The sequence below is a fragment of the Xenopus laevis genome, chromosome 8L (genome assembly GCF_017654675.1).
Source record: "Xenopus laevis strain J_2021 chromosome 8L, Xenopus_laevis_v10.1, whole genome shotgun sequence".
Lineage (NCBI taxonomy): Eukaryota > Metazoa > Chordata > Amphibia > Anura > Pipidae > Xenopus > Xenopus laevis.
Window position 1 is genome coordinate 15,695,806 of NC_054385.1, and position 72,089 is coordinate 15,767,894.

The 72,089-nt window shown below is 43.0% G+C and overlaps 1 protein-coding gene, 1 long non-coding RNA gene and 2 pseudogenes across 2 annotated transcripts; 1 reads left to right on the forward strand and 3 right to left on the reverse strand.

Annotated features, from left to right (window-relative positions):
* Positions 1–19,309: 19,309 nt before the first annotated feature.
* On the forward strand, positions 19,310–27,752 carry LOC121397079 (serine/threonine-protein kinase N2-like). The gene is made up of 13 exons (XM_041573005.1): positions 19,310–19,394; positions 20,695–20,743; positions 21,508–21,860; positions 22,929–22,973; positions 23,061–23,136; positions 23,331–23,422; positions 23,676–23,849; positions 24,494–24,556; positions 24,847–24,923; positions 25,420–25,562; positions 25,855–25,932; positions 26,103–26,183; positions 26,285–27,752. Exons 2-13 carry the CDS (start codon positions 20,705–20,707, stop codon positions 26,468–26,470), a joined length of 1,407 nt encoding a protein of 468 aa, XP_041428939.1. The 5' UTR covers positions 19,310–19,394; positions 20,695–20,704; the 3' UTR covers positions 26,471–27,752.
* A 1,794-nt stretch (positions 27,753–29,546) lies between these two features.
* On the reverse strand, positions 29,547–31,470 carry LOC121397137. Its single transcript, XR_005963489.1, has 2 exons — positions 31,284–31,470; positions 29,547–29,652 (listed from the first exon to the last, which is right to left on the reverse strand). It is a non-coding gene; the product is annotated as an uncharacterized LOC121397137 (long non-coding RNA).
* A 6,347-nt stretch (positions 31,471–37,817) lies between these two features.
* On the reverse strand, positions 37,818–40,430 carry LOC121397080 (annotated as a pseudogene).
* A 14,915-nt stretch (positions 40,431–55,345) lies between these two features.
* On the reverse strand, positions 55,346–56,464 carry LOC121397081 (annotated as a pseudogene).
* Between the last annotated feature and the right edge of the window lie 15,625 nt (positions 56,465–72,089).

Here is a 72,089-nt window from a genome sequence, read left to right on the forward strand (position 1 = left end):
AAGATGTGGTAGGAAAGGTTCAATATACAGGGGGGCTGGTGGGACACCAGGAGAAAAACCTCTTTTGTAAGCAGCTCTGGAGGGTTTAAACTATTCTAAATGGATTCATTTAGTTGATACATTTGTATCGTTCTGTCCCTGCTGAACAGAATCCCTTGATTTTTATTAAAGGCAGCTGTTAGAATTGATACAATATTTGTTAATATTCCACAGATGCTGCTGAGAAATGTATTGACTAATGTAACAAATTAGAGACAGGGGCATTAAAACTTTTTAATGGTAAAAAAATAAAAAGTCATTGAAAAGCGCCTTTATTTCTGGTGATCAATCTGAAAATGACGGTGATAGGCAGCTGCCATGAAAGTCAATTGCTACTTGCCTGCACAGTTTTCAGAGTGGAGTGTTTTATCTTCTCCAATGTTTTCTGTAGGTGGAAGAAACGGGGCCATTTGACATTCGCCTTCAGGCAGCCATGAATTCCGTTATAGCAGACAGTTGTAAATTTGATACATTTTGCACAATATGGAGAATATAACTTCGTTTTCTTCCTCTCTTTCAGTTCCCCGGAAACAACGTTTCACGCCCTAGAAGAGAATGTGGTAGAGTATTGCACCACTGAGACGCTACAACAGTAACCACAGACAGCCCAGTTGGAATCATATCTCCTCATGAATAACAAACCCCAAAAACTGAAGAATCGTATCGTTCTGAACTCTGCCCGGCTCCTGCCAGTAATAGCGATTGACCGACCTCAACGTAAAGGAGATAGCTCAGCACCTGGAATAACCGAATGACATTCTGCATATGATTTGCCATTCCCAGGAGGTGCAAGCCTATGCTCAGGAACGGCAAGCGCAGGCCATGGAAGGCACTCAAGCAGCAATCAGCGGCCTCATCCAAGTTCTAAGACCAATGATCAAGGATGTGGGACGGTTTCTGCAGAGCTGGGTCCCTAATTCAGCTGGGGCCAATGACGGTTGATGGCTCTGCAGCTCGAAATGGACCAATCCAATACCCCCATATAGCCATGCCCGTTAGTGGCATATCGGGGAAAAGATTGGCTCACCTTTACGTTACCTTTTAGTATGTTATAGAATGGCTAATTCAAAGCAACTTTTCAATTGGTCTTATCAACCAGATTGCTGAAATTGCAGACTGGAGAGCTGCTGAATAAAAAGCTAAATGACTCAAACACAGCACTCTCTACATCATACTAAAAATAAATTTAAAGGTGAACAAACCCATTAACAGCCCAAATAGGAGAGGGGGATGGTGGTCAGTACAATTTTCCAAATGATTTGTGTCTGATTCCTTAATAGTTGCTCTGTGCTGCAACTGCTGTAAACGATCCATGTATAAAGGAAGGAAAATGAACTCCAGCAGTGTTACTGCAAACGACCATTTATTCTAGGCAGTGGTAGTGGTACCACTACACGGAATAAAAGCTAGTTTGCAAACCCATTAACAGCAACATTTTTTTTTTGTTGGAGAAGAAAACTACAGTTTGAAAGGAGACTAGGGAGCCCATTTAATAAGGGTCGAAGTGAATTTTCAATTCAAAAAAGTTTGAATTTTAAAGTATTTTTGGTACTTCGACCATTGAATAGGCCAAAAATTCGATTTGAAAAAACTTCGAATATTCGACCGTTCGAAAATTGAAGTACTGTCTCTTTAAAAACTTCGACACTTCGCCAACCTAAACCTGCTGAATTGCTATGTTAGCCTATGGGGACCTCATAGAACTATAGCCAGTATTTGGCCTAAGTTTTCAGAAGTCAAAGTTTTTGTTTTGAAAATCGTTTTTGATCGATTGAACGATTTGAATTAGATCGAAAACAGCTAAATTCACTCAAAAAAAAAAAAAAAAAATAGACTATAGAATTTCAAAGTTTTACCACTTCGAAATTCAACCCTTAGTAAAATGTGCTCCTAAATACCCTTTAAAGTTTGCAATGTTAAATGTGTGCCAATTTTATAGGACGTTCATGACTCAACATCTTCCCGACTGTTTGGAGTACTGTTAATGATTGTTTTTTTTTTTAAATAAAGCCACACTTCTCTTTGTTTCGTGTTCCGTCATTTATTGCTTTATAATGCTCTTGCAGTTCAAAAATAGCATCCCTCTTGACTCTTGAAACAATGTAGCAGAAGTAAGTTCTTCACCAGTTCTTTTGATCAGCTGCTTGTAAACCATTCAGCATGGGGCTGATTGTTGACTTAAGCTGATCCGCAGACCTCTTCTTGTTTGTGTGTCTGCACTTAGGGCTCTTACAGACGAGCGGTTTTACCTGCACTCCCCTGCGTTGCGATTTCTTCCGTTCAGCCGCAGGGGAGCGCAGGAGTAGACGCACTGAATTATTGTCAATGGGGGCTGTACTCACACAGGCGCATGCACGCGCCGAACGCAGGTAAAATGCAACATGCTGCGTCCCAACCTGCGTTTGGAGCTTACATGCATCTGTGTGAGTACAGCCCCATTGACAATAATTCAGTGCGTCTACTCCTGCGCTCCCCTGCGGCTGAACGGAAGAAAGTGCAACGCAGGGGGAGCGCAGGTAAAACCGCTCTTCTGTAAGAGCACAACAGGCACTGCTTTGGTCTGCGAAGTAACAGATTTCAGTGCAGTGTGAGAATGCATTTTTGGACCACAAATGATCAACTAGCAGGTAGATAGGGTTTGTTGAGACAAGTTGTTTATATTAAAGGAACAGTAACGTCAAAAAATAAGTGTTTTAAAGTAATGAAAATATATTGCAGTGTTGCCCTGCACTGGTAAAACTGCTTCAGAAACACTACTATTGTTTATATAATGGGGGCAGCCATTCAAAGGAGAAAAGCTCAAGTTACACAGCAGATAAGCTCTGTCTGTCTAATGGTGTTATCTGTTATCCATTAGTCAACCTGTGCCATATAGCCATTTTTCAATTTCCGCCATTGCTCCACAGCAGCTTGTTTATATAAACTATAGTAGTGTTTCTGAAGCAAACAGATCAGTTTTACCAGGGCAGGGCAAAAGTACATGATATTTTCTTTACTTTAAAACACTTCAATTTTTTGGGGTTACTGTTCCTTTAAACCAAAGCTACTGCAACACACATTCACCAATCATTTCACTGAAAAGCAAGGGTGTAACTATAGAGGAAACAGATGGGGGGGCTGAGGAACTATAGGGAAGACGGAGGAAATGATGACCAACTGCAATACTGTATATATTTATGGGAAATGTCTTTTCCCAAAGTTTTGGCAGCCAATGACCTTGCTGTGGGACCCAACACTACTAGTCATTCCACTGCAAAAAAGAAGCTCATATTATTATCATTATAGTATATAGATCCCAATCAGTAGCAGTTCCTATAAATAGTAAAAATTCTAACTTTTTATAAAACTGCACAGGCCCGGGGCACTTGCAGGAGAAGAAGAAAAAGGATTGATTGCTCACAAGTACCCCAGGCCTGTGCAGTTTTCTGATAACGGGAGCACCGGCCCAGGGTATCAGGTAAGTGATTACAATCCTTGGGGGTGCCCTAACATTTAGCACTCACCATCGATTAGATTAGAGTCCTGCAGCAGGTCGTGTACCCACGGGTTACCCCAAAAAAAAGCTGGTACCCTGCAGAATGAGGTTAGGATTTTAAGGTGCGGGTATAGATGCGGGTCGAGGTTGCGGGTCTCATCTAAATATCTTATTTTATAATATCTATATTTTAGTCCTTTTAAAATTTTACAAAACTTGTTTCTGTCCCTGCCCACTTTTGATGACGCCACTTCCGGTATGCAGCAACACCACTTCCTGTTTAATGGTGCTCAGCGGGTTACGGGTCTGGTTGCGGATAAGGCAGTTGCGGGTCCGGGTAGCAGATCAAAGGGTCTAGATTAGACCTTTCCTTCTGTAAAATGTTATTGGTATGCATAGAAATATGGCCAGGCAGTAGCTTTATCTGCTCCATCACCTTCCAGTTTTATGCTCTTCACGTTTTGAAGCTCCACAACTATTATACAGTAAATTACCCCTAGCGTCTGGTTTTCATTCTAAGGGTCAGGCCTACACTGGGCGTTTTGGGGAGATTTGATCACCTGGCGACTAATCGCCTCGTTTTTGCGGCGACCAATCTCCCCAAACGACTTCCCTCACTCTTCACCGGCTAAAATGAAAAAAAAACACCGGCGCTGATCACGCTGCGATTTCGTTTTCCGAAGTGGGCCGAAGTTTCCTCGTGGGGCAACTTCGGAAAACGAACCGCCGCGTGTGATAAGCGCCAGCATTTTTTCATTTTAAGCCGGCGCAGAGTCAGGGAAGCGTTTGGGGAGATTGGTCGCCGCAAAGACGAGGTGATTAGTCAACAGGCGACCAAATCTCCCCAAAACGTGTGGCCTGACCCTAAGGCAGAATGAATAATTATTTTAATCAGATTCTATCCCAACAAAGGACTGTGTCTTGAATAACAATGGGCCCTGACCTGTGCCAATCTATACAGATGATCATGTTTACCCTTTTCTATCTGGTTGTTAATCACTGTGAGAGATACTGTGTATTGTATGGAAATGTGTATGGGCTGTGGGATAAACACTGCCATAGAGGAAAACAGAAAATAAGAGTAAAGTACAGTAGATGAACCTTGAAACACTCACACTGCTTTTCCTAACAACCTGAAGGAAACTTTGCCCTGTGCTGGAACTGTTATTGCTGTTATTATGATAACTTCTCTACAAAACACATTGCATAGACCAGGGTCAAGTCATGGTGGTGGGTGGGTCACATAGCTAAGTTGCCCTTTCCTTGTGTATTGGGTTCAGTTCATTTATTTATATTTTCCATGTAAGGCACTAGTGGTGGCAGATTGTAACTCTTACTAAAGGGGTTACCAGGCAGTTACTCTCAAATATTTTTTTCTCTCCCATTTATGGAGGGCACAGGCTTGGGGGACAAAGACACTGAAAGTGACAGCCTTCCCAGGGGGACTGCACTAGATCATCTCCCGAAAGACTGAAAATTCCTGGTTTTGTATCAGTATTCCTAAGGGACGCCACTACCTTTACAGGGGTTGTTCGCCTTTAAATTAACTTTTAGTAAGATGTAGAGAGTGATATTCGGAGACAGTTTGCAGTTGGTTTTTGAGTTATTTTGCTTTTTATTCAGCAGTTTGCACTTTCAGCAGTCTGGTTGCTGGGGTCCAAATGACCCTAGCAACCATGCATTGATTTGAATAAGAGACTGGAATTTGAATAGGAGAGGTCTGAATAGAAGGAAGAGTAATAAAAAGTAGCAATAACAATACATTTGTAGCTTTATAGAGCATTTATTTTTAGATGGGGTCAGTGACCCCCATTTTAAAGCGGGAAAGAGTCAGAAGAAGGTACATAATTAAAAAACTATAACAAATAAATAATGAAGACCAATTGAAAAGTTGCGTAGAATTAGCCATTCTATAACATAATAAAGTTAACTTAAAGGAGGCCACTGGCCTAACTATAGAGGAAGCCGACCCCACCGTTTCTGGGGTGAGAGGGCAACTCTACTAACTGAAAGTGAGTGGGTGGCGGGAGCCCAGTATTCAGGCAGGCAGGAAGGGGAGGGCCAAGTATGGAATACTGTATAGGCCAGAACCCTCCGGGGGTGACTGGAGCTGGGTAGTTATGCAACAGCTTGAGGCAGCGCCACTGGAATAACTAGAGATACTGAAACCATCAGCAAAATCATTTTAGGCCTCCCTGGAACTGGGAATAAGACCTGGGCTATTATTAGTCACAGGATCTGCTTTTTCTATAGTTTTTGCATCTGACAGTGGATACGGCACAGGCCTCAATAAGAAGGCGGGAGCATTCAGTATGCCTGGCCAAAAAAAGCATCTCTGATTGGTGCTAGGATAAGTGACAGCTGACAGGTGACATCCCTAGTGTTATTAGGCTGCAGAGACAACATGGTCCCTATACTACTACATTAGCAGCGCTTTTCCCCCAGTGGATTTGACTTATTAGCCCACTGGCCACTCTTCTGTTATGCCAAAACTCCTCCCATGATCCCAAACTACATCCACTGTCCTATAAGCTCCATCCATTTCCAGCCCACATACATTACACTTTTCCATCTCTGAGCCCCAGTTCCGAACTCGGATTCAAAATAGGCAGTGCCACTGCAAATACACAGGGCCCCCCGCAGCTCCAATAAATGGTGCCTTTCTATAGCATCTTACAACCGCACCTCTGACATTTGTTACAATCCACAGATTGCCAGTCTGGGCCTGCTGGGCACCCCTCTGTCATGGTGACCCTTACTGCAGTGATGGTGGCCCTGCTTTAGGGTCCTGCAGCGGGTCGGGTACCTGCAAGTTACCCGCAAAAACCTCCGGTACCCAGTGGGTGGCGGGTAGAAATTCTGGGTGCGGGTATAGACGCGGGTCGGTGGTGCTGCGGGTCGGGCCGTGGGTCTTCTCAATATCGATATTTACTCCTTTTTTCTGATCACGTCTACTTCCAATGATGTCACTTCCGGTTTACAACGCAGCACTTCCGGATTCTTGATGGTCAGCGGGTTGTGGGTCCGGGTTGCAGATAAGGTATTTACGGGTCAGGTTGGGTAGCGGATTCAAGCGAGTAAGAATGCGGGTTGCGGGTCCGGGTTCCAAAAGATGGACCAGTGCAGGCAGGGCCGGCCCACGCCCCACAGGAGCCAAAGGCAAGCCGACGGACGTGGCACCGGCTTAGCCCGAGTGCGCAAGAAAGTCAGTGGTTTTTACTTCTTTTGCGCTCCTGCACATGCCCGAATTGGAGCGCATGCACAGGAAGACGTAAAAACCACGGGGTTGGGCACTGGACTGTGGGTAGGCAACAGAGGAGCTTTGCGCCCTAGGCACGTTCCTACTCTGACTACCCCTTGGCCCAGCCCTGCGCGCAGGACTCTACCCTGCTTTGTTGTGCTGACATCCTTGCTGCAGAAAGCCTCAAAGAAACCCACACATTAACTTACAGTTAGGAACGATATTAGGAAGGTGGGCACTAGGATTTGGTCTGCACAGCTCCGGGCCCAACCTGTCGCTCATCTATTACTGACGTTAGAGGCTGATTATCTGATAGACGAAATGTACAAAGGCCATTGATAACACCAATGAGATGACTGTGAACCAGAAAAACCCCAGAAGGCCACAATCCAGAATTATGACATAGCGAATCAGGAGAGCCAATCAAGAGGCACTGAATGAAACACACCTCTCCATGAAACGCATCACACATTTTTTCTGAGAATGTTACAAAGTGGCATATTTACAAGGGTAAGTTGTATTTTTACAAGGAGGAGACCTCGTGACTTTTGCTCTGGGAACAACGGCTGTTTGTTTTGTGATCTGCTCCCTGTTTGTCACATTCTGTTTTGTACTCGCTGACAGTTTAGCAAGGAATGTGAACATGAAGAACTAGCTCTTCCACCCCCATTAGTGACAAATGGGTACAGATTCCACTCAGGAACTTTTTAATCACTAGGATGTCATTTTGCAAAATAGAAGGAAGTAAAAAAATTGAAAAGTAGCTTAGTTCTGAATGTGGGTTGCCATTTCTCTGTTAATCAAATGAAATTATGAACACATTGGGGCAGATTTATCAAGGGTCAAATTTCGAAGTGTAAAATACTTTGAAATTCGGCCATCGAATTGAAACACTTTGACTATCGAAGTCGAAGTATTTTTCACCGAATTTGGCCATAGTACGATCAAAGTAAAATCGTTCAAATCGAACGGTTTTAGCATACGATCGAACGATTTTACTTCGATGTGTAAAGACTTAGAAAAATGGTCTAGAAGGTCCCGATAGGCTAACATAGCACTTGGCTTGGCTTGACTGAAGTCGAAGTTTTTTTAAAGAGACAGTACTTTGATTATCGAATGGTTGAATATTCGAACGATTTTTACTTCAAAATCGAAATAAATTCGAAGTCGTAGTATCCTATTCGATGGTCGAAGTATCCAAAAACTTGGTCGAATTTACTTCGACCCTTGATAAACTGCCCCAATGTAGCATTTTACAGCATTTGCCAGAATCTACAGATTAATAAATGAATGGTATTTACACCCTGCGCAAAAAAAGGTTGATTGGATGCGCAATACATACAGGTTTCCAGGCCTAAAAAAAAAACTGTATGCGCTTCCTGTAATAAAACTTTACCAGATTTTTTAAATCCCTCTTTCGTTAAAAGATCTCTCGTCTCTCAAATTGGGATAGGATAGAGATGCGCCTCTCAGCTATAGAAGCGAACGTCGTTTTCTCAATCCAGGTTAAACAGCACCAGCCACTCCTCCTCCAAAATAAAGGAAAGAGAAAGAAAACAGAGTTGTAAGTACAAGCGCTAATCCCCTGCATGATTATTACTCACAAGATCACTTTATCACTTCATACTTTATTTATTTTTTTATAGTTTTTAATTATTTGTCTTTTTCCTCTGATTCTTTCCAGATAACAAATGGCGGTCATCTCAAAAACAAATGCTCTTAAAGGCTACAAATGTATTACTATTGCTGCTTTTTATTACTCTCTCTTTCTATTCAGGCTCTCTCCTGTTTGTAGTAAAGTCTCGTGGTTGCTAGGGTAATTACCGTAGCAACCAGACTGCTAGAAAACCGGAGAGCTGCTGAATAAAAAGACTCAAATAATATTAAAAAATGAAAACCAATTGCAAGTTGTCTCAGAAGATCACTCTCTACATCAGGGGTCCTCAACCTTTTTTTACCCGTGAGCCACATTCAAATGTAAAAAGAGTTGGGGGGCAACACAAGCATGAAAAAGTCCCTTGGGGTGCCAAATAAGTGTTGTGATTGGCTATTTGGTAGTCCTTATGTGGACTGGCAGCCTACAAGAGGCTCTACTTGGCAATATACTCTATTTTTATCCAATTAAAACTTGCTTTTAAGCCAGGAATTCAAAAATAAGCTCCTGCTTTGAGGACACTGAGAGCAAAGGCTTGGAGAGCAACATGTTACTCACGAGCTACTGGTTGGGGATCAGGTCCGGACTGAGAATTAAAATAGGCCCTGCCATTTCAGGTACACAGAGGCCCAAACAGCCCCTACCAGCCCACTAAATACTGACTTTCTATGGCACCTTATAGCAGCGGTTCTGGCATTTGCCAGAACCCACAGATTGCCAGTCCGGGCCTGTTGGGGATCACTGTTCTACATCATACAAAAAGTTGATTTAAAGGTGAACAAGCTCTTTAATTTGTCTTCCTTCAGGGTAGAATTTCTGCAGGTCTCTGCATTCCATTTTAGTATGTAGACACCAGTAGAGACGCTCACAACAAGAATGCTGTCTGCATTCAGCAGTGCTGTATTTGTGAAGAATGAGAGGGGGAGGCAGCTAGATGTGAATTAAGGGAAAAACTCTGAAATGTCAAATTCAGCAGCTCCTTGTGGACCCAATAAAGATCCTGCCTAGGGTTGCCACTGTACCACCTGGCCAATCATTTACAGGACCAGCTAATCATTTTATTGGGAATGGAAAGAAATATAAGAAAAGATGGTTTCTCTGGTCAACACTAATATGTTGTATATACAAAACAGATCCTCTTCCTCAAAAAAGTTGAACTAAACGTTCAACTTTGGGACACAGAAAATTCTAGATATACAGGTATGGGACCGGTTATCGAGAATACTCTGGACCTGGTGTTTAACGGATAACGTATCCTTACGTAATTTGGATCTACTAGAAAACCATTTAACATGAAATAAACCCAATAGGCCAGTTTTGCTTCCAATAAGGATTCATTATATCTTAGTTGGGATCAAGTACAAGGTACCGTTTTATTATGATGGAGAAAAAGGAAATCATTTCTAAAAATTTGCGTTATTTGGATAAAATGGAGTCCATGGCAGATGGCCTTTCCGTAATTTGAATCTTTGTGGATAACGGGTTTCTGGATAATGGATCCCATACCTGTACCACTGGGCATGACCAGAAAGGTACAAAGTGGATTGTGGAAGGGATTGACAGTCATAAGCTTGTTGTTTCTGGTACAGGGTCAACGTTGGCCAGAGGGAAGTTGTGCATTTTTCTCTAGATATATCCTACTCTGCCAGCTGCCAGCAGTTCCAAGCACCGGCCTACAAAGTGTCTTCTCGCTATAGGTTCCTTAATCCAAAGATGATTTGCTATTGGGAGCAATGTCCTGGGTGTTTGGTGAACTAAGCAGGGCTGCCATCGGGGGGGGGGGGGGAAGGTATTACAGTTAGAGGCCCTAAGAGAAGTGAACATGTAATTTATGGGTTGTAAAGTTTTGGCAGATCATGGGCAGGGTTAGGGCATAACAGGGCATAGCTGGGTGGATCAGGGGTGTGGGCATCAGGGCCTGAACTAGGGGTAGGCAGAGTAGGCACCTTCTACTTGTTGGCCTTCTACTTGATGCTGAGGTCACCAATGGGATAAAAACTAGGACCCCCTGATTGAAGGGACTTGCCCAGGGTTGGAATGGGGGGCCCAGGGCCCACAGGGTTTGCTGGGGCAGGGCCCCCCTCCGAGATGCCCCGCACATGCGCGCACCTTGTATCTGCTGCAACCTGCGGTAAGAAGATTAGCGCAGGGAACAGGACTCTGCCAGCGGGGTCCACCGGGTGTTTTCCTGGTGCCCTGTCGGCCCAGTCCAACCCTCAGTAGTACAGGGCCCCATGTTTCCTAATTCCAGCACTGTTGCTAAGCACTGGTAGTTTGACATATCCCAGACATTTTTGCCTGTCCTGATCGAGGTGTCGGACTGTAGTAACTGTGGCCCGTCAAACACACAAGTGCACCCTCACCATGTACTGTATATGTTGATGATCAGAGAGGGGTGAAAGGGCTGAATATAAATGCACAGGAACTAGATGTGAGTCAGTACATGATCATTCTATTGGTCAGCCTCTCTAATAGGACTGCTGTACTCACTGCTGCATAAGGAAGCATGAGCTGTATTCTATGAAACAGTATGTGATATTGAAAGGGGTTTTCACCTTTAAATTAACTTTAAGCATGATGTCGAGAGAGATATTCTGATTTTCATTTTTTATTATTTGTGGTTTTTGAGTTATTTAGCTTTTACAGAGATGGGCCTAGAATTCAGCAGGGTTAGACGAAAGGGCATTTGATCTGAGCCTCCACCATCACAGGGACCCCTTGGTGGGAGGGAATGATATAGAATTTTTAATTACAACTTTTTATTTCTCTAGGTTTATTTTATTAAAGTCAAACTTTCTGCCGTTAATTACAGGTATTTTTGCATGTCCTTTCCTAACAGTTCCCAATTAATTGGATCGGGTACTAGGGCTATTAATAGTTTTTATTAAATCAAAAAGCAGACCCCTATTTGGATTTGACCCTTCAGCATTGCAATATTTTACTCCTTTCAGAATCAGTGTAAAAGCGGAAAAGGACAGCAGATCTAAAGGTAGCCATATAAGATAAGATCCGCTCGCTTGGCGACATCTTTCCCCTATATGGACACTAATGGCAGGGCGAAATTAGGTTAGGCCGAACGATTGGATTACAACTAAAGGTGGCCATACACTATAAGATCCGCTCGTTTGCGATCTTAACCCGATATGACCACTAACGGCTCGACAATATCGGATAAATCAGAACATTTGGCCCTGGGGCCGAACAATCGGATTACATTACTAGGAATGGGCTCCGACAGGTTTGCTGGACCGCATCAACTAGCCGTCCTGGATCGTACAAAAAAAATCAAACTTGACCAATCAATATCCGGCCAATTTTTGGCCTGATATCGATCAGGAGGACCCATCAGGAGCCCCCACACATAGGCAGATAAGCTGCCGAATCAGTCTAAAGGACTGATATAGGCAGGACTTTAATCTGCCTGTGTATGGCCGCCTAAACTCAGATTTTCCGTGACTAATTCCCTTAAAGTAGCCACTAGAGGGAGTGGAAACACCAAGCGCTGAAGCTACTTCCCTATTAAGCACTCTCCAAATATAAGGATTAAGAAAGATGTAACTGAAAACTCTCCATGGATCATGTATATATATATATATTTTTTTTTTTTTACAGATGAACCCCAAAATGCCGTAAATCATGGCATTTAATACATTGAATTTTCTTTCTACGGTAGAAAATAAAAAGTAGTAAATGAAGCTCATAACTGACTCTAGACAGAGTTCTGGAGAGACAAGGCTGATTCATTAGTTAGGGACCCATAAGAAACCCTACTCTGTTATCCATGGGGAATGCTTCAATTCAGGACTCAGTTTGGAATCGAGAAGCAATGTAAGCCAGGTTTGGATTCGGTGAATCCCAGCATTGCACTGTGGATCTGAAGCCCCCCGGGGTTTCAGCCTCTGTGGCACCCACAAATCCCCCCAGCCACAACCCACAAACCACAAAAGATGGTTTCTCTGGTCAACACTAATATGTTGTATATACAAAACAGATCCTCTTCCTCAAAAAAGTTGAACTAAACGTTCAATTTTGGGACGCAGAAAATTCTAGATATACAGGTATGGGACCGGTTATCGAGAATACTCTGGACCTGGTGTTTAACGGATAACGTATCCTTACGTAATTTGGATCTACTAGAAAACCATTTAACATGAAATAAACCCAATAGGCCAGTTTTGCTTCCAATAAGGATTCATTATATCTTAGTTGGGATCAAGTACAAGGTACCGTTTTATTATGATGGAGAAAAAGGAAATCATTTCTAAAAATTTGCGTTATTTGGATAAAATGGAGTCCATGGCAGATGGCCTTTCCGTAATTTGAATCTTTGTGGATAACGGGTTTCTGGATAATGGATCCCATACCTGTACCACTGGGCATGACCAGAAAGGTACAAAGTGGATTGTGGAAGGGATTGACAGTCATAAGCTTGTTGTTTCTGGTACAAGGTCAACGTTGGCCACAGGGAAGTTGTGAATTTTTCTCTAGATATCTGCCAACTGCCAGCAGTTCCAAGCGCCGGCCTACAAAGTGTCTTCTCACTATAGGTTCCTTAATCCAAAGACGATTTGCTATTGGGAGCAATGTTCTGGGTGTTTGGTGAACTAAGCAGGGCTGCCATCGGGGGGGGGGGGGGGGGGGAAGGTATTACAGTTAGAGGCCCTAAGAGAAGTGAACATGTAATTTATGGGTTGTAAAGTTTTGGCAGATCACGGGCAGGGTTAGGGCATAACAGGGCATAGCTGGGTGGATCAGGGGTGTGGGCATCAGGGCCTGAACTAGGGGTAGGCAGAGTAGGCACCTTCTACTTGTTGGCCTTCTACTTTAGGCTGAGGTCACCAATGGGATAAAAACTAGGACCCCCTGATTGAAGGGACTTGCCCAGGGTTGGAATGGGGGGCCCAGGGCCCACAGGGTTTGCTGGGGCAGGGCCCCCCTCCGAGGTGCCCCGCACATGCGCGCACCTTGTATCTGCTGCAACCTGCGGTAAGAAGATTAGCGCAGGGAACAGTCCAACCCTCAGTAGTACAGGGCCCCATGTTTCCTAATTCCAGCACTGTTGCTAAGCACTGGTAGTTTGACATATCCCAGACATTTTTGCCTGTCCTGATCGAGGTGTCGGACTGTAGTAACTGTGGCCCGTCAAACACACAAGTGCACCCTCACCATGTACTGTATATGCTGATGATCAGAGAGGGGTGTAAGGGCTGAATATAAATGCACAGGAACTAGATGTGAGTCAGTACATGATCATTCTATTGGTCAGCCTCTCTAATAGGACTGCTGTACTCACTGCTGCATAAGGAAGCATGAGCTGTATTCTATGAAACAGTATGTGATATTGAAAGGGGTTTTCACCTTTAAATTAACTTTAAGCATGATGCGGAGAGAGATATTCTGATTTTCATTTTTTATTATTTGTGGTTTTTGAGTTATTTAGCTTTTACAGAGATGGGCCTAGAATTCAGCAGGGTTAGACGAAAGGGCATTTGATCTGAGCCTCCACCATCACAGGGACCCCTTGGTGGGAGGGAATGATATAGAATTTTTTATTACAACTTTTTATTTCTCTAGGTTTATTTTATTAAAGTCAAACTTTCTGCCGTTAATTACAGGTATTTTTGCATGTCCTTTCCTAACAGTTCCCAATTAATTGGATCGGGTACTAGGGATATTAATAGTTTTTATTAAATCAAAAAGCAGACCCCTATTTGGATCTGACCCTTCAGCATTGCAATATTTTACTCCTTTCAGAATCAGTGTAAAAGCGGAAAAGGACAGCAGATCTAAAGGTAGCCATGTAAGATAAGATCCGCTCGCTTGGCGACATCTTTCCCCTATATGGACACTAATGGCAGGGCGAAATTAGGTTAGGCCGAACGATTGGATTACAACTAAAGGTGGCCATACACTATAAGATCCGCTCGTTTGCGATCTTAACCCGATATGACCACTAACGGCTGGACAATATCGGATAAATCAGAACATTTGGCCCTGGGGCCGAACAATCGGATTACATTACTAGGAATGGGCTCCGACAGGTTTGCTGGACCGCATCAACTAGCCGTCCTGGATCGTACAAAAAAAAATCAAACTTGACCAATCAATATCCGGCCAATTTTTGGCCTGATATCGATCAGGAGGACCCATCAGGAGCCCCCACACATAGGCAGATAAGCTGCCGAATCAGTCTAAAGGACCGATATCGGCAGGGTCGGACTGGGGGGCCCGGGGCCCACCGGGACTACTGTCCAGGGCCCCTTCCGACCCCCCCCCGCCCCCTACTGCGACGCGCCGAGTGCGCGCACACAAAGCGTGAAGGCGCCTGGCGCATGCGCAGAAGGTGCTGCGCTGATCGGCGCTGCGGGAGGAAAACTTTTTTAAAGATATCTGGAGAGGTGTCTGGCCCGGCGGGGGCCCATTAAGGGTCGGGGCCCACCGGGTATTTTCCCGGTGTCCCGCCGGGCCAGTCCGACACTGGATATCGGCAGCTTTAATCTGCCCGTGTATGACCACTTTAAGAGAATGGGCGCCGACAGGTGGTAGAACCACATCAACTAGCCGATGCGCTCCTCGATTTCAGGAAAAATCAAACCTACCAGGCTGATTTTTGGCCAGAAATCAATCGGGAGAGCCGTCAGAAGCCCCCACACACGGGCAGATAAACTGCCAAATCATTCTAAAGGACTGATATAGGCAGGACTTTAATCTGCCTGTGTATGGCCGTCTAAACTCAGATTTTCAGTGACTAATTCCCTTAAAGTAGCCACTAGAGGGAGTGGAAACACCAAGCGCTGAAGCTACTTCCCTATTAAGCACTCTCCAAATATAAGGATTAAGAAAGATGTAACTGAAAACTCTCCATGGATCATGTATATATATTATTTTTTTTTTTTTTTTACAGATGAACCCCAAAATGCCGTAAATCATGGCATTTAATACATTGAATTTTCTTTCTACGGTAGAAAATAAAAAGTAGTAAATGAAGCTCATAACTGACTCTAGACAGAGTTCTGGAGAGACAAGGCTGATTCATTAGTTAGGGACCCATAAGAAACCCTACTCTGTTATCCATGGGGAATGCTTCAATTCAGGACTCAGTTTGGAATCGAGAAGCAATGTAAGCCAGGTTTGGATTCGGTGAATCCCAGCATTGCTCTGTGGATCTGAGGCCCCCCGGGGTTTCAGCCTCTGTGGCACCCACAAATCCCCCCAGCCACAACCCCCCTCCGCTAGCCCCCACCCCTCATGTACCTTGATTTTTCTTTTTGCCAACATGATCAGGGTCAGTGGGAGAGGTCAGGGAGCAGTTCTCATGCCAGGTTCTAGGTGGGGAGCAGGTCTGGATCGGTGGAACCCTTTCCCCATCCTGCCGGCCCAGTAAATCCTGGAGAATCCTTCTGCCAAACAATCTCAAAGAATCCACCAACTCTTTTTCACAGTCATAGATAAATAGCACAGTCTCAACCTAGTGGAGAGGCCCTTGTCTATGTTCCCACTCTGCTCAGCTTTAATGCATATGGCCTCACCCACATAAACAGAGCTTACTCCTAGTGTCTCCCAAAGCCTGGGTACAGCCTCCCAGAGGAGTTGCTTGAAAGCTGCGATGCACCCAATCCATGATTTCTAGATTTGGCAGAATACAGAATGCTCCACTAAAGATTTGCATATTAACATAATCTGGTACCTGCTGCTACAGTCTGTTCATGGATTGTAATCACATAGAAGGATGCTGCATCGATATTACAATATACATATAATGATTCTGACAGTAGTTCTCTGTATTGGAGCAGAATATGCAGGACTGCTTTTTTTCATTATGTTAAAAGCGTACATAAACCTAATCCCTCGTACCTCTTACCAGCAGTTGTTCATCAGCATGTACACTCTTTCGGGAGACATCTTGGGTCTGAAGAGCCTCAGTCCAGCTGAGATTTTATCCACAGCCTCGGAGTTGAAAACAATGTTCAAATGGAATTTTGCTCTTGCTGAACACTTCCCACACGAACACTCCTAAATGAGAGAGAAAAGAAAGGGAACGTGTGATTAGACTGATCCACCAGAGAGCTGGGCTAAACATTGACCCACACTTCACTTCATATTTATGAAACCATGATATAATGAAATCAGGATACACCAATATTTTCCTATTCCTGTACACATTTCATGAGCTAAAGGAGGCCCTGGCCAGAGGATGGACCTTCAGGTGAGGCTTGTATTAATAAAGAATGACAACCGCTGCTTAATACAGTCATTTATGGTGGAGTTTGAAATTGCAATCAGCCTATTGAAGAAATTGAGATAACTACGTTATCACAGGCAACTACATTTGGATCACAGGAAAAAAAACAATTTTATAGGTACTAAAGGTATTAAAAATGCAGGATATGGACAGGTGAAGGTCACAAATGCATCACTGTTTTCTATTGGTTACAGGGCTTGGGCAAAATATCAGATTTAAAAGGACCAGTCCTACTTATATAAGCATCTTGGCCTCCTCAGACATTATCCCTTCCCAAATCACCTTTAATGCAATTCTGTGAACCTTCCTTCATGTGCCATCTTTCACCCAAACACTGATTCTATCACTGTGATCCAAGATGGCACATGAATGAAGGTTCACAAACTAATCTCTCCCATGTCCTCTGTACTTTCATGTGTCCCCAGCGGTTTGTTGGCTCATTAATGAGTCTCCATAGGGCACAATGAAAGGGGACATAGGGGAAATAACAGGAGCAGCAGCAGTGATTGAATCCATGGCTGATGAATTCATGGATCAAAAAGATATGGCAGCACAGTAACTGCACTGACTCAATAGGCCACACATACAAAGAAATACTCTGTGTACGTAATAAGCTATGTATGTACTGCACATCTAAATGGAAATAAATGCCATATGCAACTTACTATTATGAACCTTACTTACAGGGTACACTTCCCCTTTAAGAGCAGGGAACAGAGGTGACTTCACCTTAGGACTGTGACAGTTGGTTCAGTCCGTTGGTTGACACCGTAGTGATTGGTAAGTGGATATTCCCTCTGGGAGATATTTTTTGTCAAATAATGCTTATTTTAATGAAAAAAGAGGGGAAATAGTTGGGTAACACTCCCCCAGACTAACAGATATTTATCCTCTCACTGATTTTAGTGAATTTAGAGACTTTTCCCCTAAAATGGGCTTTGGAGAAGACTTTAATCTTAGCACTGGTTGGGAGACACAGACTCAGGATTTGGAAGTTATGCAGGGCTGACAGCAAATATACACCTTTTCTACAGTAACCCCATAAGGAGGAATAAATAGCAATGCTTCTTCCTTTTACACAATAACATTTATTTATAAGTCTCATGATTTAAGAGCAGAGATGAGAGGTGACTTTACACCCAGGGATTTGATATTTGGTTTGGTCCGTTGGTTGAGTGGTGAGAGGTAAATGTGAGAGATTTTTGTGACAAATAACCCATAATTTAGTCAAATAAGGGGGGGAAATAGTTGCGTGATGCCCCCAGACTAGCGGATGTTGTTCCTCTTACTGATTTTAGAGAATTTTCCCCCTAAAATGGGCATTGGAGATGCTTTTACTCTTAGTGCTGGTTGGGAGACACAGACCCAGGGTTTGACAGTTGGTTTAGTCCGTTGGTTGGTAGACTGGTGAATGTACTATCCCTAGAAGAGATTTAGGGGCTTACAGCAAATATACACTTTTTCCCAATTGAAGCCCATAAACAGATAACATTTGGGGACCCCTGTGCCAGACTAACAGATATTGATTATGTTACTGATGTTATTAAATTTCCCCCTCAAATGGACAATGCCTTTACTTTTAGTGCTGGCTGGGAAATGCAGACCCAGGGTTTGACAGTTGGTTTAGTCCGTTGGTTGGTAGAGTGGTGAATGTACTATCCCTCTAAGAGATTTTTTGCCAAATAATCCTTATTTTAGTGAAAAGGGGGGTGATAAATGTTTGATACCCCCAAGACTAGCGGATGATGCTCCTCTCATTGATTTCAGAGATTTTGGAGAGTTTACCCCTAAAATGGGCTTTGGATATGCTTTTACTCTTAGAGCTGGTTGGGAGACACAGACCCAGGGTTTGACAGTTGGTTTAGTCCATTGGTTGGTAGAGTGGTGAGGGGCTGACAGCAAATATACACTTTTTCCCAATTGAAGCCCATAAACAGATGACATTTGGGGACCCCTGTACCTCACTATAAATACTTTATTTGTATGACCAGTATTAACAGGCTCCTTACAGTTTTGCCCCTCTGCCCCTGGGTATCTAACCTGTTCTGATATACCAACCTTAACATGAATTTAATGGAATACATAGCAATGTCTTTTCCTTTCATGTCTCATGTGCATTCCCTTCAAATGTCCCGGCTGTGGGGGGCAACAGGGTACATGGTAGGGCAGTATTGATTCCAATCAGATTTAATTGCTATTCTGTAAATGTTTCCTATAGCAGGGGGTGGGCAATCTGCACCTGGCCAGTGATCTTATGTACTATGTATTCATTCTCTCTATACCAATGCTCATTTCTGATTGGCTGCTGGGAGGTACTGCATTGTATAAACTGAGTGCCAGTAAACGCTGGGAGTGACACAAAGCTCACGTTTAGATCTCTGCTTTCCTCTATATTTTATAGGAAATATTAAGTTAAGTGTTAAAAGCATTATCCTTGAAACTAATTTGTCAATTTATTCTCTTCCCTATACAGATTGCTACAGTGGACGGATTGCTACTTTTTTGGCAAATTACCAGCTCTTTTTGGACTGTTTTTTCCTGGCTTCTCCTTAGTTCAGATTTTAACATTCTTTTCTGAACACATATAAGGAGAGCCAGTTTCTAAAGAGGGAGACCCTCTGGGGTCCCCCGGCCTTGTGCCGGCCCCTCTATTTAAGCCAAAAGCCAAAAACACCTCAGGCGTTTTGGTATTTTTTTTTTCTTTTTCTTTTTGAACATCTGACATCTGAGCTTCTTTCAAGAGGTAATCCTGCAAATACAATTCATACAGTTTATGATTTATTTTACAGCAAACCTGCCCTAATTAAGGGGAAGGGGGCAATTTGTAAGGTCCCACATCTCTTTCCCAGGCCTGTACTTGTTTTCTCCAAAAACTGAAGCGCACCTACTTCTTACCTGCCCTTACACCAGTGCCCCAATTCCTGCCAGCTGATGTAGACTGTATATATATATATATATATATATATATATATATATTGATTTTATAGATAAAAAGAAATGACTGCTATACATGGCTATATTGATTTTCAGAGAGCATTGGATTTCGTTGATGGCTACAAATCCTGGCAGATGAGAGTTGTAGTTCATAAACACCAGACAATAGCATGATGCTCATATAGTATATAGTTTGACTTTATGGTTTAGTAAATAAAATAACTGTTGTCATAGAAGAGACGTATAAATTGGTTTATATGTTAAACCCCCTTTATTAAAGGTTCAAGTTTTCACAACCAAATAAAACACACATATTGTCATTGAGTGATTAGTGAAGAATAAAAGAGATAGATGACTGGCAGTAGCAGAAGGTATCAGGATAAAACACAAGTGAGCATTCCCATAGGGGAGATTTACAATTAAGATCACCTTGGAATGAGTTTATTCTAGTTATAAGCTTGCGGGAAGACACTTTCTTCCCATTACGGAAGTTTATTTAAACACAGGGTGTCCAATTCAGTGTACAGAACACAAGCCATCAAAATAACTCCTGCCCTGAGTGATATCTTCATACATTTAGTGAGCTACAGAAATATATCGGGGGACTGCTCTCTGTTTAGCAACACCTTTACTGGAGCTTACATCTCCTACTATAATGAAATTGAAGATTGTTCCCATATTTCTTTGGTCTTTTCTTTTGGTAATTCCTGGTGGGTGGTGAATTGTGCATTACAGACAAAATCTGCCAGTTTTTTTAATGCCCAACATCAGCCAGACAGAAAATGAGGGAGATTCTTGACGCGTGGGGGAGAAAGGGGTTTCCCGATAGGGGCATATGGGAAGAAAGGGTGACCCAGACATTTAAACGTGGCAGACCAGGCTTTCTTTGGGATTAAAAGAGTATCCGGTAAGCTGCCTTCATTGTCGATATTTTGGTAGGGATAGTTGCTTAAACCTCCCATGTTTAGCTATGTTGGGATTGTATGAGTTGGGGCAATATAATATAACAACATCAATATGCAATTTGGTGAAGAGGGTTTCTATTGAGAAAGATAAAAATGACCTCTTATCCCCATACCAGCACTGACAATGTTTATTTCCCATTACAGGAGTCTCAAGATGGGTGTCCGGAATTCCTGCATTCGTGCTACCAATCCGGTAAGGCTAATGGGATATAACATGTTACTGAAGAGTGCAATGGCCTCAGTCCGGAGGAGATGATTAGTATTTATTGTTTAAAGTAGCAATATATTCCATAGCACAATGTTAGGGAAAAATAAAGCGAATCTGGAATAAAATGGGAAGCCAAGGTTCCTGTTTGAGGGAGCTAGAACAGAGAATTACAGTCCAGGACCTAAGCATTTTAGATAAAAGATCCCATAACTGTACTCTCCCATAGACTCCATTTTATCCAAATAATCCAAATTGTTAAAAATGATTTCCTTTTTCTCTGTAATAATAAAACAGTAACTTGTACTTGATCCCAACTAAGATATAATTAATCCTTATTTGAAGCAAAATTTATTTAATGTTTAAATGAATTTCTAGTAGACTAAAAGGCATGAAGCCCCAAACTACAGAAAAATCTGTTATCTGGAAAACCCCAGGTCCCGAGCATTCTGGATAACAGGTCCCATACCTGTATAAACATCAAACAAATAGCAATGCCATGATGTAGATTAGAATTGGAATATGGACTTACCAGTGGAGAATAAAATCTTGAGCCTGGTGACATTTCAGTGCAGAGAGAGATTGAGAAGTAGCAGCTACTGACACCAGCAGATTTGCTCCTCACTGGAGCTGGAGGGCTTGGCCAACAGTTTTAGTGATTCTAGAATTGAAAGAAAAAAAGTGTAAATTACAGTAACTTAGGCAGGCAATAACCAACTATTGTTTCCATAACTTTTTCTCCTTTTCTACAGGACAATCATGAGGTTTTGTCTCCAAAACTTTGTGATTTGCGGCCAAGGTTACATCTATTGGCCAATAAAGATCAGGTAATGGGAGAAATAAAGAAGGAGATGCGCATTGCAGCGGGCGCTGAAAAGCTCTACAGAGTGACCTCAGACAAGGAGACCTTAGCCCGTCTGAGGAAGTTTATGAAGGAGTCAGGGAAAAAGCTGAAAATTCTTTATGCCACCCTTCAAAACCTGAATGTGGCAATTGCACAGAAGGACCCTGAGATTCACCCAGGTTCTCCCCATGACCCACCAACAAATGCCCCAGAGGATTCCTGTGTTAGGGACCCACCAACAAATGCCCCAGAGGATTCCGTGTTAGGGATGAGTCCCCAGCAGTTGCCTTGACACCGGAAGAACCAGCCCACAAACGGCCACGGCACAAGATCCAGCACAGCACTGCCACTGGCTGTCACTGAGGGCAGGTAAGATGCAGAGTTCGGCTTATTATGAACTGTATTCTCTGTATATGGCCAGGGCCGCCATCAGGGGGGCACAGGGGGGGGGGCAGTTGTCCCGAGCCCTGAAGTTTTTTTTTGAGTGTTAGGGGGACAGCTTGCTGCAATGTTTATAATAGAGGACTGGGGCTCTGGTGTGCCCTCGTTGGTGTTAGTTTAAGTCCCGGTAAAGCTGTACAGGGATTGGATGGGTAAAGTAGAAACTTCCCCTCCAGCCTAACCAATCCCAATGCAGTTTCACCGGACTAACTTAATCGACCAATGAGGGCACAGAGATCTGAATAGGACAGAAATAATGCTGAAACCGGAGCTCCCGTCCTTTCTTAGAAACTTTGCAGAATGCTGACGGGGCGGGGGGGGACCTGGCAATCAAGTAAGTGAAGCATGACTGGAGACCCCTTAAGAGCCAAACTTATGGGGAACCCTGGCAAAAAAATTAGATTTTGGGTGGGCTGCCACCAATGTTTTTTTTTTACTTAATCAATATTTTTTTAAATTGCAGGAGGGGGGGCCCCTGAATCACCAATGGCCTTTTATAACTTGGGGTGGGGTTACTGTTTCAGCTCTGATGTTTGTTTGGCTTTTTTTCTGTGGGGGGGGGGGGGGGCGAGATATGGGATGGGGCTTGGGGGCCCAGAAAATTTTGCCAGACAGGCCCCGGTGATTTCTGAAAGAGGCCCTGTATACGGCTATTGTACTTCTTTTGGTGGAGGAGTAATACTCCAGATACAGACATGGCACCTGAATTCACCCTGTACTGTGCTGGCAAATCATTCTCTGCCTCTGAAAGGGCTGAACTCCAATGTCTATGTACATATACAGCTCTTAGCTTCCCATGTTAGTAAAACACAAGCATAATAACAAACTTACATTTTCCCTATAGTGAGATGTCTGCGGATGAAGTGAACATCGGCTCAACTCATCCAGAAAACACAGCAGAAGACTTTCACCGGCTGTGACGACGGAACCAGAGTAAGATACAGTACAACCTGCAACTGATGATACTATCAACATTTCATTTGAAATAACAATGAGTTCAATTCTGCAATTCTTTTTCAGAGTTTTGCATTTGACCAACTGCACTCTGCAAGACTTCACCCAACGAGGTTTCCTAGGCGAGGGCGGATTTGGGAAGGTAATATTTAACTAAATCCATTATTAGGATGACTATTGGGCACATGCAAGAACACTGGCTAAACAGTTAGTTCTGTTACCTTGCAATGTTGGGGGCAAGATGGATTCTTGGAGCTCTCTGCAAGGGGTTTGGAGGTTCTGCATGTATCTTCCTGTGTTTCTTCAAAATTCCCTCAATATATTCTCTCATTCCAGGTTCTCCATGTGCAACACACGGCATCAAAAAGATCGTATGCCCTGAAGATCCTAAAAAAACAGAAGATCACCACCTTAAGGGATGTTGAAAGGTCAGTTTATGGGAATGATCAACTTGGGCTAGTTGGCTTTATTACTTACCCATGTCCCTTTCAAACAGCTGTAGCGCTCTGATATTACCCTGATAATGCAAGCAATGCCTAACTAGTTATGTGTCTTGGGACTTCCACTAACATCTCCCATTAGTACTATACTAAATAATCTAAGACAATAATGTGGCTCCTATGGGCAGAATGACACTTTCTCTACTGGCTTGTTTTGATAATGAATGCTTTTAATATTCAGGATTTTGGTCGAGAAACGGGTCGCTCTCACAGCAGCTGTCCACCCCTTCACCGTGGATCTACATGCCACCTTCCAGTCAGACCACCATCTCTTCTTCCTCATGGAGTATGTCGCTGGAGGCTGCTTAAGGACTCTCCTGGAGAGGGAACGTAAATTTGGACAACGGAGGACTACGTACGTAATAATGAACCTTTACCTAGTGTCATGTGGGCGCTATTTAAATATAATACCATTCATACAAACTAAACCATAAATAGCAGGCCACAACAACCACAGAACTGTGCTGCTACTCTTTGTTCCACCACATGTTTCGGATCACATGGACCCTTTCACAAGTGTGTCTTTCTCAAGTCACACACTTGAGAAAGGGTCCATGTGATCCGAAACATGTCATAGAATAAAAAGTAGCAGCACAGTTCTGTGGTTGTTGTGGCTTACTTCGTTTTGTAGGAATTGATCAATTTCTGGCCTTTACTGTGTGACCTGAGAGGGTGAGCCCACAGGATAAGGAACTCAAGGGACGTGCTGAGGAAAACTACACAAGTTTGAAAACCATAAATAGCATATGGATCTGGCTCCTTGTTTATCGAAGGAAGCAGCCATATTACACAAATGCAAGAGGCTTTATTTAGAAATACATAAGAAATTTTTAATAAGTTCGGAGCTGCATACACAACTTACCATTATAGTCAGTGGGTCTCTTAAATCACAGCGAGCCTGTAATATTTAGACTGAGATATCACCACCCTGTGCTACACTAACAAATAAATGGCTATGTATTCAATAACCTACTGATGGGAGTCATTTTCTCTTTGCAGGTTCTATGCTGCGTGCACAGTGCTGGCCATCTCCTATTTGCACGAAAATGGTATCATACACCGGTAAGTATAGATATATATCAATACTTTTTTTAAGTATATGAAAACATTTGCAATATAAAATATAAGAGAATATTACTGCTAAACTTTTAAGAAGCCACGATTAATGTCCCCTATAGAGCTTGCTCCACAAGAGCATGACAACTTCAGCCTTGTGCCTTTATATGGTCAAGAATCTCCTCAGTGACTTAAAGTTTAAAAAAGGTTGTTATTCACTATATAATCACTAATTATTTCCCCTTTTGTGTGCCAGTGAACTTGTACTTTTCTAACATTTGCCGTTGTATTAACAGAGATCTCAAGCCGGAAAACCTGCTCTTAGACAGCAACGGGTACATCAAACTGGCTGATTTCGGACTATGCAAAGACGGTAAGGTTTCTCATAAACTTACATGTCAAAAAAGGGTTGCGCTTCGTGTTATGTTTTTGAGACTCACTAAGTGACTGACATTTGTAGTTTCATATTATGAGAACGCAAGAGTGAAATTCACCTAAAGAGTTATGCTTTAGCAGATCAGATTAAAGGAGAAGGAAAGGTGAATTACTAGAGGGTGCCAATTGTTAGGCAATTGATTTGTATCACTTAATATTTAGTGAGAACATAGATCGGAGTTACCCTAGAATGTAATCTATAGAAAGACGTCTAATGTAATAAAAACCTTATATTTTTGCATCTCTCTAACCTGTTAGTCAGTTAGAAAGGGGGGCCACATGGGACCTAACTGTTCAGTTTGTTTGCTGATCATGCAGCTCAGGATGAAAAGAAAACAAACTGAACTGTTCCTTTCTTGTACTTTGAGTCTGAGCCGCTACTGATAAATAAGCCCCACTGGTTTCCAGTTTACTTACAGTTACTGTTTTTGCAGGAATTGGCTATGGGGACAGAACACGCAGCCTGACTGGAACCTATGACTACATGGCTCCCGAAGTCCTCTCCAGGCTGCCGTATTCAAGATCTGCAGATTGGTGGTCTCTGGGCATCGTGATCTTCGAGATGCTAGTCGGGGACGTAAGTACAAAGCTCAATAAGTGCACTGAATAGGTGAATGTACATTAAGTTGGAAAAAACATCAAACATCAACTATTTTAGCTCCGTATGGCCATAGAGTAATCAGTTGTTTGTATTGCAGAATTGATCACGTGTGTAGGGAATATAAATATTTCACGATATACTCAAAGCTATCTTTATAAAAGCCCCTTAATGTATATATAGCAACAGGTTTTGTAGTCTTCTTGGTCAGTTACACCTGATTAGTTCTTTAATCTATAATAACAGATCTTTCTTATGTTTCACATTGCAGCTACCATGGATGAGACCATCTATTGGCGTCGTCTGCCCAAAGTTCCTGGCTGAGGATGCAGCTATTTTAATATCAGGGGTAAGTTACACAGCAAGTTAAGGGTGCATGGTGTGGTTTAACCAGTGATTCATGAATAGGTAGCACTATCCTATTTGTGCAGTCTAACAGTATTAAGCCTTTATAGCCATTAACTGGCACACAGCACTGCAACAAAGCTTATCTACTAATGTTTCTCTCTTTTTCTTTAGCTTTTACAGTTGGACCCATGGATGCGGCTGGGCTCCAGCGAGGAAGATGCAGGTGAACTAATGTTTCATCATTTCTTTCGAGTAAGTTACTTCAGTCAATTTTTGCTAGCTACAAAAATGAACTAAAGGTACAGATGGACAAAAGAATTAATAAAGAATGTTTTATATTGTCTATTAACCAGGGCATTGACTGGCTGGCTTTGGTACAGAGAAAATTGCAGCCCCCATTCATACCGGAGGATGTTGGACTTTCCGACGATGGACCCTGTTATGAACATCTACTTCTAACACCTCCCTCCGAGGGTTCCTTGGCAATAAGAAAAGAGATCGCCGATGCCTTTGGGAGCTTCGATTATTCCGCAATATAGAGCTGCGTGATCATCCTGCAACGCAAAAATCATTGCCATCACCCGCGTTGACAGAAGATTGGGGACACATGAAAAACGGCACATCAGGTCATCTTGCTTTCTGTTTCTCTTCCATCCAGAGCAATTAGCGGTACCCCTCCTCCTTCCACCATAGCTCCACCAGCGGTGCCCCATCTCCTTCTACCGTAGCTCCACCGGCGGTGCCCTCCCTTCCTACTAAAATATAGCATCATAAACAGGAGCGCACTTAAGCCACTCGGTAAACCCTGCATTCCTTTTCACTCCATCCCCCAAGTGTGCAGAAGCCGGGTCTGCAGGCTGCTGGGGCTCCAATGGAATGAAACGGAATGCAGCATTCACCGAGCTGCTTAACGGTGCTCATGTTTAAGCTGCCATATTGCTTACCGTAATTCCACCTGCGGTGCCTCCCTTTCCACCTAAAATATGGTTTCATGGGCAGATGCACCTAAGCCACTCGGTAGTCCCTGCATTCCATTTCACTCAATCCCTCAGTGTGCAGAAGCCGGGTCTGCAAGCTGTCTGGGCTGCCAGTTCTCCAATGGAATGGAATGGAATGCAGCATTCACCTAGCAGCTTAATGGCGCTCATGCGTATGCTGCCATATTGCTTTCTTTTTCTTTTCCTTCATTCCAATTCCACCAGCAGTTGTCCCTCTTATATAGTATCATAAACTGGAGCACCATTTAGCCACTCGGTAGACTCTGCATTCCTTTCAACTCCATCCCTCAGTGTGCAAATGCCGGGGTGTGCAGGCTGCCTGGGTTCAATGGAATGGATTGGAATGCAGCATTCATCTAGCTGCTAAACGGTGCTCATGTTTACGTAGCCTTATTGCTTTTTGTTTCCCTTCCTGCCACTGTAATTCCACCAGCAGTCCCTCCCTTCCCATCTTAAATATGGTTTCATAGACAGAAGCCCCCTTAAGCCACATGGTAGACCCTTCATTTCTTTTCTCTCCATCCCTCAGACTGCAAAAGCCGGGTCTGCAGGCTGCAAGGGACCAAAGAAATGGAATGCAGAGTTCACCTAGCAGCCTAAAGGCGCTCATGTGTATGCTGCCATATTACCATCTGTTTCCCTTACCCTCTTTCTCTTGATTAAATATGGCAAATTGATCCTGGGAGCAAATCCGATTGCCGTTAAGGAGTCAGGAAGGAATTTTTCCCTCACAAAGGGTTTTTGCCTTCCTCTGGATCAAATAGCCCTATTTATCCTATAATAATTATTAATAAAGCTGTGCGTTTCACAGATTTAACCATCAGTCTGCGGAGTCTTTATTCTGGGTATAAAGCTAGGGGTAACTCATAAGAGGTGGGGAGGGTGAGAATGAATGAAAAAACACTTAGGGGGTTAAAAAAAACTTGGGAAAAAAAGTTGTTTTTTTACTATAAAATCTGAATTTTTAGTAAAAAAAAAGAATCAAAATGTTTCAGGATTTTTTATACCCGGATGGAAAAAGTCTGAATCCGAAAATCCGGCATCTCATATCTGACGAGGTTGTATATAAATCAATGCGAGAAGTCCAGAATATATCCTAATCTATGCAATAATACCAAAATTTAGTGAATTCCGGGAAAAGGGGTGGGCATTCTACCTGTGTGGGTAAATGGATGGGCGGGCTACCTGTGTGAGTAAAGAGGTGGGCGGGGTTGCCTGTGTGGGTAATGGGGGGATGGGCTGCTTGTGTGGGTAAAGGGGTGGGTGGACTGCCTGTGTGGGTAAAGGGAGGGTGGACTCCCTGTGTGGGTAAAAGGGAGGGTCAGTTCCCTGTGTGGGTAAAGGGGAAGGTGGGCTCCCTGTGTGGGTAAAGAGAGGGTAGGACTGATTGCTACAAGTCTGTAGGATATAACAAGCCCCAGGGTAAACTGTGCCAAATTAATAGAATATGCAAGTGTTTTCTGAAAAACTGAGTTTATTCATTAAAAGGAAATCAATGTTAGCAGAGCCACTACCAAATGCCATATGGCCTTCCTCTGTCTCCGCAACTCTTTTAGATTTGCCGCACACCACTTACTTCATGTTGCTCGGTGCAATCATATCCTAGGCCGCTTCCAAGCCCAACACGGCAACAGATTCCAATTAGGCAAGAAGCACACCAGTTCAGCTAGGCAATGCCTTTAGCACATTTATTTGCAGAAGAATTGAACGCACTCGGGGTCCATTCGGGGTCCAACCCCTCCCTCCCTTGCACCCGAGGAAGGGGTTGGACCCCGAAAGCTTGTGCGTTCAATACTTCTGCAAATAAATGTGCTGAAGGCATTGCCTAGCTGAACTTGTGTGCTTCTTCCCTTCCTCTGTCTCCTGCACAAACTGTTGGAAAACCTAGGGAGCCCTCCAGCCATCAACGGATCTCCACTGTCCTGAACAAGCGATTTATCTCTATATATCAGCATGAGAGCTGTGAAGATGTTGAATTCTCTCCCTGAATCAGTGGTACAGGCTGATACATTAGATAGCTTTAAGAAGGGGTTGGATGGTGTTTAGCAAGTAATGGAATACAGGGTTATGGAAGATAGCTACAAGGCAATCCAGGGACAACTTGATGGAATTGTGTCTCTTTTCAATCTATGTGACTATGTTACATAAAACACATTTGCTATAGTAAGTACATATCTAACATGTGACTTATGGTACATATACTGCAATCACTAATGCAGCCATTGAGGGAAGCTTAAACTGCCTTTTCCATTCAGTACCATGGACAGCACTCTGTGGCTTCAGCTCCTATTGATTGACACACTGGTTGGTGGCACCAAGCTGTCACAGCAAAGAGCCAGTTCTATACAAATACAGATAAGATTTTTATGTCATTATTCCTATTAGATATCCTGATATAGGCTGGCTCTGTGGTCGGGCACGTATACGTATAGGTTTACCTAAGTATGCTTCCACCTTGCAACATCTTATCTTCCAAATACTATTAGGTACCAAGATAAAACACCCTAAATATGAAAGCCTGGGCCCCGCTGAACAGTTTTATATCAAATATGTAAAGTTCTACCTAAGCATGTTGTTTTGTAAGGGCCCAAAATGAAGACACCCCATTTAAGCTATACTTACCTGAGAGTGTCCCAGGGAAATGTCTTCCTCTGTCTTCTGATCTCAATTCTATCCCTTCTGCTTTATCCTTCTCTTTTCTTCTGCTTCTTACTGGCATATTTCTGATAAATGTATGAAAATTATTAATTACAAAAACGAAATCAGGGTTTTTTTGGGACTACTTGAGCTTTCCAAATCTACTATAATTTATGTGCAATCCCACTTTTGTTGAAAGATATAGACTAAAAAAATAAAATTTCCTATAGAAATCCGTGGCGGAGGGTGGGGAGGGTTTTTAAAAACAAGAAAAATAGGCACCCCAAAAACCATGCCGCCCTAGGCACAGGCCCTCGGGGGCCTATATATAAAAACAGCCCTGCACATATACATCAAGAAGAATATAACGACTACATGTAAAAAAATATTTTTTTCATGAATTGTTTTCCCAGTGGGACACAATAATCTATAAACAGAAAACCTGGAAAGAAGTGTTAAATATAAAGATACAATATCTTAACCCCTAAACAACCTCTAAAGAAAACACCATATCTGGATTTTGGTCATTTCTTTGGGCTTTGGCAGCAAATACATGTGTATTCAATTTACATGTTTAGAAATACCATTAACCTTGTCTGTCAGTACAGGTATGGGATCTGTGATCCGGAAACCTGCTATCCAGAAAGTTCCCAATTATGGAAAGTCTGTCTCCCATTCAAATAATCCAATTTTTAAAAAAATAATTTTCTATTTCTCTGTAATAGTAAAAAAGTACATTGTACTTGACCCCAACTAAGATATAATTAATCCTTATTGAACCTTCTGTTGGGTTCATTTAATGTTTACATGATTTTCTAGCAGACGTAAGGTATGAAGATCCAAATTTTGGAAAGATCTGTTATCCAGAAAACCCCAGGTACTGAGCATTTTGGATAACAGGTCCCATATCTGTATTACATTTCTTTAATCCTGTTAGAAAGTCATTTTAAAAAGTGCTGCAAAACTTGTTGGTAGTACAGTATATGAATAAATAATAAGCTTTGGTTAAACAGCATGTCAGTGACATTAATAATTACAGCTTTTTTCTCATTCGATTAAATAAACAGCAACGGGTTGCCCTGGTTTTTGTGTTTGTAGCCAAGAAGTGTCATATAATGAGCTTACTATATGAGTACTATATGAGTGAACAACAAAAAGCCACAAACAAACTCACAACCGAGAAATTCCAGAATGCTCTTACCTGGGGTTTTCCAGATAACGGATCTTTCTGTAATTCGGATCTTCATACCTTGTCTACGAGAAAATCATGTAAACCATTAAATAAACCCAATAGGCTGGTTTTGCTTCCAATAAGGATTAATTATGTCTGAATTTGGATAAAGTATATGCTACTGTTTTATTATTACAGAGAAAAGGGAAATCATTTTTAAAAATGATCATTTGGAGTCTATGGGAGACATCACTTCTGTAATTTGGAGCTTTCGGGATAATGGTTTTCCGGATAACGGAAACAGATGCATTAGTCCAATGTATATCAATGAGCTGCTGTGTATCAGTGGGGTGTCGTCCTTCAATAGGGTCACATGAAATCTGTCACATCGGTGCACTACCAGGTCAATAAATGGGTTGAATGTCATTCATTGTTCTCTGCAAAACTACAGAATGAAACCCACCTGCCCTGACACTTTACGTTCCCCTTCTCTCCTCTTTATATAAAAAGCCTCCAGTGTTCTCGTAAGGTGTCACAAAGCCGTACCTTTTCCCCAATTCATCTACAGATTGGATGCAGATCCTTCCCATAGTTGCAAACTGTAGAGCATCCAAAGGCAGCCAGTGTAACTGTCCATCTGACGCAGAAATGAGCTTCTACCTGTACATACAGGTATAGGATCTGTTATCCGGAAACCCGTTATCCAGAAAGCTCAGAATTACGGGAAGACCATCTCCCGTAGACTCCATTTTATACAAATAATCCAATTTTTTTAATTTCCCTTTACCTCTGTAATAAAAAAAAACAGTTCCTTGTACTTGATCTAAACTCAGATATAATTAATCCTCAGTGGAAACAAAACCAACCTACTGGATTAATTTACTGCTTCAATTATTATTAATTATAGAATTACGGTATGAAGATCCAAATTACAGAAAGATCCATTGTCCAGAAAGCCCCACGTTGCAAGCATTCTGGATAACAGGTTCCATAGCCGTATATCTTTCACACTAGGTTTCATGTGCAGGAGACAGTTGATATGGAACATACCATTTAACAGAAAAACGTGGCCTCTCAGGCCAGACACAAGCAGCGCAGTTACACTTTCTATTAAACAGACAAGTAATCCCCATCCACGCTATTATTCACACAGCTGCTCCGTGACGGATTTCTCCAAGGGCGGGAATATGGTTTCATATAAAACCTACAGGGATTTGGCCTGCGCCACTGCTACTATTTCTGCTGTGCAAGTGTGGAGGAATTTCACCTTAATGCCGCAGGCAAACGCTCGGAGAGAAACGACACCGAGCTTTATTCCCGACAGTACCAGGAAAGGAAGATTTGAATAACACAGATCTTCACCTTCAAGTTAACTTTTAATATGTTATAGAATGGCTAATTTTAATCAACTTTTTAAATGGACTTCATTTTTTCTTTTTGAGAATTATTTACCTTCTTCTTGTGACTCTTTCCAGCTTTCACATAGGGGGTCACTGACACCATCTAAAAACAAATGCTCTGTAAGGCTGCACATTAATTGTTATTGCTACTTTGTATTAGTCAGCTTTCTATTCAGGACCTCTCCTATTAATATTCCAGTCTCTTCTTCAAATTAATGCATGGTTGCTAGGGTCATTTGGTCCCTAGTAACTAGATTGCTGAAATTGCAAACTGGAGAGCTGCTGGATAAAAAGCTGCAGGTTTTGTGGAGTAAAAACCCAGATAAACATGTTTACCCCCTCAAACCATATATTATGGAAAGTGCACATTCTGCCGAATCTTAAATGGGTACCCCTGCCTTTGTGCTCCAAACTACTGAGTCGCAAGGCTTTCCCTAAATTTCCTTACCCGAGACCACCTTGCCTTACTATACACATTATCCCACAGTTACAGTCCCTACAGCCTACTATTACTATACACACTATCCTCCCTATCCTACAGTTACACTCCCTTCATCTAAGACCATCTTGTCTTACTGAACACACTATCCCAGTTACACTCCCTTCCCCTGAGACCATCATTCCTTACTATACACACTGTCCCACATACAATCTCTTCCCATGATGCATCTTTCCTTTCTATACACACAATCCCACAGTTACAGTCTCTTTCCCTGAGATCATCTTGCTATTAATATACACACTACCCCCTACTACAGTCCCAACCCCTAAGAAAATCGTGCCTTAATATAAACATTATCCCCCAGTTACAGTCACAACAGGAAGAAAAAAGTATAATAATAAAGGGAAATATCTGATGACGTTTAGTGTCTCTCTCTGTACAGGCTATAAGCAAATGTAGGGGCTGTTTCTGCTGAACTATGCTTAGTAGAAGGGAAAACCAATGGTGACAGTTTTATTATATCTCTCTATACCAGTTAGAAGCAAATATGGATCTATTTCTATAAAATTGTGCTTAGTGCAGAATACCTGTCCTGCAATAAATTTATGGTTTATCTCTGTATGGGATATAAGCAAACGCCGAGGGTTGTTCCTGCTGAATGCTGCTTAGTACAAGGGAATATCTATGCTGGTATAGCTTTATGCTATCTTTCTATATGGGCTATGAATAAACCTAGGAGGCTGCTCCTTCTGAATTACAGTGAGTAAAGGAGTATATCAATTATGACTTTTAGCGTATCTGTGTGTACAGGCTGTGATCAAACCTAGGGGTCTGTTCCTACTGAACTATATAAATGTATATATGAATGTATAATGTTCATATATAATAATGTAGCATAGTTTCCCTTTACACTTGATAGAAGCACAGGGTGTGGAACTTGTTCCCAGTGTCGCAGTGGCCCGGCGGGACCCTGTGAAAAAACCAGACCCCCTTTTTTTTTCATTTGGCGCTGCGCAGAGCCGTCAGCGCATGTGCATGGTGATGTGTGTGCATGAGCATCTCATACGTGTCGCAAGAGGTTCATCAGAGTAGGGCAGCAGGGGGGCCCTGGACAGCAGTCCCGGTCGGCCCCCAAGTCTGACCCTGCTTGTTCCTGCTAGAATTCTGCAGTTTCTGTATTGGGAGAAAAGTGGGAGCGCATATCAACAGCATGGAAGTAGGGTTTATACTCATGGCAGGAGATTTGCTGCAGGCTCATGTCAGCAGGGAACTCATAATGTTATTCACTATTTACGGGGAATATGTTATTTAGTGTCATCTGTACAGTGACATTACACATGGATTTTATCATTAATAAATGGAAATATATGACAAATGGATGAAGGAACCCTTTGTACATGGATTATAAATACAATAAAGCACGTGGGGCTGCAGGAAAGCTGCATTTGTGTTGTTTCATCTGCAATTTCTAAAGAAATCAGCGGTTCTATGATCCTGAAGTCGATCTAAACTGACATGTTCTTAGATGGAACACTCAGTGCTGAGTTCTAAACTGTCTCTGAAAGCAATATCAGCACAAAACAAACATGAAGAACACACAACCGGCACACGGAATTGCTTTTCAACGAGGGGGTGATCCCCTGAGTTTATTGTGTCAAACAGCTGCAAACACCTTTGGGTGAGCTTTGTATGTGGAGGGAATCAGCAGAAAAGAAGATGGGGAGCTACTGGGGCATCTTTGGATATTCACTGTTAAAGGGCTGTGGTGGTCTTGGGCTGGTACAGAAGTGCACAGTGTCAGACTGGGGGGCCCAGGGGCCCAAAGCCTAAGGCCCACCCAGCCACAAAGACCCCTCTCAACCCAACAGTCACCCCATTACCCCCCAGCACAGGAGCGAACATGCCTACCTGTGTACCACTTCATTTGTGTGTCATGGTGGGGTCAGGGTAAGTGGTGGCAGTGAAGGGAGCAAGTCTGGGCCAGCGGGGCACCGAAAGAGCCAGGGCCCACCAGTTTTTTTCCCAGGTGCCCCGCCAGCCGATTCTTACCCTGGAAGTGCAAAACACATTTCTATCCTAATTCTTTGCTGAGCTTTAGTTCCCCTTTGAAAATAATGTGGGAAGTTATGTGGGAGGGAGAAGGGGGCACAAATACATTTCAGAAGCATTTCCTAAAATGGACACCGTACAGTCTGTGAATATATTATGAACAAGTCATACTGGTGTCTTTGGCAAGTGGGCCTGCACCTCCATCCCCCCAATCCCTAAGTCCTCCACCTAAATATTGTGTAGCACGTAGCCTCATTCAGGGACATAACTAGCCGGGCCACAGAGCAGATTCTTTTTAAGTCCTCTACTGGAATGTAGCCTTGCCACTTTTTTTGGAGAAAAATACCAATCTTCATATATTTTTAGCTTTTCCCTATTAATAACATTGGCATCAAGCGTGATTTTTACTTGTCTGGTGGCAACCCTACTGGGGTACCTCTACCTCCTGGGCCCTCAATCAGCTGTACAGTTGCCTCTCATCATTCTCCATAGTGTGTAATACAGCAGGCCCTATTGTCACAGTGGGCCCAGGATGCTGTATGGTGGTAAAATACCGGCCAGGTGGCAACCCTAACCACTTCCACCCACTTGCTCTTTTACTGCAGGTTTTGGAATAAGAAGAGGAATGCAGTGTTCACTTAGAAGCTTAATGGAGCTCATGTGTATGCTGCCAAATTTCTTTCTGTGTCCCTCACCCTGCTTCCCTTCTTTAATTATGGAGCATTGATCCTGGGAGCAAAACCGATCGCCGTTAAGGGATCAGGAAGGAATTTTTCCCTCTAGTGAAGCAGATAAGATCAAGCTTCACAAAGGTTTTTTTGCCTTCCTCAGGATCGAAAAGCCCAATGTATTCCATCAATAAAGCTGTGACTTACACAGATTAACCACAAAGAAGCTGTGTGTGTATTTATTCTGGGTATTGGTGGGCTGGGAATAAAGGTTGGTCCTTCCTTAAAAAAGCCAAGGTAACATATACAGGGAGAGGAAGATGGGAGGGTGAATCAAATAGCCCCAATAACAATAAGTTTAGAAGCTGCTGTGTTGTTGCTAGGGTCCCATTTTCCTTAGAAACCAGATCAGTGACAGAGAGGAAGGTGAAAACAACCTATTGCTAATGAAAAGGGGTAGTTGGAATATAAAATGTGGTGGCCTAGGGTATAATAGCATGTAATCATAAGGAGAAGAGAGCAGAAGTCTATAGGATTTGGTGTCATGAGAAGACAGTTAGGGGAGGGCAGGCGGGCTCCCTGTGTGGGTAAAGGTGAGGGCAGGAGGGAGGGCTCCATGTGTGGGTAAAGGGGAGGGCAGGACTGATTGCTACAAGTCTGTAGGATATAACAAGCCCCAGGGCAAACTGTGCCAAATGAAAAGAGTATGCAAGTGTTGTATCTATTTTTCTGATAAACAGTCTATTCATAAGAAGGAAATCAATGTTAGCAGAGCCAATGCCAAGGGACTGCATTATGCCCTATGGCCTCCCTCTGTCTCCTGCACAAACTGTTGGAAAACCTAGGGAGACCTCCAGCCATCAACGGATCTCCACTGTCCTGAACAAGTGATTTATCTCTATATATCAGCGATACATTGCACTAATATGAGAGCTACGGTATAGAGAGCGCCAGAGCTGAATGAGAGCTGTGAAGATGTGGAATTGTCTCCCTGAATCAGTGGTACAGGCTGATACATTAGATAGCTTTAAGAAGGGGTTGGATGGTGTTTAGCAAGTGAGGGAATACAGGGTTATGGGAGATAGCTCATAGTACAAGTTGATCCAGGGACAAGTCAGGTTGCCAACTTGTTTTTGCCCCTCTGAGGCAAATTAGAGAGGCTTCAAATGGCAGGTTATATATTGACTAAAAAGGTTGAACTTGATGGAATTGTGTCTCTTTTCAATCTATGTGACTATGTTACATAAAACACATTTGCTATAGTAAGTACATATCTAACATGTGACTTATGGTACATATACTGCAATCACTAATGCAGCCATTGAGGGAAGCTTGAACTGCCTTTTCCATTCAGTACCATGGACAGCACTCTGTGGCTGCAGCTCCTATTGATTGACACACTGGTTGGTGGCACCAAGCTGTCACAGCAAAGAGCCAGTTCTATACAAATACAGATAAGATATTTATGTCATTATTCCTATTAGATATCCTTGTACCACTGATATAGGCTGGCTCTGTGGTCGGCACGTATACGTATAGGTTTACTTAAGTATGTGGCATATGGGGCCCCCAAAATGAAGACAACCCATTTGAGCTATCAATTCTGTCATTCCTGCAACACATTTACAGAAATTACACATTCCCCCGAATACAAATTGGGTATGCTTATCTTTCTACTACAAAGCACCAAGCCGAAAACATTTCCTACATTTTTCGGATTTGGTTACATTTCCAAAAATCACCTAGACGCTTTCACCTTGAAGTATCTTATCTCTCAAATAGTAATAGTTACCAAGATAAAAAAAAAACGAAATACTAGCGCTGAGAGCGCATTTGCCCGGGACCCTCCGCCAACATTGTGGACCTCCCCCTCGACTCCCTCTGTTGCAAAAAGGCGAGCGCACAAGGGGGGGAGGGCAGCAGGAAACTTCAGGCAGCAGAGGGGCCACAATCTCCCCTCATTAGCAAGAGGAAGAAGTTGGATCTGAAAGGACAATGTAGAGCCAAGGGTTGGAAAATCAGAAATAAACTGCCAAACTGATAACCAGGACATGCCAGTGGGCCCCGGTTCCCCCAGTTCTGACACTGCCTGCCAAATAAATGGATATCTGGCTGCTGTCTATCTGCTGTATAGTATAATAAAAAACTTCTAAACCTTTATATATGAATTACTTCTACAGCCTACGACCAGAAATTGCCTTATTGGGCAATGCCGGACTGAGCCTGAGCTTGTTCTGTACCGACCAAGTCATAATACTTACCATGAGAGTGTCCCAGGGAAATGTCTTCCTCTGTCTTCTGATCTCAATTCTATCCCTTCTGCTTTATCCTTCTCTTTTCTTCTGCTTCTTACTGGCATATTCCTGATTCTTACTGGCATATTCCTGATAAAGATAAATGTATAAAAATTATAAATAAAAAAAAACTATATCAAGGTTTTTATGGGACAACTTAAGCTTACCAAATCTACTATAATTTATATGCAATCCCACTAAATAAATAATATTGAATAAAACCCTGCTTGAGAAATTGACATCCTTTAGGTTCACCCCAATAGTGCACATTTTGACTTTTTTAACCTTTTAAACACGCGAGTGCAACTCATATTTATCGTAATAAAAGATTTTTACACTTTATACAGCGCATTTGTTTTAGAGTCTTTTGGGAGTGGAAATTAAATGCCCACAAGGTATACAATACCTTGTATGCTGAGAAGCTTCTTCTTTCCAAGGTCATATATCTTCAACAACTTTCCAACTCCAATAAAAACAAGTGCCTGGTGTACAAATTCCAATTTTCCCCCATTATTCACCGGTTTGTAAGTGCATACTAATCCAGCAGCAACAAAACAGGGATTCAGGATAAGGTTTTTAGCCACCCCCACCAAGACATAAAAGTCATCTCCAGTATTAGTGAAGCATCACACTGCCACACTGAACGCAGACTCATTTTGTTCCACTTGCACCAAATCAAGAGCATTTCCCAGGATAGGGTTCATGACACAAATAGTACTGCAAATATCAGAGTTAAAAGCACCTTCCACCAACTGAGAAGCAAACAAATGGTGTGCAGGCTCAAGCGAAATATAGTAAATGTAATACTGAAAGGAAAGAATGACCCACAAAGTTGCACCACCCCATTTAGTATTTCATAATTCCAAAGAACAAAAGACAAAACTTAACCTTTATTGGTGTGTGTTAAAATGAGCCAAGGAGAGAACAAAAATGTCAAATTACAATTAGGAGGAGCATATTATTATCTTAATCTTGCAGTATAACCCAGATTCTTATAAATGAATCATAGTAATATTGATTGGATTATATGAGAAGCATCCTCACTGGGATTAACTACAATAACCATGTACATTAGTACAATAAGCACATAGCATATTACAATCACCCACACTTCCCCCAGGGGTTTGTGCACTAATGAGTGTGAGAATATTCAAAGGTGAGAGTTACAGCCTGTTTAAACTACGGCGTCGCCGTTTCTTCCCCTCGCGTATGGGTCAGTAATATTGTAAGGCTAATACAAGCGTGAGAGTTGCAGCCCCTGCCAGTTTCAACTAAGTCGTCTGTGTTTCTTCCCATCCCATATAGGTCAAAAATGTTATAGTGCCATTACCCAAACTGAAAATGGCAGGGGCAGATACACAGCTTAACTCGTGGGTTGCTCTGGCTTGATTGGGTATTGGCCTTACAGTATTACTGACCCATATGCGAGGGGAAGAAACGCCGACACCGCAGTTTAAACTAGGGATGCACCGAATCCAGGATTCGGTTCGGGATTCGGCCTTTTTCAGCAGGATTCGGATGAATCCTTCTGCCCGGCCGAACCGAATCCGAATTTGCATATGCAAATTAGAGGTGGGGAGGGAAATCGCGTGACTTCGTCAGAAAACACATAATTAAAAATGTTTTCCCCTTCCCACCGCTAATTTGCATTTGCAAATTAGGGTTTGGATTCGGTTTGGTATTTGGGGGATAATAGTGGATTCCGAGCATCCCTATCTTAAACAGACAGGGTCTGTAACTCTCAGGTTTGAATATTCTCTCACTCATTAGTGCACAAACCCCTGGGGGAAGTGTGGGTGATTGTAATTTGCTATGTGCTTATTGTACTAACGTACATGGTTATTGTAGTTAATCCCGGTGAGGATGCTTCTCATATAATCCAATCAATATCGACTATGATTCATTTATAAGCATCCGGGTTATACTGCAAGATTAAGCTAATAATGTGCTCCTCCTAATTGTAATTTTAAATTTTTGTTCTCTCCTTGGCTCATTTTAACACACACCAACAAAGTTTAAGTTTTATCTTTTGTTCTTGGGAATTATGGAATACCAAATGGGTTGGTGCAACTTTGTGGGTCATTCTTTCCTTTCAGTATTACATTCATGACACAAATGACTGATGCCCACTGGCCATTGCCAGCCTTGGGAGAGCCAAAGATGGACTCTGGCAGATTCTGATTCAAGAATTCAGCTGCCATCTCTGCTGCCAGTTCTCTTTCATTCTCTCCTGCTGTCTCTACCATTTTCTCTACCATACGTTGTTTGTTCTGGGCTTTTGTAGTCTCAGCATAAGCATTATGATAATTTTCAATAATGATAACGATAAGTTACTTTCTGGATGAATGACAAACTTGCGTGGAGTATACTGAAGTGGAAATGCCACCTGGTTAATCATTGCTCCCAGTTTCTCCAGTGCCAAGACCTGCACCCACCAATATATCAATATATACCAAATCCGGATTAGAGTGCGGTTGCCAGCGAATCTATATATATATATATATATAGATATATATATATAGATATATATATATATATATAGCGGGGAGGGAAATAGCATGACTTTTTGTCATAAAACGAGGAAGTAAAAAATGTTTTGCCCTTGCCACCCGTAATTTGCATATGCAAATTAGGATTTGGATTCGTTCGTTATTCGGCCAAATCTTTCGCGAATAATTCAGGGGTTCGGCCGAATCCAAAATATTGGATAATGTACATCCCTAATATTTATAAATTTATCGTGTCGCAGCGTTGATGCAACGCGACTGTCGGATGTAGACGCTGCACAGTGTGTCTGCATCCGACAGTCGTGTCACTTCAACACTATCCAACAATAGCATTACTTACCTTATTTTCGTTGCATCCGACGTGACGCCTGTGTGTTTGCGCAGCGCGACGGAAACGTCTGTGGAGTCCTGCCCTTATTCTTAAGATCAGAAAGATGTTGCGCAACCAGAAAGATTTCCCCATCTGAAAAAGAAAGAAAAACATATGGTAATTATAAAAGGGATGGTTAACTCTTAAGTAAACTTTTAGTATGTTATAGAATGTCCTATTCCTAACAACTTTGCAATAGGTCTTTATTATTTATTCTATCTAGTTTTTTGAGTTATTTCCCTTCCTCTTCTACCTCTTTCCAGCTTTCAAATGTGGGGGTCACAGACCCCAGCAGACAAAAAAAAATACAATTTTATTGTTATTGTTACTATGTATTACTTAATTTCCTATTACATCCCTCTCCTATTCATATTCCGGTCTCTCATCCAAACCACTGCCTGGTTACTAGGGAAAATCAGACCCTAGTAACAGCTGCTGAAACACCAAACCTGACAGCCGCTGAACAAAAAGCGAAAAAACTGAAAACAAAAAACTTTTTTACACTATACATACATCGTTTTACATTTACACAAATACAAATGTATATACATGATGGATGGTTAGACCTGCAGACATAGTGTGTTTTCGTCCTACAAAAATGATCCAGTTTCATAGCACAGAGAAAGGGAAAAGTCTAGTCATATTCTGAGAAAATTTGCAATTGGTTTTCATTTTTTATTATTTGAGGTTTTTGAGTTATTTGGCTTTTTATTCGACATCTCTTCAACTGGCATTTAAAGCAATCTGGTTGCTAGGATGCAAATTCCCCTAGCAACCATGCATTTATTATGAATAAGAGACTGAAATATGAATAGGAGAGGCCTGAATAGAAAGATGAGTAATTAAAAGTAACAATACATTTGTAGCCTTACAGAGCATTTGCTTTTTTAGAAGGGGGTCAGCGACGCATATTTGAAAGCTGTCAGAAGAAAAAAGCAAATAACTATAAAGCTGTAAAAAATAAATAATGAAAACCAATTGAAAAGTTGCTTATCTGGGGGGCGTGGCTAGCCAGCGAGATTGATGGTAGCACGGTAAAGGAGCTCCATACAACTCAGAGCCGTAAGCCTTCTAAAAATACACAGAGACATGGGGAAAACATATAAATCCAAAGCCGAGAAGGAGAAGCAGCACACTCGAGGGAGCACGCCAGCAGACAACAGTGTGGCACCGATCTTTAAGCAGCTAAGACCGGACCACGTGTCTCCCAATATGGCGCCTGTAAGAGAAGAAGCTCCGGAATACAGCAATCACCAAGACCGAGACACATCAGACGCAAAGAGCGCAGGAGACTCAGATCGCCACACCTACCTCAAAGCATTACCAACGAAGGAGGATATTAAAAACCTTCTGCGGGAATCGGTGGATAACATCAGGGTGGAGCTGCATGAAATAAAGACGGATCTATCAAACATGGCGGACAGAACATACGCAGTGGAGAGCAAACAAGGTAAACTTTTACAAAACCAAATCACACTGACACAAATCATACAAATCAATGCCAAAAAGCCCAAATAGAGGAGAACAAAAGGCACTTAGACCATATAGAAAACAGGAGCAGGAGGAGCAATATACGGGTCATATATTGCCAGCTATTCCCTTTGTATGAGTTCTACTTTTCAAAAGGCTAAAAAACAACTGGACTAAGTTGTGGACTAGTAACATCCAGGAGCGTACCGATCCAAACAGTGGCGAAGGCCATCACAACCCCCCCCAAGGATAAGATACCCAACCACTACAACTATCCCACTGGGCAACAACCTCCCAGGGTGACGAGTAGTAATATATGTGTAGAGATACTGAATTTATCTCACTGGTTTAACAGTTAAAATGTTTATGCGTTCGTTAGCTACCTTTCTCCACTTTCTCAGGAGCTGAAGCTGTGTTTTACAAATGATGACATGCTATCTCCCTACCTACTATCTCAAATACAATTATTTGACAATGCTATGCCTAGGTTTATGAGGGTTGTTAGATGCAGAATTTGTCTTAAGAAAGGTTCTCACAACCAGAAAATGGCTAACATAAAATGTACACTAATGTCTTTAATGTTAATGGAATCAATGCCGGGCCTACTCGCCCCCTACTTCGCCCCCCACCGCTCGCGCATGCATTGAAGTGTGCGAGCGGAAAGGACGCGCGAGTGCGCATGTGTTAACTACGTACAAGTGCGGCCACAGCTTTTGAACATAGCGGTCCGAGCTAGGGGAAGCCGTCAGAAGAGGAACGTGCCTGGCGCCCCTGTGCCTTTGCACCTTAGGCAAGTGCCTCTTCTGCCTAACCCTAGTTCCGTCCCTGAATGGAATGGATGAACCTTGCAAAAGAGCACAGGTCTTCCATGAGTGCAATAGATTGGGAGCCAAAATTATATTCTTATTACAAGTAACACACTTTAAAGTAGGGAACGTACCGATAATTAGTAATAGATCATACACACAGATATTTACAAGTAACAACCCAGAGAAGAAGGCGTTAGGAGCTATGACATTGATCCACAAAGACTTACCTTTTCAATGTACTGATACTCTGAAAGACAAAGAAGGAAGGTGTGTGATAATTAAAGGTGAACTTGCCAACACTAAGGTTACGCTAGCAAATATTTACCTACCCAATCAGGGGCAATTGAGTATACTTACAGAAATAGAATCCCGGTTGAAGACATTCACGGAGGGCCTGTTGCTCATCGGGGGCGAGATGAATATCATTATAAATCCTTTACAGGACACATCCACCGGCAAACCCAATACAGCCTACAAAACTTTAAAAGATAAAACTGGTGTTACATAATCTGCAGGTAGTAGACACATGGAGGAGCCTGAACCCAAAGGGTAAATACTTCTCCCATTATGCAAAAGCTTCCACTAGCTATGCAAGGCTGGATTACATATTCATGGCACAAACCTGGTTACACTATATGAGATCAGCACGGATAGAACACATATCTGACCATGCCCCTATCACATTCGATTTTGAAATACCCAATACGCTAAAACCGGAGTTTATCTGGAAGTTTAATGAGCATATACTACTTAGCAAAGAGAACAGAGAGGAAGTCAGGAACCACTTACAGAACATTGTCAAAGAAAATGATTTACCAGGAATCAACCCTGCAACGCTTTGGGAAACCCACAAACGTGTCCTTAGAGGCCGCCTGATAGCTTTGTGTTCTAAAATAAAAAGGAACAGGAACAAAGAAATATACACATTAATACAAGACATTAATGCTCTAGAAAGGATGCACAAATAGGGTAAAAAAAAGGGTAAAAGACCAGTTAGAAGGTAAAAGGGAAGAGCTTAAAAACAGACAAAGACATACAAAGCGTATTTAGGAACTAAACAGAGATTCTATGAATATAACAGTAAGTGTAATAAATTTTTCATGGGCCAATTAAAAAGGCAGCATGAAAAAACATATATAGCAGCCATTAAAGCTATGAAGCAGAATATGCAGTATGGAACGCAAAAAATAGCCCGATGTTTTCAAGAATTTTGTCAGGCCCTTTACAACATAAAAACTACACCAAACTCTCCTAAGGTTATTGGAAAAATTAAGCAATTCGTCCAAAAAGCCAAGTTACCCCAAACTTTAAGATCAATGCCAGCAAATCAGAGGCATTAAATGTAAAGAGTGAGGCATTAAATGAATTGAAGAAAATTTTCCGTTTATATGGGCCAGACATACTATTAGATACCTCGTGGTTAATATACCGAGAGACTTACAAAATATTTATAAACACAATCATATCCCCCTGTTAGAGATAGACAAGACAATTAACGGATGGAACCATGAGCAGATAACTTGGTTCGGTAGGCTACAAATCATCAAAATGATAATATTACCAAAGATTTTATATGTACTACAAATGTTACCTATCATACTGCCACCTATCTTTTTTAGAAAAATGAAAACGTTGTTCTCCAAATACTTCTGGAATAACAAAAAACAAAGACAAAAATACACCATATTAACCAGAAGCAAACAGCAGGGCGGCCTGGGAGTACCAGATATGTACCTGTATTATGTAGCGATTCACCTGACCCGCATCCATCAGTGGCACCTGGGGTCAATAACAAAATAATATTGGATCATAGCGGAACAACAATTTTCTAAGGTACCGTTGCACAATACTATTTGGGTGGCACCTCAAAATATCCCACAAGAGTGTCTCAAGCATCCGCTGGTAGGGGCTACTATTAGGATATGGAAGAGCAACATGACAAAAAAAGGGTTTGTCCATAGCCCCTTCTCCTTTACTCCCGTTTTCAGGCAACCTTGACTTTCCACTCCATGGAGAAGAGGGCGTTCGCACACTGGGCTACAACTGAAAATAGGGCAACGATAACATTAGATTTCACAAAAGGGGACAAAATGTTAACTCTGATACAAGTCCAAGCAAATAGACTACCCCACCCAAGAGATTTCTGGTGTTACACAAGGCTGCATCACTATGCGGCCACACTAAATCCGGGACTGCTAAACAGAGAGCTTACTTGGTGGGAACAGATGATGCGGAAAGCAATAACGATGAAAAGCCCTTATCCCAGTTCTATAAAGGTTTAGTGGCTAACATACAAGAGAATAATATCGAGATAGAAATTAAATGGGAGAGGGAACTGGCTGAGAATATACCAAGAGAGAGGTGGACACAAATTTACAGATGGATGCACAAATTTTCCTTTCCCACTACACCCAAGTTACAGGGATATTTGGTTTCATCCCATACCGTGAAGATAACATACATACTCTACCCTCAGGTTAGCAGAGGGACTAAGACAAAAACAAAAAGCATTTTGTAATATGCAAGAGTAGGGATTCATATTTAATGTTTTAGGAAAACTCCTCTGTTAGCAAAAAATGAAGCAATTAGTGATGTGCGGGTCCAGAATTTCTCGACCCTGCACCCGACCCTAACCCGCCCGCTCCCTACCGGAATCCGACCCAAGCCCGCTCTCCCCTTTATTTATAGGCCCGCCCCGCAGTGACATCACAAAAGGGGCGGAGCAGGCATAAGTCTATAAATTCCGGCGCGGGAAGCCGGCAGTACTAGGTTGCGGGAGAGCAGGAGAAGAGCTCAACCCACACCCACCCGCGCATTTTTCCAGGAGTCGGCCCTAACCCGCACGATCCGCGGGTAAACCCGCGGGCCTCGGGTCGGCCCGCACATCACTAGAAGAAATGTATGTACTGATACCCCTCCCTTTTTTCCTTCTGTCAGTCCCTTCCATAAACATTTTGAAAATATAAATAAAGAATTTACAAAAAAAAAAGTTGCTTATCATTGCCCATTCTATAACATACTAAAAAGTGCCTTACAGGTGAACCACCCCTTGGACTTAATAGGAAGCCAAAGAAATGCTATTTTTAATGTTGCAGAGTTTTCCATCTTATGAATTCCATTATTCTGCCGTTAATATGACTAGGCCCTTTAGAAGCAGCCATTTGTCACTCTGCCGAAGCATAATCACAGGCCATTTTGGATACGATGCAGGGGTCACTGTATTATTTTTTAACTGGTTTTTTTTCAGCATTTTCATTTCGTGTTTCAAGACCATGTTTCAGCAAAAATTTTAGTCTGTGTGTATTAGGGATGCACCGAATCCAGGATTCGGTTCGGGATTTGGCCGAATCCTTCTGTCCAGCCGAACCAAATCCGAATCCTAATTTGCATATGCAGGGAGTGAAATCTTGTGACTTTTTGTCACAAAACAAGGAAGTAAAAAATGTTTTCCCTTTCCCACTCCTAATTTGCATATGCAATTTAGTATTCGGATTAAGTTTGGTATTCAGCCAAATCTTTCATGAAGGATTCGATGGTTCGACCAAATCCAAAATAATGGATTCGGTGCATCCCTAGTGTGTATGTCAACAAAAAGAAAAGACACTAAGCAGAAATAGTATGATCTTAAGTGATGTGCCAAGCAGTGAGGCTAAAATTCGGGTGCCTATTCTGGGTTAAACTTCCATCAGAGGTTAATTTAACCATTTAACCACCCATTGATCTGTAAAGATGTATGCAATGTATGTATTAGGAGGCTTTCCAGCAAATAAGGGTAACAAGCCTATCAGAAGGAATCAAAAAGGTTCGCTGATTCTAACATTGATAGCAAATTCCACGTAAAGAAGACAATTTGTAATATATATTTTTGCAGAACTGTAGAATATATGTTGGCATGAAGTGACTTGTCTATGATCAGTATTTATAAACCATTGGTATGGGTTTATTGTGTCTAATGCATGAAGCAGTATATATAGAACTACATTACACAAGTACATCTGGATTTCCATGGGGGCTAGCAGAGTAATGGAAAAATAATATGTTGAGGGATTTCAAACTTGAAGACCAATTGCAACAATTTCAACACAATAGCACTGTTTACCACTACTAAAAATTAATTTACAGGTGAATTGCCCTTTAAAGTAAAATCCCGAGAACTGGGCCACCATCAGAACCCATGGGGCCCCTGGGGAAGTCCAGTCAGACACTATCCCACAGATACAGTTGTTACCACAAAGGTCACCTTGCCTTACTATACACAGTATCCCATACATACAGTTCCTTTCATTATTCCCATTGTCCCTTACAAAACACATTATCCCACAGTTAAAATCCATATTCCTGAGACATCTTACATTCCTATACACACTATCCAACAGTTACAGCAACAATCTCTGAGACCATCTTGCCCAGTTTCAGACTGGGCCGGCAGGACACCGAGAAAAAACCCGTCCGTACCTATATTTGCCTCTTAATTCTGCGACCCCCTTTATCGGAGGTGTGTGCATGAGTGCAACCAAGGCTCTGGTCGCATGTGTGTAAATGCGGCGCCGCACGCATGTGCAAAGATGCAGCACGCAGACTAAGCATACAGGCCGGCACAGACGAAAACGCCTGCGTGGCAGGGGGCCGGCTCTGGGGCAGTAGCCCAAGTGGGCCTCGGGCCCCCCAGTCCGACCCTGATCTTGCCTTACTAAACACTATCCCACAATAGCAGCAACAATGCCAGAGACCATCTTCCCTTACTATACAGACTCTCCTACAGATACAGCAACAATCCCAGAGATTATCTTGCCTTACTATACACACTATCCCACAGTTACAGCAACAATCACAGAGACCATCTTGTCTTACTATACACACTATCCCACAGTTACAGCAACAATCCCAGAGACCATCTTGCCCTACTATACACACTATCCCAAAGCAGCAGCAACAACCCCAGAGACCATCTTGCCTTACTTGCAGAATTAGGATTTCACCCACATGGAAGCAGCACCATTTTATAGGACAATCTTTGTCTCACACACACAGCGTCATGTGCTCAGGGTGGGGCTGTAAAAAGATACAAAGTAAAATGTATGGAGCTGGTGCCAGGCAGAAATAGCTGCAGTGTTATCTGGAGAGAGAGAATCATCACATATTGCCATTTTAAACTCCACATATGGAGTTAGTCTGTCAGATGCAGTTAGTCTGTCCTACTGCCAATCATTTGTGGCGTAGGGTTGTGCCAAGGCCACCCCCCTCTGATGGTGCAGGTAAAAATGTCTCTTCTCAACCCGAGACTTGGTTGGACCTGGATAGAGAGGGGGAAGGTTGGGAAATTCATGACCTGCACATTACTATACAATATCCCCAAAAAACTCCAAACTGTCATTCACATAACTACCTAGTTTTGACAACCAGTAAACATTTACATTTCCAAACTTAAAAGCTAAACAATATCCCACAGTAACAGCAACAACCCCGGAGACCAACTTGCCTTACTATTCACACTATCCCACAGTAGCAGCAACAATCCCAGAGACCATCTTGCCCTACTATACACACTATCCCACAGTAACAGCAACAATCCCGGTGACATCTCGCCTTGCTAAAAACTATCCTACAGTTACATCAAAAATTCCAGAAACCATCTTGCTCTACTATACACACTAACTCAAAGTAGCAGCAACATTCCCGGAGACTTTTCTGCCCTACTATACATGTTATCCCACAGTTACAGCAACAATTTCAGAGACCGTCTTGCCTTACTAAACACTATCTCACAGTAACAGCAACAATCCCGAAGACCATCTTGCTCTACTATACACACTATCCCAAAGTAGCAGCAACAAGTCAGGAGACCATCTTGCCCTACTATACACACTATCCCAATCAAAAATCCCGAAGACCATCTTGCCTTACTATACACACTATCCCACAGTAGCAGCAACAAGTCAGGAGACCATCTTGCCCTACTATACACACTATCCCAATCAAAAATCCCGAAGACCATCTTGCCTTACTAAACACACTATCCCACAGTAGCAGCAAGAATCGCAGAGACCATCTTGCCTTACTATAATCACTATCCTAAAAGTAGCAGTAACAATCCCGGAGACCATCTTGCCCTACTATACACACTATCCCAAAGTAGTAACAATTCCAGAGACTATTTTGCCCTACTATACACACGATCCCACAGTTACAGCAAAAATCCCAGAGACCATCTTGCCCTACTATACACACTATCCCAAAGAAGCAGCAACATTCCAAGAGACCATTTCGCCCTACTATACACACTATCCCAAAGTAGTAACAATTCCAGAGACTATTTTGCCCTACTATACACACGATCCCACAGTTACAGCAAAAATCCCAGAGACCATCTTGCCCTACTATACACACTATCCCAAAGAAGCAGCAACATTCCAAGAGACCATTTTGCCCTACTATACACACTATCCCAAAGTAGTAACAATTCCAGAGACTACTTTACCCTACTATACACACTATCCAAAAGAAGCAGCAACAAATCAAGAGACCATCTTGCCCTACTATACACACTATCCCAAAGTAGTAACAATTCCAGAGACTATTTTGCCCTACTATACACACTATCCCAAAGTAGTAACAATTCAAGAGACTATTTTGCCCTACTATACACACTATCCCACAGTTACAGCAAAAATCCCAGAGACCATCTTACCCTACTATACACACTATCCCAAAGTAGCAGCAACCATCCTGGAGACTATCCTGCCCTACTATACACACTATCCCAAAGTAGCAGCAACAACCCCGGAGACCATCTTGCCCTACTATACACACTATCCCAAAGTAGCAGCAACAACCCCTTACTTGCAGAATTAGGATTTCACCCACATGGAAGCAGCACCATTTTATAGGACAATCTTTGTCTCACACACACAGCGTCATGTGGTCAAGGTGGGGCTGTAAAAAGATACAAAGTAAAATGTATGGAGCTGGTGGCAGGCAGAAATAGCTGCAGTGTTATCTGGAGAGAGAGAATCATCACTGGTATCTTACTTAAACTTGCTCTTGTCCTTTTTGTGGGTTAACAGGGGGGTCAGGTGCCCCCCTTATGGATGCCTATGTTGAAAGGTCTAGAACTCACTACTTACACCACCATTTGCCAAAAAAAAGCCCATTCCTGAAGGCTGAAATGCCCCCAGACATATAAGCATTGCTAGTCATGGAGTAAATATTGTGGCACCCGTCTGCAGATTGTCCCACCAGCCAGAAAGTAAAGCTGGTTTTCATATAATGGAAAGACTGGGATAAATACCACTTTATCTTCACCTCATCCCACAGCCTCATTCTTACCGGCTTCAGATCATTAGGCTTTCTGTTCTGCTTATTCCCAACCTGGTTCTATTTAAAAAAAAAAAAACCCTTAAGCATTCGGTAAATGGATTATGGGGTCTCATGATTATATTCTTATTATTTTTAGGCATCAGTATATTTTTAAAATTGCTGGTTGGCTGCTGGATCTGTGCCCGGTGAGGTGGATAGCTGTTTAATGGGCAGTCTATAAGGTTGCAGAAAAACATGGGGAGTTTCTACCTTATAATGATAATCTTTTAGCATAATGCAGGCAATAGTGATACACAGGCTGGCCCAATACTGGCTGGACCTGGGCTGAAGGTTGCATCAATGGTAGTGATGACAGGATCAGAAAATGGTACACCCAAACCCAATTGAAACCCTCTACTTCCCAACCCAAACCAGCCGGTAGGTCTTATCTACTTACAAATTCCTCTCTGAAAATTAAAACATGGATGGGATCAGCCACCAAAACTAAGGGAACCTGCTAAAAGTTTGTCCTGCCTGAACCTTGGACTCAACTCATTGTCCCAGAGCTGCAGGTCCCACAGGTTTCACCTGAACCCCATCATCCCTAGTGTATGATTTACTGTGGACAAACTACATTGCACAGAAATTGTGTGCTTATCCACAGGCTGAGAATGAACCCAGTGTGCCCTTGGCATAATAGTGTGCTGCAGTTAGTCTGTCCTAATGCCAATCATTTGTGGCATAGGGTTGTGCCAAGACCACCCCCCTCTGATGGTGCAGGTAATAATGTCTCTTCTCAACCCGAGACTTGGTTGGACCTGGATTGAGATGGTGCATGTAATAATGTCTCTTCTCAACCAGAGACTTGGCTGGACCTGGATTGAGATGGTGCATGTAATAATGTCTCTTCTCAACCAGAGACTTGGCTGGACCTGGATTGAGATGGTGCATGTAATAATGTCCCCCTCTGATGGTGCAGGTAATAATGTCTCTTCTCAACACGAGACTTGGTTGGACCTGGATTGAGATGGTGCATGTAATAATGTCTCTTCTCAAGCAGAGACTTGGCTGGACCTGGATTGAGATGGTGCATGTAATAATGTCCCCCTCTGATGGTGCAGGTAATAATGTCTCTTCTCAACACGAGACTTGGTTGGACCTGGATTGAGATGGTGCATGTAATAATGTCTCTTCTCAACCAGAGACTTGGCTGGACCTGGATTGAGATGGTGCATGTAATAATGTCCCCCTCTGATGGTGCAGGTAATAATGTCTCTTCTCAACACGAGACTTGGTTGGACCTGAATTGAGATGGTGCATGTAATAATGTCCCCCTCTGATGGTGCAGGTAATAATGTCTCTTCTCAACCCGAGACTTGGTTGGACCTGGATTGAGAGGGGGAGGGTTGGGAAATTAATGACCTGCACATTACTACACAATATCCCCTAAAAACTCCAAACTGTCATTCACGTAACTACCTAGTTGCTATAGTTGCTAGTTGGCAACCAGTAAACATTTACATTTCCTAACTTAAAAGCTGCAGTAGAAAACATATTTTCAGAAACCAGAGGAACAAAAAAAATAAAATAAAGACCAAATGGAGACCCTCTCTACATCATTCATTTTAGTCTGCAGTAAACCTTTAAAAACCAAAACCAAATACAGTGTCTTAGAACACCACTAATAAAACAACATTTTAAGATTAACTCCTCGTTTGTAAAACACTAGTCATATGGAAACAGTAAATAAAATGGCCTGCAACAAAAAATCTGGACAAGATGCTTTCCCTGCCTGCAATATTTCACCATATGTTAAAGATAGGTCAGTGTTTTATACGGATTTCAGCCAGGTTTATGTTAGAATTACACAGGGCCGGAACAAGGGGTAGGCAGCCGCCTAGGGCGCAATAACGGGGGGGGGGGGGGAAAATTTTTTTTTTCACTAATAAAAGTTATTTCCCGTGATGGCCTTAAGTGTAAAAGCATGATTCTAAAAAAAATCCCATGCCCACAAGGGCTCAAACCCCCTGGGGTTTGTTTAATCCCATTATTAAAGCAAGCAGGCAGCAGGCTATCATGCGGCCTTGATAGTTACTGGTAAAGATGGGGGGCTGCCTTGGGGACTTGATAGCTGTTGGTTCAGATGGGGGGCTGCCTTGGGGCCTTGATAGCTGTTGGTACAGATGGGGGGCTGCCTTGGGCCTTGATAGCTGTTGGTACAGATGGGGGGCTGCCTTGGGGCCTTTGATAGCTGTTGGTACAGATGGGGGGCTGCCTTGGGGCTTTGATAGCTGCTGGTACAGATGGGGGGCTGCCTCGGGGCCATGATGGCTGCTGGTATAGATGGGGGGCTGCCTTGGGGCCTTGATGGCTGCTGGTACAGATGGGGGGCTGCCTTGGGGCCATGATGGCTGCTGGCACAGGTACAGATGGGGGGACTTGGGCCTTGGGGTCAATATTGATACATAATGGCTGCTGGCACAGGTACATAGGGGCAGTGTGATGGCTGCTGGCAATGTTACATTGGGGCAACATGATGGCTGATGACACAGGTACATGCTACCATGACATCACAGTTTACGTGTGTCAGTAAACCCTTCATTTGCACTTTGTTTGTTTATCAGGTTAAAAAATGTTTCTTTTTTGGTGTACCTTATTTTTGCTTGCAAACATTACCTATTTATATAAATTAAAAGTTTCATTCAATAATGAGTTTCCTTTAATCAAAAAAACGTAATGTTAAGGTGGGGGGGGGCTGATTGGAACCCTTGTCTAGGGTGCCAAACTACCTTGGCCGGGCTCTGGAATTACATGTAATCATGATCAAGACACGAATATATTTGGTGGATTTACAATGATTTCCCTTTCTATTCTCCCTATCTTTCACCTGAAACGTACAATGCTACTGGGCTGCTGTAGCCAACAAAGCCAGGGATCCCCAACATTCTCAGGCTCATTCAGACTCTTATTACTATATTTGTATTATTGCCCTCCACTATTTATCTCACAATCTGTCAATTGAACCCCTGCATGTTCCTCTGTTCAGATCCTCGCAACCAAACAGATGCTGTAAAACTCCAAACCCGAGAACTGCAGGGCAATAGGTTGAACACAAAATAAAGTTTATTGGTTTTAGAATTCCGTACTTAATAATTAATGTTAAGGTCAACATGATTATAATGGAATAGTTTAGCCACTTAATGCAGAGCTAGAAGTTCAAGCTATGTATATTCAATTATACTAAATATGCAGTACACGATAGCTGCCATTGCTAAGCATCCCCTCTGTCTATTCACTGTATTATAATATGCTGAGAATTCCTGGGAAGAGAGTTGGGAAAATATGTAAAAAAATAAGAAAAAACACAAAAATAAATATGTGCAACAGACGATGAAATATATATCCTATATATGCACTATGCACTAAAAAGAATTGGGTACAGCTAAATTAGAAGCATAAGATCACAGTGAATAAAGCTAACTACACAACAATTGGAACAATACAAAGGGACAATACAAAAATAGTATAAAAATCCCAGAATATGTAAAGTCAGGGAAATGCATTATACAGGTATGGGGAACGTTATCCTGAAACTTCTGAATTACGTATTGGCCGTATTTTTGATTCCAAATAAGATATAATGAATCCTTATTGGAAGCAAAACCAGCCTACTGAGTTTCTTTAATGTTTACATGATTTTCTAGTAGCCTTAGATCCAAATTACAGAAAGATCCATTATCTGGAAAACTCCAGGTCCCAAGCATTCTGAATAACAGGTCCCATACTTGTATATTGGTGTGACCACACACAAATGTGTAAGATGAGTAAAAACCTAAAATCAGGGGGAAATGTAAATTGGAGTTTTCACTGTTGTTTTGCTGGATAGAGTATTGCTGGATAGAGTATTGGTTATATAGGTATGGATCCCTTATCTGAAAACCCATTATCCAGAAAAACTCCCAAGGAGGCAGACATGGGCTTAGTGGCCGTCGCTAGCGAAAATTTGCCAGAAATACAATCCATAGGGACATCACCAATTTACTAACAAGTATAGAGGACAATTCGCTCACAAAAGAGTTCATCGCTAATGAAGTTTCATGCCCTTTCGCCAGGAGAACAATCGTTATTCCGCAAAGTGCGAACTTTACAATATGTTACCCTTTTCACCAGAGCAGGCTTCGTCAGGTTATACGCAAATAATTCCTCGCTAGCAGCGCCGGCCATTCAACGGAGGGAACACTGATGTTTTAATATCAGTCCGGCTTTATTGTTTCACACAGTGTAGAGTTACATTCACAGTGGGTGCGCTATATCAACCTACGCGTTTCGTGTCTAAGTGAACGACACTTCCTCAGGGTTACGTCAGGTTATACGTAGCAAACTGAAAAGATGACACTACATCCTCCTCAATCTTATGACAGTGGCATCATATCCTGTATGCCGAAAAGTCATTAAAAAATGTCAAGACGCTGGATTTTTTTCATTTTTTAAATATGTTTAAAAGTTTAACTGTTAAATATATTTTTGTAAACATTTTTTTTTAACCATTTCACCAACATCACTAACAAAGACGTCTATATGACCTATATGTGCCATATTTAAATTGTCCTAAGCGTAAGTGTACCAATGAAGTTTCACTAGGAAGAAAGTAACGTTCGCAAAAGTTTGCTTAGAAATGCTTGTGCGGATTTATTTATTTTGGCGAAACTTCACCAGTGTTCTTCTACGTAACCGCATTTTGAACGAATAAGAGTATGCGCTGCAGATTAACGTTTGACGAAATTGCGCCTTTTGAGGGCGAAAATTCGACCATTAGTAAATTTCCCCCATAGACTCAATTTAAAGGTGCAGGCACGCTGACGACGCGAAATTCAAATAATATTTAAAGCCTAGTCTGTCTGTTGGTAATTGCCGTGATAGAACTGGTTTCTAGTGGTTCCTGAGCCTTGTGCATCCGATTTGTTCTGTATCTAGTCTGTTTGATTACCCGTGTTTGACCCAGCCTGTTCCTGACTATTCTGCATTCTGTATCCTGACCCTTGCCTGCCTACGACAACTCTTCCTGCTTAACCCCTTGATTGACAACCCGGTTTGACCCTAGCCTGCCTGACGAGTCTTGTTATCTGCCTGCCTCGACCCAGCCTGTCTGACGATTCTTTTGCCTGCTCCATTTGTACCATGACCTTCAGCCCAAAAGACTCTGCTAACAGCCGAAACAATCAGGAGCAACTTGACATTGCCAGAACCACCTCCTGTCCCTATAATCTAATTCTGAAGAGTTTGACAGTTCAAGACCAGAAAGATCACCTGTAATTGGGTCTGGTTCTAAGCAACACACCATTCTGAAGGCCTATGTTGAGGAAACCAATAGAGAAACATTCTCCCAGCTCATCCTGGCTTCCTGCAGCAACCATCTCTACAATACACAGGGTCTCTGGCTGTGCGGGCAATGCCTGCATACCGAGTGGCTGCAGACAGTCCGAAGGGTCAAGACTGATAATGCAAACGGTTTATCATCAAGCCCCCCAGCCAAGAATCGGGAGCGCTGTTCTCCAGGGGTTGCATTAGCCAGACTCATGCACACCACATCAGCTGACATTTCTTTTCTTTCTGTGCACTCTGTGCCCACAAGGATCCATCTCAACATACACCAGCTCTCCTCCAGTCAGAGCAATCATTACCCGACACTGATTTACAGCACATTTCACAATGATCTTTTTGCCTGGTGTTTTCCACTCATTTACTCTCGTCTGCATGTACGTGTCTGATGCCATCAGAATACACCTGAACCAAAGCCTCATCACCCAGTACGGAGCAGGAGACAGTTGGAGTAGTGACAAGAATCGGTCACCAATGGAAAATACCAGAGTGGTATTTATAAAAGATACAATGACAAACATTATATTCATCTTAGATGTGCCTCCTAACAGTCTATACAGCATTGGGATTACCAGGCAGTCCGAGACAGCCATTTTAGACACCTCAAGTCCATTACTCAGGACCCGTAGAGATTTGTGGCCCTCGACTGCTAGCAAAATATAGCTGGCCGTGTCTTCATCGACCAAGTCAGCAATCTGGCAGCACATAATAGGGGAGAGTCTGTCCTATTCATCAACAAGCACAAGGTTCTTCAAAGGGCGTTGCTGAAAGAAAAAAGTATCTCCTTCCTTAATGGACATAGCAGAGGAGAAATCTGGCTCATCACCACCCCCCAAGTGAGCAATTTGTGGCTACAGAGTTTGGAAACCATTACCTTTACCAAAGATAGCCTGTTTAAGCACACACATAGCTACCGCAGCTGAAACAGTTTCAAAATATTTCAGGCAGATTTCTGCAACCATTTCATAATCAGTTTCTAACGCAATCTTAAAGCTATCTCCTTGCTCAGCTTGAGCCAAAGAAAAAAAATATGGATTTGGTTTTGTGTATATCGGAGCAGACAAATATCATGCCATGCTCTCGATCATTCTGTCTCCTAGTATTAGTACAGGTACAGCGAATATCTGGCATATCACCAAAATTTTTATCAAATGCGCACTCCAGTCAGTCCGTTTCATTCTCCAGGAACTGTAATAAATAAGTTTCCAAGCTCTTCCAAGAGCTCACTTTACTTCCACACAATTAAATCCATCTCATAATCCATCTCCAGGCAAACATAGGGTTTTCAAAGCCAACATCAACTCCTCCTAGAGTGTTAGCCTTGTGCGCTTCCAGTGGTGAAGAGACTGAGTCTAGCTGGCACATCTCTGTTTAGAATATATAGTAATTTCTGTTTCTCAATTGCACTTATCATTACAGCTCTGCCTTTGGGAAGCACTGAAAGGATATGACCAGGTACAATCCCCCAACAGCCACTCTTTCCAAAGATTTCCTGATGGATCTTTATATCTTAGAAGGATGGTAAAGCAAGATAATAATGTTTCCTGAGTCTCTGCCTACTAAAATATAATCATTTGTGTGACCAGTCAAACAGAATGCCATAAGAGAGTGTATAATACGAAACACCTGCACAGTCATTAGTGTATGCACTTTACAAGTGTATGAGATCCACTGTACAGGACCCTATGAAATTCTCACAAAGTGCTGTCCTGAGGATTGCCTACACCGCTAACCATTCATGCAAAATATACAGCCCTGTTGGATAATACAGTATATGGATACTAGATGTCACATGACCACAATAAGGCACAAGACTGCATGATTCCTGTGTATTAGATATCCATAAAGATATAGAGAAAGGCTACTGCCAATTGCTGTGATGAGAAGCACTGATAATGTCAATGATTGTGTTATAAGTAAATGCTGCCATCATGTGTGCAGAAATAAGAATAATTCATATAAATATATATATATATATATATATATATATATATATATATATATATATATATATATATATATATATATAGTATTCCAAGGTTACACACACACCGTATTAGAAATCAGTAATCAATAATATAATCATTTATTATGCATCCACATTGACGTTTCGGTTCATGGTCTTGAACCTTTCTCAAGATGCTTTACCATCAGGCCCGGACTTAGGGAAAGGCCCCCTAGGCCCGGGCCTAGGGCGGCAAGATGTTAGGGGCGGCCGCTGCTGCCACTCCTGGCTCCGGCTGCAGAGTCCTGCTGTGTGCGCAACAGGCAGCGCCTGTCAGCACTCAGCTCTCTACTCTCTCTGGCCGCAGATGATCGCTTCCGGGCAGTCAGACTCAGTATGTGCACGGCACACAGCGCACGCTGTGCGCGGTGACGTCATCACGTCACATGACTGTGCATGCGTCACTCGGCGCCAGCGGCCAGCCCAGCCAGACTCACTCAGCCTGAGCTGAGGGTACTAGAAGTCTAGAACATCACATGGTGCTAGTCTTTTCAGAAGTTGGCCCATCAAGTAAGTTAAAAGGAGGAGGAAAATAAAGACAGAAAAATAATTTGGTGTTCTTTTATTTGATAACCCTGCAGCCTAAAGTTTAGTCCACTAAAATTGGCCAGATATTTATTGAGTAAGGATTGCATTGTGCTGTTAATGTGGTCCTACCCCAATTGGTCTGTTTAGGCCTCCAATGTAAACCTATTTGTTGGCCCAGGCCAAAGCATTGTATCAGCCCAATATAATGTGAATTTGGCTGGCTGCCCCGCGGCCCGCCCCTTGCTGCAAGCCTGCAACTGAAATCATTCAGCAGTGGCTGTGGCAGAAGTTATTGCCCTGTTTTTTTTTAATTATTGCAACAGTTGGTAGGTTAAAAAGTTAATTTCATTAATAATGATATAAATAATACAAATTAGTGCTATGCAATGCTGTCTGCTGAGAAATATTAACTGCATAGATTATGCTGCTGCTAAGATTTAAAAAGGGAATTTTACTTTTTTTTTTATAATTAATATTTAACTGATACTGCCACTGCCCACTGGAGCACAATTGACCGGCACTCACGATTACCGGCAAAATTACCGTGCAAAATACCGGCACTCACGATTAATGAATCATAGATGCCTGGGTCAGTGACTTCTAATATCCTTATTATTTACAGTAGGGGGTACATTATCCCTTATAATACATAAGTGATACTCAGAGTTCCCTGTATAACTCAGCCTGCAGCCTTGTGCCTTTATATGGTCACAGAACAACCCCTCAGTGACTTCTAATATCCTTATCATTTACAGTAGGGGGTACATTATCCCTTATAATACATGAGTGATACTCAAGAGTTCCCTGTATAACTCAGCCTGCAGTCTTGTGCCTTTATATGGTTACATAACCCCTCAGTGACTTCTAATATCCTTATCATTTACAGTAGGGGGTAAGTAAGAATATAGATGTGCAGGGTAATTATATAACAAGGAATATGTATATAAACAGTGCGGTGAGTGTGTAACACTGTATATGTGTCTGTGTGACTACATAGGTATGCAGTAATTGTGCAACACGGTTGAATGCAGATGGGGTGCACCTGTAATAGGGGGTTAACGTGTGGCTGTATACAAATGTGTAACATTAGATGTGCATATGGTTTGTCAAATTTCCATGTAATAGGTGAGTGTGTAACAGCATGCAGGCGTGTAAGGACTCTAGTTATTATTCTCATGTCAGTCAGTGTTGTAAGTGGCTGGTTCCTCAGGAATAACCCACAGAAGTGCAACACTCAGCCAGCCACAGATGTTGGTTTTAACACACACATACATAGGGTTGCCGGTATTTTACAGGCCTGGCTGGTAAAAATAATGGTTGATCCCAATGTTATTAATAGGGAATAAAGATAAATATATAGGAAGGTCAGTGATCCAATGTTATTAATAGGGAAAAAAGATAAATATATAGGAAGGCCAGTGATCCCCAATGTTATTAATAGGGAATAAAGATAAATATATAGGAAGGCCAGTGATTTCAATGTTATTAATAGGGAATAAAGATAGATATATAGGAAGGTCAGTGATCCCAATGTTATTAATAGGGAATAAAGATAAATATATAGGAAGGCCAGTGATCCCAATGTTATTAATAGGGAATAAAGATAAAGATATAGGAAGGTCAGTGATGATCCAATGTTATTAATAGGGAATAAAGATAAATATATAGGAAGGTCAGTGATGATCCAATGTTATTAATAGGGAATAAAGATAAATATATAGGAAGGCAATATTTTTTTCCAGAAAAGGTGCAACCCTACACATACCCCCCAGCAGTGACAGTGGACAAACAGAGGCACATGCAGAGATACACTGTGTCCCTCACTGTCAGAGTTTTTTTAAGTGGTGTACAAAGAGGGATGATTTATTGTACTACAACTCCCAGCATTCCCTAAACAGACCCTTTCCCCTCTTGTACCTGAGCTGAGTCTCCCCTCTGGCAGGGGCTTCTCCAGGTCCCTCTGGGCTGATGTGAGGCTCAGTCTGTCCCTAGCTGTCTCCTAGCAGATCATACAAGAGCTGGGAAGGGGCATTTTGGCTGATTAGACCAAGCCATGATCCCTAGGCTGGTAAAAAACTAAATGCAAGATGGCCATGCGCATAGGCGGATGGTGACCTTTTAGTTTGGGGAGGCTAATTTAACCTATACCTGATATAGATCCCACAACATTGTGTTTCTAAGAAAATTGCTAGTCAACTGCTTCACTGAAAGAAATATAACAATAACTCCCTATTTTATTTTGCAGTTGATTTTTTTTTTTGTTGCTAAGTTAAAGCTGTGCCCCTCAGGGGCACTTCACCAATAATGCGACTTGAGACTGTTGCCTCAGGCGGCAGCACCCCACTATGTACCAGGGCGGCAAAAATGCAGCTCCTGGTACTTAAAGAGCCTAATTTCCGGTTTTCAAACCGTAAATTTAGCTCTTCTAGCGCAGAGGGGCAGTTAAGCTCTCTGCGCTAGTGCACTGGCCCTCTCTGCTGCCCTGGTGGACCCCCCCGGACCACCTCAGGTGAAAAAAGGTAAGCGCACGGGTGAAGGCGGCAGCAACTGCTGTTGCCTCGGGCAGCGGAGGGGCCAGGATCGCCCCTGGTGACCCTTAATCCTTTGACAAAGAATGGTCAGTTATAAAGACAGCTAGAATTTTAGTCATAAAGCAGGCCAGAACTGCATTTTACAATGAGTATGAAATAACATCTATGCCACTGGGACAGAATGTTCTGTTATACAGATAGCTAGAATCTCAGCTGTCATAAAGCAGGTCAGGACTGCTACTTACAATGGGGATCAGATAGGGAACTGTGCAGCCACTGGGACAGAATGCTCTTTTATACAGATAGCTAGAATCTCAGCTGCCATAAAGCAGGACAGGACAGCTGCTTACAATGGGGATCAGATAGGAATTTTTTATTTTGTAAAACTTATCAATTTACAATAATTCATCAGCTCAGCTTAAATCAAAACTGATTTTTAAACTATTTACCACCAAATAAGCAAAATATAGTCCATGAATCTTTGGCTTGGCTCAGCAGTATCTCCCACCACCAAACCCTCTTGGAGTCCTTCCTCTGTCCATAAGTCCCAAAACAAACTGGCAAAGTCTTTCCCTTTGTCCATGAAAAAGGTTTTCCTCCCTCCCCAACCACCACCTTCACCACCACAAACCCAGCCACAAAGGTCCAAAGTTTGTCTTTCTATTAGTGGGCCATCACACCACCCTTCCCACATACACCCCCCCAACTCAGGACATATATATTGCTGAGCCAAAGAGCTTGCAGAACTTTTCCACTGAAAAGCATGAGCTGGTGTTATCACATTGTCTGTTTGAAAGAGAAACATGTCAGACATCACAGGCATTAGTATCATAAATACATCAGTATACGTCACAGTTTCACACCTCTCCATTTGGATGCATTCAGACAGCTTTGCTTAACCTCTCTTTCCCTCAGGAAACCCAAATCAGCCACCACAGACTTCACTATTTGGTCTATAACAACATTCTCATGGCTAATGGACCTTCTGCAGCGGAACTGCCATAAGTGGTACCTCATCACCGATATTATTAGATACACTGTCCCTATATCCAGGGGATGTGGGACAGACAGAACACCATAGGCTGTATCAGCATAGGACAAGTGTTTGATGTGGGGCACGTTGAGAGCCTCTGCCAGCCGATGTTTTAAAACTTTTGTCACAGGACAATCTACAAGAAAATGATCTAGGGTCTCATTAGTGGAACAGCCCCATGGGCACTCCCTCTCTGTGATGTTCAAAAAGCTCACATTGCCTCGGACAAAAAGTCTTCCCTGAAGAGCCAGCCAGTTCAGATCAAAATACTTTGGGGGCACCCTTATGTCATTGAGCCACCGGAGGCTCTGAGAAAGGACATCCCCCACACAGTCCTTCAAGGCCATGGGGACAACAAAGTAGCTCAATAGGATCCTCTGATAAATTTGTCTCCTTGTAACAGAACTCAGTTCCCCAATTCTAATGTCCCACTTTCTCAAAAGTTTTAGCCCGAGTCGAATATGCAGTGGGAGACAATTCCCGCGCACTCGGACCTGCTTCACACTATCGCCAAGCAGCCAATCTCCTACCAGAGGCAATGCCCAATTCTTGATGCAACATTCCCACAGGGAATCAGTTCTTTGGCCCAGGCTCCCAAAGTTAAACTTCAAGAAAATGGATCCAAAGAAAGCCACTGGACATAACATGCCTCCCTCTTTCCTCTGCAGGTAAGTAATGCCCCTTTTTACAGGATTCAGCCTGTTCCCCCAGATTAACTGGAAGAACAGGCTTTGGATCCGAGCATAGAGAGCTTCTGGCAGCGGATACACGTAGGAAACAAACAAAAAGATAGGGACCAGGTAAGTCTTCACGAGCTTCACCCTTTCTCTGTAGGACAGCTTCCATCCCTTCCATCGCTGTACCTTTGCATTTCCGGCATCCAACTTTTCTTCCCAGTTTTGCCTACCATCATCTCCCTTCCCAAATTTGATTCCCAAAATTCTAATCTGAGTTTGGGCTGTTGAAAATTCCTGGAGTGGAAAAGTCGGCTCCTCGTCTAATGACCAAAAAGCTTGAGACTTATCCATGTTGACCAGAGACCCGGAGGCCTCTGAGTAACTTCTGATTTTCTCGGACAGCACTCTCGCATCTTCCGGACAAGAGACTGCTACCGTGACATCATCCGCATAGGCTACCGACCTGAGGGGCTGGCTACGGGGAACAGAGAGACCCTTAATTCCACTCACCTGCAAACGCCTTAGAAAAGGATCGATCGCAAAAACATACAGCAGAGGGCTTAAGGGACACCCCTGTCTTACCCCGGCCCCAACCTCAAAGTTTTCACCGCGCCACCCATTGATAAGTGGAAAGCTTACTGCCCCTTTGTACAAAGCTGAGAGCCATCTAATGAATGTTCCCGGGATGCCATACTTTGCCAAAACGGCCCACAGATACTCATGATCCACTCGATCAAAGGCCTTAGCCTGGTCCAGAGTTAGAAAGTAACACCCAGTATTTTGGACTTTGCATAGCTCCAAGGCTTCCCTAATAGTAAGGATCGCCCCAAAGATGCTCCGCCCTTTCACCGTGCAGAACTGGACAGGAGATAATAAAGTGCCTGAAAATGAACTCAATCTAGTAAAAAGTATCCGTGCGAGAAAGCTTCCTATCAGTGTTGAGAAGGGCAATTGGCCTCCAATTCTCAACATGCTTTGGATCCTTGCCTTTTGACAGCAAGATCAAGGAAGATTCTCTCATAGAGGGGGGTAAGATACCCCCTTCCAGGCAGTCTCTAAAAACCTCTACGAGAACCGGAGCCAGCTGATCTTTAAACTTCTTATAAAATTCGGCTGTAAGGCCGTCTGGTCCTGGAGCCTTCTTTTTGGCGAGGCAGTCGATGGCAGCTTTGACTTCATCCTCCGTGATCTCAGCTGTCAAAGGCTCAAAGTCCAAATTAGTTACATCAGGCCCTGGGGTTGCCTCCAGGAAGGATGAAGTCCTCCCCTTATCCAAAGCCTTAGCCCGGAACAGAGAACCGTAGAAGTCTTTCACAATCCCAAGGATGCCCTCCCTTGATGTTTGTAACTCACCCTTGGGATTGATCAGACTGGTGACAAGTTTTCGCCCAACATTCTCTTTGCAGTTTAAAAAGGGGTCCGGTGAGTGAAAACTCCCATAATCCCTTTCCTGCACAAGAGATTTGTACCGGCTGTACTGACATTCTCTGATCTGGGCCTTCAGCTGGGCAATTTTTGACCCCTCCACCCCATCCGAAATAGAGGACTCCAACTTCTTTAAAAGAGTCAGGTACTTCTTATACCTATTTCCCTCCCTACGTACAGATAGCTTACGGAAGAAGGTCCGGAATGAGAATTTGGCATCCTCCCACCATGATGACACACAGTTGTAAAAATCGACTCTATCGAGCTGGTGGCAAAGAAGAGCCTCAAAAGACTGTTGAACTGACTCACCCTCCAGGGAATCCACACTCAGCCGCCACAGACTCTTACCCTTCACTGGAATAGATGAGGATCCCACTGTGAAAGAGAGTGTCAAGTGATCAGAGTACTCGAACCCAACTTCCTTCACATTAGTGAACTCCTCACCAGCCCTGACAAAAGCCATATCTATACGGCCATGGATGTCCGCAGAAAATTTTCCAGGGTGGGGCAAGGAGGCATCAGTGGGCGGGCCTGTGAGATAGGTGGGTGTGTCACTGCCATCAGGGGGTGGAGCTATGCCACGGCAATCAGCCGATAGCCGGGTCAATCAAGGGAATCCTGCACAGTTTCCCTAATTTCAAAAACCATCCAGGAAGTTTTGACCCGGGCAACCCTTCAAAATACCGGTTGTCTGACAAGTGGCAACCCTAGTTCACACAAAGATGGCAAAGTGGCAAGTTCATGCATAAATACCCCCAGAACTCACAAACAGATGGTACAGTGGCAAGTACATGCATAAATACCCCCAGAACTCACAAACAGGTGGCACAGGGGCAAGTACATGCATAAATACCCCCAGAACTCACAAACAGGTGGCACAGGGGCAAGTACATGCATAAATACCCCCAGAACTCACAAACAGATGGTACAGTGGCAAGTACATGCATAAATACCCCCAGAACTCACAAACAGGTGGCACAGGGGCAAGTACATGCAAAAATCTTCGAGGGATCGCAACAGAAACCACAGTAAGCTGGGGCCAATGTGCACAGTCCCATAGCTCCCAACATTTGTGATTAAGTAGGGTGGGACAAAAGTTGAGGCGCGCGTAGCGCGGCTAATTTTTGGCCACGCCCACTTTATGGCCACTCCCCCCATAAGTCATGCCCATTTAACTTTAACAAAAACAACATATAAAAACAGTCAACCGGCTGTAGGGTACAATGCTCTGTGACATCATGTGCTGGACACTTACCCAGCTGTTGTGTTACAAAGCAAATCCAGCTATGCAGAGTATAACAGAGCAGCAGCACAGAGACCACAAGTTAAGAAATATTGAAACCATTTTAGGACATAATAAATCTCCTAAGCACATGGAATGCAGCTTCACTTGGGACACCCATCAAATAAGGTTCTATTAACTCCTCCGTCCTGCCTGTATGTATACCTCACATTTACCTCTCCTGTCAGGTTACTCAACCTTCAAGTCTAAGCTTTCCTCCTTTAATGATTTCCTCTGAGCCCTCCACCCTCATAATCTCTCCTACAACAACTATCTTCTCCCTCAGCCTTCATATTCTCTAGGAGCCTGGCTGATGATAAGGCTGTGACAAATGAGGGGTCAAAGTGTGGGGGGGGGGGTCCGGGGAGATTGTTAAAGTTTCGCTAAAAAGTGAAGGCTGAGTATGTTGAAGGGGGTGAGAGCGGTGAGAGATGCGCTGGAGGCACGGAGGAGTTAATAGAGATTTATTAGAAGGGGGAAACATAACAGTAGAAGCCGCATTCCTGTTGCTTCGCAGCATAAGCACGGAATTTAGGCTGTAATAGTTTCTGTAAATGCAGAGGAATGCTGCATAATGCATAGCTTGCATTTGCTCTCACCTATTGAAAGGCTGCAGTCACGTCTCCGTTTTGGATCCTCCCTCCTCAGCTCCCCACCCTCTCTACTCTACTCTGTTCCTGGTAGAGCGTGTGACGTCACTGTCATAGTCTCTTCTCGCGAGACTTCGGGAAAAAACCCAGGAACAACAAAAGAGCCCCAAATGAGGCGGGACATAAGGGCAACAACGCCGGACAGCGGGACAGGCATCTAAAAGCGTGTCTGTTCGGCGAAAATCAGGACAGTTGGGGGGTATGCAGTCCCAGGGGGGGCACTGCCCCTCTTGCCCCCCTCTGTGGACGCCCATGTAGACGGCTGCTTCTTTCTGCACATCTATAGGTATGTGACGCCTTCCGGCCACCCCAGGTTGCAACATCAACCAGACCAGCCTGCTGAATAAGCATGTTTAAATAACTTTCTGATTTTCTCATTTTACCAGAACGATCTCCTGGTCCAAGGACCTGGTTGAAATCACCAGCCAGGATGACTGGAAGGGAAGTGTGCAGAAAAGGTCTCACTTCAACTAGCAGGGCCCTCCTGGCTGCCATAGACTGCGGCCCATAGATGTTTATAAGACGGAAACGACTTCCACTTATTGTGACATCCAGAAGCAAACAACGGCCCACCTGGATCTCAAGCAAACAGTGTACTGTAATATTGAGGCCACCCCGAAACAGTATTGCTACTCCCCCACATGGTTCCTCTGCTATAGACCAGAAGGAAGGCCCATGTCGCCAATCAGCTCTTGCCTTTCTAAGATCTGCCTGGGTAGTGAGTCGGGTTTCCTGAAGGAAAAAACCTCAGCATCTGAGTTTGCTAAACTTTCGAATGCCATGAATCTTGTTCGAGGCAATCTCACACTGCAAACATTAGAGGTCAAGAATCTTATTGTAGGCTGCCCCATCATGAATGCTTGTGAGGATGTTTTTTCTTACCCAAACCTACAGCCTCCTCCCCATATCGCTTGACTTGAGGACCACAGCGAGATCTCATTCCATCCTCAAGACAAACACTCTCTCCGTCCTGATCACTGGAATGTTTTGCACCTACACCTTTCTTTCTGACAGTCTGGTCACTCCCTTCCCTTCCTCTTTTTTTTAAAGGGAGTTGGATTTCCATTTCTTCTGTATTTCCCTGTTCTAGTTCGCTCTCTTCTTCTCTCTCTATTTTCTGTAGTTCCTCCTGCTCCTCTCTTTCAGCTCTGTCTCCCCAGGTCTCAGACTCCTTCTCCAAAACCACAAATTTGTTTTTGGTGGTAATAGAGAATGATGTAGCAGAACCTTCCCCTGGGTCTAACAAGTCAGCCTGCATTTTGGTTTTATTTTTTGTGTTGACTGTCTGCCAGCCATTCTCATCCTTTTTACCTTCCTTGTTGGTATTGCTTCTCACTGCTTTCCCACTTATCTCTCTGACTGGTTTTGGGTTCTCCTTTCTGCTTGTTCTTACTGCTTTCCCACTTATCTCTCTGACTGGTTTTGGGTTTTCCTTTCTGTCTGGTTTTGGGTTCTCCTGTCTGTCTGGTTTTGGGTTCTCCTTTCTGTTTGTTCTCATTGTTTTCTCCACAGGTTTCTTTGGAACAGTACTACTCTGTGAGTCCCTCACTTCTGTTTCACTTCCTCACTGGTCTCTCTTTCTGGTGTTACAAAATCCTTCCTCATCTCCTTGTCAATCTCTGGGAAAAGGGTGACTATATTATGGTAGGCCTCAGGGCAACTCATATGCACGTGTCCCATTCGATTACAGAGATTGCACCTTACATTTACACATGCATCTGCAACATGACCAATTGCATTACATAGGGCGCACCTCAGGACTGCACATGACCTGGCCAAATGGTTACTTGCTCCACATTTATAACACCTACGGGGCTGCCCAGCATAAAAACAGGTACCTCGTTCTTTCCCAATGAAAAAAGAATTGGGCAGGTGCTGTGGAACGTTACCTGAGATGTTTAACTTAACCTGGGTTTTCCAGACTCCTGCCCAAACCCCATCCTCATCAAAAACCTTAACTAGAGGTGTAAGGACTGTACATTGCCTGCGCAACCATATGAGAACGTCTTCCTGAGGAATGGCGTCATTCTTTGTTACAATTGTGATGTTTTTTGTCTCAGGCTTTGTCATAGGGATTACCACAAATTGTTCCCAATTTTGGTTACCTGCCCTTTTTTGCATATTATAGATACGCCAAAAATTTTCAAGTGCTTCCTGAAGCTTAAAAGTTACATCAAAATCAGTTTCAGTTTGTGCTATAACAGCTGATAAATCCCCAGGCCTGAAACCCATACTATCCAGTATGACTGTTCTTACAAGAAACCTTCTAGATGGAACTTGTTCTTTCTCTCCATCCCATTTAATTTTTACCCAATGTTTCCTCTTAAAGGGTTGGTTATCATGGGACACATCTGGGGTTGCAAAGAGCCTTCGCTTTCCCCAAAAACTGTTTGCAGTTTCATCCACCCCTCCTACCTGAATAGATTCTACCTCCACTCTCTGCTGTATCTGATCTGACTGACTCTCTATATGACCAACTTGCTCCACCTCTACCCCTGCCTCCTGAGTCACAGACTCGTCCACTGCATTCTCTTGTTCAGGCTGCACAATCGCACTCTCTCTCACTTCTGTTTGCTCAGCCGCACTCTCTCTCACTTCTGCCTCTTCAGCTTGACTCTCTCTCACTTCCATCTGCTCACACTCATTCCCATCTGTGACAGGTGCCACACTCTCAGCCACACTCTCAGTCACTTCATTCTGCACACACAAAAGAGATTCTTGAGCCGCCTCTTCCATTTTGTCTTCAGATTCTGGGCCACTCTCAGCTGCTTTATGGGAGACCTTCTTGCCCTCTGTCTGGTTCCGGCGCCGGACACTTGGATCTTCTGATGGTCTCACTGCTGCTTTAGGCAACTCTGGAAAGTCCTGATCAGATGAGATTTCATAGGCGGCTTGAGACGAATCCTCATACCGTAGCTTAGGTCTTGTGCTGGTTTGTGGCAGATTCACCTTGAAGCTTTTCTGTTCTTTTTTCTTCTTTTCTTGCTCCTGAATCTCCTTCTCATCAAAAGTCATGTTCTGCCAATTGACTCTGTCACTTCGTCGTTGCTGCTGCCGCCGGGGAGGCAATGGTTTTGCAAACTCTGGTTCACTTTCAGAAGTGGCCGGACTGTTGGAGGTACTGGATCGGGTCTGGCGCCGCCCAGTAGCAGGATGTGGATATGCTGCTTTATAACCAGAACGCATTGACTCAAACCTTTGCTTGTTTTGATAGATTTCTTTCCACGGCCCGACTTTCCCATACAGTTGGTTTATTCGCTGGTCAAGTGCTGCTCATTTCATCAAACAAACTGTCTTTCTTTCTCCTGTGAAGCTCAGTTTCCTTCCCATCAGAAAAGGATACGAGGTTATTCAGACACTTTATGGATATCTGCAGTTTTTTCTTTTCATTTTGTAATGTTTGCAGCTCCTTTAAGGCTTCTGCAACCTCCTCTGCAGTGATTGGCTTGTCTTTGCCTTTAATCTTGCCTTTGCATGGAATGGCTCCTTTGCTTGGCTTTGCCACTGTTGCTTTAAATGTTGGCTCCTCCCCCTTCTTCCTCACAAGCTGTTCCTCCTGCACATTCTCTCCCCCTGGTGATTGAGCTGTAACATTGGCTGCACCTGCACAGGTGAGAGGCTCAGTTTGACTGACAGGAGCCTTTGTGATGTCATTGCCGACGCCCCCAACTCCTTGTGTAGTGTTTGCCGGCGCCATCTTGGATTCCCCATGCTGAGACTGCAGGTCTGCTGCAACTGTCAGTTCACTTGGCTTCCCAGACTCTCCCAGCTCCACAACACAGACACCTCCCTCCCCAGGGGCCACAGACTCCAACTCCATGTGCATCACAGGGTCTGACAGGGGGGGATCACTGTGTGTTTGGGGTGCAATAAACTTGTGCATTTTATCAGCAGGTTTGTCAGATGTTTCTTTCTTTTGCAGGGTTTTACTTTCAGTGTCAGTGCATTTACTTAACTCACTCACTGCTGTAACCTGCAGCTGCTGCTGTTTATTCTCTGCACACACAGGGTCACATTCAGGCTTTTGCTCTTTCTTCTTACCTTGTTTCCCTGGGGGTAATGCAGGATTCAGCTTGGATTCTTCCTGGGGGGGTTTCTCAGTGGGAGCCCCACGCCGGCTTCCAACTTCCTGGGCCCGAGCCACTTGTACATTCCTTTGCTTTTGTTTTCTGATCTCAGCCAGACTTTCTCCATCTCCTCATCACTTTCACTGCTGTTTCTCCTCCTTGATCTGGGGGTTCCCAAAGAAGAGGAGCGTAGCTTTGGCCTTGTATGTTCAGCCGGAAGGCTAGGCCCCAAAGCCTGGGCCTCGCTTTGTCTGGTAGCCCGACCAGCCCTAGCAGGGCCTGGGCTTGTTCCGGACATTGCAGAGCTCTCTGACACACAACTGCTTGCAATGTGGATCAGATAGGATCTGTGCAGGCACTGGGACAGAATGCTCTGTTATACAAATAGCTAGAATCTCAGCTGCCATAAAGCAGGACAGGACTGCTGCTTACAATGGGGATCAGATAGGATCTGTGCAGCCACTGGGACAGAATGTTCTGTTATACAGATAGCTAGAATCTCAGCTGCCATAAAGCAGGACAGGACTGCTGCTTACAATGGGGATCAGATAGGATCTGTGCAGCCACTGGGACCAGTGGCGTAACTAGATATTACTGGGCCCCACAGCAAATTATTTTTCAGGCCCCCAAATGTTTAGAGGTTGACTTGTTTCTCCAATATTTATTGAAATTTTATATGAATTTTATATGAAGCCGCAGGTCTGCTTCCTCTATAGTTAGCTAGAATCTCAGCTGCCATAAAGCAGGACAGGACTGCTGCTAACAATGGGGATCAGATAGGATCTGTGCAGCCACTGGGACAGAATGCTCTGTTATACAGATAGCTAGAATCTCAGCCATAAAGCAGGGCAGGACTGCTGCTTACAATGGGGATCAGTTAGGATCTGTGCCACTGTCAAAGAGAATGCTCTGTTATAAATGTTATTAAAATCTCAGCCATAAAACCGGATAGTACTTTGTGACCACTGTGATATAATACTTTTTAGTTAGACTATAAAACAATATGGAAGGGTAAATAAGTATATTCACCAGAAATCCATACATGGCTTTCCTAATTCAAAAGTGATTCCACATACAGTATAACCACTGTAGATCTCAGTTCATACACTTCTGCTCTGATTTCACTGCCCCCAACATCAGCCTGGTTCGTACCTTTAACCTTTGCTATTCCTCTGCTCTGTTGATTTCACCACTTGTGGAACAGCCAATGCTATCTCTTCTACGTGCACATAAATCTGACCTTTCCAAAGTTGTAGGGATGGCTGCTGAACAGCAGATGTTAATCCTTCGCTGAGCAGCCCTGACACGCAGCACGTTAATCACGTGACTACATTAGTTACAACAATAAAGAAACTGTCTTGTAGCAAGCCCATGAAAAGAAAAGAATTTGCCTAAGCAGAACTGGCTCATCTTAAAACTTCAGTTCATTCCTCTACAGAACATGCTGCAACACATTACTTTAACCATAAAAGAATGGATTCTTGGTTTGGCGAGGCTTAGCCTCCCCAAGCCTTCATTATTATCCGCCTATGGCCATGCGTTCCACAGCAGAACGCAGGCCCTTCACCTAAATCATGAGCAGCGGTGGCAGTGGGTGGTGGAGCACTTCAAGGCTGGAGGCCCCCACATTAGTTACTCCACTATGTACTCCATGCTGAGCGTGCTGGGACACACACAGCACGTCAGCATCAGCAGCAGGAGAAGAGGAGTGGGAGGGGCCAAGCCACAGTGGGAAATAGGGAGGAGGAGCGGTCCTAGAGCCTGCCGGATTTCCTCCAAAGGGCGTTTCTAATTAGAATTATCACTCTGGACTCGGAGCGGCCCACTTAAAGTATAGAGCGGCCCCACGGGCATTTGCCCAACTCGGCAAATTGTCAGTCCAGGCCTGTGTTACATTATTCTGGGATTTGTAGTCCAGCAACAAAGTTTGGTTGATCAGTGCTGTGCAGCAGGGTTTACTACCGGGTTTACTACCCCTTTAAGCCTCTGAAAGAGGGGGGAAATCCTTCTTGACTCCAAGATGCAATGGGACCAGTCCCTGGATCAACTTACTACTTTGAGCTATCTTCCATAAACCGTTCTGTATTCCCTTACTTGCTAAACACCATCCAACCCCTTCTTATACCTATTTAATGTATCAGCCTGTACCACTGATTCAGGGAGACAATTCCACATCATCACAGCTCTCACTGTAACAAACCCCTTCCCAATATTTAGCCAGAACCTCTTTTCTTCTATTCGGAATAAAGGTCATCACTAACATTAGTTTGAATCAAGTTTGTGTGGTTTGAATCGAGTTTATGTGATTTGAAGCGTGGCAGTGTGGGAGGGTATGTTGCATGGTTTCTCTAGATCATAGAAATTATAGCTATAACATTATGGGTGTATTTTTCACCCTTATCTACTGTTACTATAAAAAACAAAACAACGGGGAATTTTGTGTGATGTAAGAAACTTTTCTGAGGCGGCC

Bases quoted from the DNA above. Each gene is read 5' to 3' on its own strand.
- LOC121397079 (XM_041573005.1), top strand. From the start codon at position 20,705: ATGGGTGTCCGGAATTCCTGCATTCGTGCTACCAATCCG. The intron at 23,137-23,330 runs GTAATATTTAAC...CTCTCATTCCAG, and splicing joins GCGAGGGCGGATTTGGGAAG to GTTCTCCATGTGCAACACAC. The intron at 25,933-26,102 runs GTAAGTTACACA...CTTTTTCTTTAG, and splicing joins CAGCTATTTTAATATCAGGG to CTTTTACAGTTGGACCCATG.